Raw genomic sequence first — 71,328 nt, forward strand, 5'->3', positions numbered from 1 at the left:
ATTTTTAAAATTTTGTATTGTTGTTTTTTTTTACTTCATTCGTTTCGTAAAGCTAATCTAGGAGGTAAAAATAATACTTTGATTAAAAAAAAATGATGAGTCTTAAACTTAAGTTTTTTTTTTCGTGAGATATAGGAATTACGTAAATGAAAATGGTAGTAATTATTAAAATGAATGAAAATATAACACCCGCGAACCAAAAATTGGAATTTTGGTAGGTGTGTTGATCGAACCGCTAGTGGTGTCGATCGACACAGTGTATGGTCGGGTGTTTGGTTCAATTTTTAATTCTCCGGTTTGTATGTTCGGTTTAAAAAGACCCTAAGACTCAAGTTTATTAGGGGAAACTCGACTTCCCAAGTCTTTTAGCCGATTTTCCACATCTCAGAAAGAAAAGAAGAAGAGAACAAAGTCTCTGTGAGTGTTCTTGAGGTTTTGGTGGTTTCTCTGTCTCTCTGTGGTGAGTTTCTTCCTAGAGAGCGAGGATTCAAGGATACGGAGGTGGTGGGAAGGTTCCTGTGGTGTTAGCTTCGTCGTTTGGGCTTAGATCTCGTTGTTTGGCTAAGGTGAGTGCATAATATGGCTTATCTAAGCTAAGATCTCTGTTATGTGATTTTGTGTGATATGTAATTGTTTTCTTGTGAGTTCTATGCCTTTTTCGTGGCTCATGAGGCTTAGATCTATCCCTGAAATCATGCGGGACGAAAGGAAGAAGCTTGGAGGTGAGATTCGGAGTTTCTGGTCGACGAGAAGCGATGCTCGACATGAGTGTCAATCGACACAAGGAGTGTGTCCGTCGACACTAATGCGAGGACGGCGCGATAATACCTATGAACATCGATCGATGCCATGTGGAGGTGTCAGTCGATGCAATTAGAGATTTTGTGAAATGTCGAGGATGCGTTGATCACACAAGGAGTGTGTCGGTCGACGCAAGTTGTTCGGTGTCGATCGACACCCCGCCAACGACTTTCAGCAGCGGCTGATGATGTATTTGCTCTGTGTTGCCTGATTTGTTTTATTGTTTGATTTATTGTGGCATTAGAGATCTTATTGCTTGTGTGTATATCCTAGTAGATGGAAGAATTGCCTCACTAAGTATTTATGGTAATACTTATGCCTCTATTTTATGTTATAGTGCAGGTAAAAGAAAAGTGTGAGCGTGGAATCCGGGCTATGAAGAGAAGTATGTTCTAGAGGCTCAGTTGTTTGCTCTGTGTATTTGATAGGATGCTACAGTGGAACTTAGTTGTCTAGAACGGATGTTAGGTTGCTGGTTCTATGAATTTGATTTATGTTTTGGATTGTTGCTGGAATTGGTATTATGTTAGTTGTTTATTTTGTTATCGGTTTCTTGGAATTGTTTTGTGTTATCCGTTGTATTGATTGGGGTTAGGCTGCTACTGAATATGAGATCATTAGTTATTAGGGTATATATATAAAAAAAAACGGGTCAAGTTGTTTCAGAAAACTTGTCAGTACTTTTTAAAATTAATGTTTGGAAATTTGGCCATTGTTAGAAAGGGCTTAGAGTTTATGTCACACGTGACTGTGTTTTTTTTATGTCATAACTGACAAATATTTCATTATAATAAATTATTCAACTATGTAATTAACTTACCTAGGACTTTTAGAAAAAAGTAAAAGAAAAAAATTTAAAATTATACATTATGAAATCATTTGAATATAAGTTTGAATACATAAACATTAAACATAAACTGTTACTAAAATTACAACCATCAAAATGAAAAATTGTAACAAAATTTTTTTTATAGAATAGAAGCAACTTTGCAAAAAAATATTGTTTAAAGTATTATAAATATATAATATATTTTATTAAGTATTATGGTAAAGAGCTACATTTTAAAAAATTATTATGACAAAGTGATCCTAACTGAGAATATTGGACTAATGGTTGTAATGTTGTATTGAACAATGATTTGTTAGTTATTGATGGAGAGACAAATATATAGAAAGTTCAAAAGACATGACTATTTAAATAGACACATCTAAAGTTGTGATGAAAAAATATGAATAAAATATAGTGAAAAGACACAACTCTACAATGAACATATACAACTGTTTGAGTTTATAAAAAAAACAAATAAAAACAATCTTTTACAAAAAAATACTACAAAAAGTCGCAACTGTTGTTTGTATTTATTCAGATTGTTATTATTATTTTTAAATATTAAACTCTTTATTTAACGAAAAGTAACGATAAATAGACGCAATTGTAAATTATATATTAAGTTGTATTATATTTCTCTATTGCTATAATCATTTCTAAAATATTAGTTAGATTATATGATAACGCTGAATATTATATATTAATATTCAATTATTCGATTCAACGTAAGATGAAAAATTTATTTGAACAAATTTGTTAGTTACTAATGAAGAGACAAATATAAAGAACGTTCAAAAGACATGACTATTTAAATAGACACACCATTTAGAACGAAAAGTTGTTATGAAAAAATATAAATAAAATATAGTGATAAGACACAACTCTACAATGAACAGATACAACCATTTATTTTTTTATTTTTAAAACACAAAAAAAAATTATGAAAGGTACTACGAAAAATCGCAACAATTGATTTTACACTTGATTATATTTATAGCTAATAGCCCATATAAACTGCTTCCAAATAACATGCATCTTTATTACCATATTGAAAAGTCAACTTCAAAAACTCACTATTTAATCCATGTAACTCTTAGAAAAAAAACTCTAGATATTTTCATTAAATTTTTATATTTAAGATCAACTAAAAGTTGTAAATTAGATTTATCATTCCAAAATTTTTTTGTTAACTCAAGAATTGGAGGAATTTCTTTACTTTTAAAAGAATGAATGCTAAAGAATAATTTAGAAAGCTGTAAAGATCGTTCAAACACACAAATATATGTATATTTCAAAAGATACGAATATTCGAATAGTTACAACTCTACAATGAACAGTTGCAACTTTACAAAAAAATCGTTACAATGAACAATTGCAAGTTTTTGTAAAACACACAAATTAATATTTTTACAGATTTTTTTCGAAAATTATCCAAAAGGTACGATTGAAAAAACACAACTTTTGGTGGCATTTATTCGAATTGCTATTATATATAGATTAGTTACAAATTTTTTGACTAATTCTTGTTTTGGAAAGAAAATATATGAGTCAAGATTTAATCATGAGTAGACATATAAATTATTTTTACATATATATATCTAAATATTTATTATTTTCTACAAAATAAATATATAATATAAATGTAGAACAGTATTTATACTGATATTATATTTTTAAAACTAATAATTTCAAATATTGATGATTATGATAGAACTTTGACTAATAGAGTTTGTTCCAAAAATAGGACAATAAGTAGTCAAGAATATAGTGACATATTTGACTAAGTTTTTGTAATTAAATATTTTTCAATAATGACATAAACTCTCAGTCAAATATGATATAAACTTTTAGTCAAATCATATACATAAAAGTAAGGTTTCACTTTCTTCTTATTGGTCCACTTGCAATGCAATTAAGAAAATTATTTATTTTAATCCACAAATAAAAAAATATTTAATCATTACATTTAACTCACATTTTAATATAAAACTGAAATTATATAAATTATGCATTAACTATATTTTTCCACTCAATTGTATTTAAACACATAATAAATTAGAATTGTAACTCCTATCTATATTTCTCCACTTAGTTGTATTAAAACACATAGAAAATTAGCATTTTACATCACTTCTATTCCTATAAATACTCATTCTCTCATCTTTTTTTTTTTTCAACCAAACATTAATTAAATTAAAATAAAACTCCAAGATTGGTCTCATTCTCTCATCTTTTTCAACTATATCTCAAATTTTGTTGTTGTTGTTGTTGTTGTTAATACATAGCTTTTGATGTTTTAAAAAGTTTATCTTCATAGTTTTTGATATTTTAAAAGGTTTATCTTCATTGTCTATTTTAGAATATCATCTTGTAAGTAATCATTTTTTATACTCTTTTACTATATTCACCCCACAAGGTCATGAGATTGAAAAGATCTATGTCTAATTCTATATTCTCTTATAACACTCAAATTTAAATGGAGTAAAATATAGAAAAAGAATATAATTAAAACACATAATAACTTAGAATTTGAAACGATCCGACCCATTATCCAGTAATAAAACCAATACTATAACATAAACATTATCCAATATTCAACCAACAGGAAACATAGAACCAGCAACCTAGCAATGTTTCTAATGACCCAACTCTAGCAACCTAGCAATGCCATACAACAACCAATCGAGTCCCTAGAACATCCTTCTCTTCATTGCCTTGATTCCACGATCACACTTTGCCTTTACCTGCACCACTAACACAAATTGCAATGCATGAGTATTTTACAAACACTCAGTAAACCAATCCTCCTATCTACTGGGCTATACACACAAGCGATAGAGACATCTCTAACCATCCACCAACAATCAACAATCAACAATAATAAACCAGGACTCAACATCGACCAACACCAAGCATGCATCGACCGACACCAGTTGGGGTTGCATTGACCCACACAAGCTTGCATCGACCAATGCAAGTGTAACTTGCATCGACCGACATGCACACTGCATCGTCCGACGCATGCTCGACATAGCACGAAAACCCTAGGTTTTACGCGTCGTCCTCGTACTTGCATTGACCGACACAAAAAAGTGCATCGACCGATGCACATGCCGAGCATCGTTTTTCCCCAAAGCTTCTCGCCGGATCTTCGTTCCTACAACCACAAAACTCGATCCCAAGCCAAAAGGAAGCTTCCTAACGTCCCAAATAACATGCTAACAAGCCAAACAACAAACAAACAAGCAGATCAGAGAAATCTCCAGCTTAGATAAGCCATGGTCATGCACTTACCTTTGCCAAGACGATTATGAACCTCAATCAAGCAAGAAAACACTTCCTGGAAGCTCCTTCAACGATCCCAGTTACAGATCTCTACAGGAACAGCTTCCAATCTCCCAAAAACCACAAGAACACCTTTTCTCCCTTATTTTCTCTCAAAAGCGGCTCAAAACGCTAATGATGACAAACTGCTCGATTAAAAACGACTTAAGGGTTTCTAACCCAAAACGCAGCGTTTAATTTAAAACTCTTCCGTAGAAAACCAACCTTGCATCAACCGATGCAACCCCTAAATCGGGATTTCGGTTCGCGGATATTACAATTCTCCCCCACCAACATAGATTCGTCTTCGAATCTCGAACAACCATCAGCCAAGGACTCCCGTACTACCGTCTCCACGGCCCGCACTCCTCCGACCGATCTACGAAAGGTCACCTCTAGGCGATAGACTCACGTTCCAGGCATTATTTGCTCTCGAATTTTAGACTTTCCTTTACTCATAGGTCTCAACCTTGAGTTTTTATTGGCTCCCCATCAGGCCTAAACCTGCATGCCATAATATATAAGGAAGTCCAATATTCGTCTCTCAGGTTGCCACCCTACAGCGCACCCTCGGATTGTCATCCGAAGTCGATATACCAACCATACTGTCAAGCCACAAAGTCTCACAATATGGCAGTACTAGGAGAACCAAAGTTCCCCAAGAGTCGCGAGCAAACAATTTCTGAACACGTCTGAGTCCTATCCATATTCAGGTTTCCTTCCCGTGGCTCGCGTAAAACATCACAATGTCCTACCAACCACATATCCCCTCACTGGGATACCTCATGACCACACACGGATCATATACATGCCCCAAGGGCCGCCACAAAGGCCAAACCAATGTCCTAAACAGGACCGCCACCAAGGCCAATGTCCTAAAAAGGACCGCCACCAAGGCCAAACAAATGTCCTCAATAGGACCGCCACAAAGGGCAAACAAATGTCCTCAACAAGATCGTCACAAAGACCACTTGTCCTCAACAGGACCATCACGAAGACCACTTGTCCCGAAGGACCGTCATGAAGACCACTTGTCCCGAAGGACCATCATGAAGACCATACATCCCGAAAGATTGCCTAAACAGGCCACACGTCCCGAAGGACCGTCACGATGACCACATCATGAAGGACCGCGCCACAAAGGCCACACAATATCTCAAAAGACCGCCACACATGGACACAATGACTCAAAAGTCCGCCACGAAGGCCATACAAGCCCCTCCAAGGCTCACAACCACTAAAAATGGACAAATTCTAACTCACATAAAACTTTCCATTTTTAGAACTATCCACTTTTCAAAATATTCCATTTTTAGAAACTTCCATTTCAAGAAAGTTTCCCTCAAAACCACCGCCTCACGGAAATTTCATACCCCGAACACCACCTCATCTTGTTACTTAGTTGCACAACCAGCCACCCTTAAGCGACCAAGTAAACAAGATAGATGGATTGGAATACTCCATTCCCGCTCCAGCCACGGATTACAGATGGGGCCAGGCTAGACAAGCTCAAGTCGCAGCTTGCTTCTCATACCACTTCTTAAACCTTGTCTTCATCCTCGCCTTAGGTTCCCAAGTCTGCTGCTCAACACCATCACAGTCCCAAAGGACTCACATCAAAGGAACCTTCTTCTTCTTAAGTTCCTTGATCCTCCTCTCGAGAACCCTCACTGGTCTCGCCTCCAAGTCATGTTAGGCTGAAGATCTTCAGAAATCTTAGCCAACAGCTGATCATCCTCACGGAGTCACTTCCGCAACATAGAAATATGGAAAACCTTGTAGAATGCACGCATAAACTCAGGCAACTCTCGCCTATATGCTACCGGCCCCACCCGCTCAATCACTCTGAACGGACCCATAAACCTCAGACTCAACTTAGTCTCTGTCAATGACCTGTTCGGACCCCGCAACATAGTCATCTTGAGGTACACTCTGTCTCCTACCTGAAATTCAAGATCTCTCCTCCTCCTATCAGCATAGCTCATCTGCCGATCCCGAGCTTCCTTCATGTTCAGCTTGGGCACCCGAATCATCTCTGAGGTCCCCTGAACAAAATCCGTCCCAAACATGCTCCTCTCCCCCACCTGAGTCCAGCATAACGGTGTACGGCATGGTTTCCCATACAAAGCCTCATAAGGAGCCATCTTAATGCTCGTATGATAAGTGTTGTTGTAAGCAAACTCTACCAGGTTCAGGTGATCTGCCCAATGGCCACCCCAATCCAACACAGCAAATCCTCCAGAGTTTGGATTGTCCTCTCCGACTGTCCATCTGTCTGGGGATGATAAGCTGTACTCATATGCACCTTGGTGCCCATCTCTGCCTGAAATGCTTTCCAGAACACCGAAGTGAACTTAGAATCTCTATCAGACACAATACTCGCTGGCACCCCATGCAATCTGACTATCTCCTTCACATACTTCTTAGCCAAGACCGCTGCTCCATCAGTCTTCTTACTGGCCAGAAAATGTGTTGACTTAGTCAACCGGTCCACAGTGACCCAAATAGCATCAAAGATCTAAGACACTGGCAATCCTACATTAAAATCCATCGTGATCATATCCCACTTCCACTCAGGAATGGGTAGACTCATCAGTAACCCGCCTGGAACCTGATGCTCAGCCTTCACTAGCTGACCCACATTGCACCTCGCGACCCAACTAGCTACATCTTTCTTCATCCCGACCCAGTGATAGTACCTCTTGAGATCACGGTACATCTTAGTCGCTCCTGGATGTATAAAAAACATGCTCGCATGAGCCTCTCTCAGGATCTCCTGCCTCAACTCCTCATCCTTGGGTACACAAATCCGCCCATGCACTAGAATAGTACCATTAACTGAGACATGATATTATGAATCAACATCCTTAGAGGCATTCACCAGCCCCAAATCCTTCTCCTGAGCCAACCGCACCCTACTTAGAAGATCTGCTCTATCAGCTGCCTCCAAACCCAACGGCTCCTAAGAAACAGCACACAAACTCAACGCACTGATCTCTCCTATCAGACACTCCATCTCCTATTCATGAGCCGACGCTACCCTCGCTGAGTCAGAGCATATGCAACCAAGTTAGCCTTACCAGGGTGATATGCTATCTCCAAATCATAATCCGCCACCAGTTCCATCCACCGCCTCTGCCTCAAGTTCAGCTCGGGCTGAGTGAATATATACTTCAGGCTCTTATGATCTGTAAACACCTGCACCTTCGCACCATAAAGATAAGATCTCCAAATCTTTAGGGCAAAGACTACAACAGCCATCTCCAAATCATGAGTAGGATAGTTTCCCTTATGCTTCCACAACTGCCGCGAAGCGTAGGCAATCACCTTCCCATGCTGCATCAACACAAACCCCAAACAAACTCTAGATGCATCAGTATAAACCACATAGGGTTCTCCCTGCTCCGGCAAAGCCAACACTGGCGTAGTAGTCAACATCTCCTTAAGGCTTGCAAAGCCCTCCTCACACTCATGTGACCAAACAAAAGGAACATCCTTCCCTGTCAATTTCGTCATCGGGCGTGCATTACTCGCTGATATATCATGGTTTTTAGGTGTTTTTAGCCATGATATAAGTCTTATTTATAGAGTCTTTTTGGTATTTTTAGAGTCTTTTGAGTCTTTATAGGATTTAACATGGATTTGGAGCACATTCAAGCATTTAGGCTGAAGTTGCAAAGTTGGGAGACAAATTTAGAGAAGGTATTGATCGATGCTTCATATGTGTCGATCGATGCTAGGCCACAAGAAGAAATTGGTAGTTTGCCCACAAGTTTTAAAGATTTACAAAGCTGCCCCAAAGTTTTTCATATTTGCATCATTAGTCCCTTGACGTGTTTAGGAATATAAATAGGATTTTTATGGTCATTGTTTAGACCTAAGCTTTATTTTTCCCTGCAACTTTTGAGAGCAAAACCCTGAGAGATTTTTGAGAGCTTTTGGAGAGAAGAATCAAGACTCCTTCAGAGAAGATTCAGAACTCCTTTTCATCTTCATTTAATCTCTTAATGCTATCTATTTTATTCATGATTTGTGTCTTTACAATTATGTCTGAGTAGATCTGCTTGTTAGGTTTAAGGTTTCTCATTAGGGATTTCATGGATTGTTAGATCTGTTAATTTAGGATTCATTATCTTTCTTGTTCTTCACCATAGGTTGTTCTTAATGCTAAATCTTTGATTAGTCATCTGGATTTAGATCTTAGGATTATTGATTGATATGAGAATATAATTGATTTTCCTGACAAAAACCTTTGGTGAGCAAAATTACTTCTTGCAAAGAGATTTGATTTAGTAATTTTGTGAACTTATCTAAACCTGATTTTATTGATGGTTTTTAACTTGAATTTTGCAATGAGATTTGGATTTTCTGGTTTTAAAACTTAGATAATATTTGCAGTGAGAACTTAAAGAGATGTTTCACGGTCTGCGTACCAACCCGTCTTGTAAAGGGAAATTTATGGCAATTAAAACAGATATGAGTAAGGCTTATGATAGGGTTGAGTGGGACTTTCTTGCGGCTTTGTTACACAAAATGGGATTTGCAGAGGTATGGGTCTCGTGGATAATGTTTTGTGTCTCTTCGGTTGAGTATAGGGTTCTTCTTAATGGCCAGCCTAATGGCCTGATCATTCCTCAGAGGGGGTTGCGGCAGGGGGATCCTTTATCTCCTTATTTGTTCATTTTATGTACAGAGGTTTTAATTGCAAATATAAGGAAGGCAGAAACAAACAAGCTTATTACTGGGATAAAAGTGGCAAATAAATGCCCACCTATCACGCATTTGTTGTTTGCAGATGATAGCCTGTTTTTTTGTAAGGCGGATAGGGAACAATGTCGGGTTGGCCATAAGATGAATCTGCATCGGGGCAACAAATAAATTTTGCCAAATCATCGATTCAGTTTGGCCATAAGATTGAAGACACAAAGAAGTCGGAATTACAGGATGTTCTTGGGATAACCACCGTGGGCGGTATGGGATCATATCTAGGTTTACCGGAAAGCTTGGGTGGGGCAAAAACCAAAGTTTTTTCCTTTGTTCGTGAACGACTTCAGAGTCGAACGAATGGTTGGACGGCAAATTTTCTTTCGAAAGGGGGGAAAGAGGTAATGATTAAATCAGTGGCTACGGCGGTCCCGACTTTTGTGATGTCTTGCTTTAGGATACCAAAGACTATCACATCTAAACTCACAAGTGCAGTGGCGAATTTTTGGTGGAGCACTAATGGTCAATCAGGGGGCATGCATTGGCTTGCTTGGGAAAAGTTATGTGTCAGCAAACAACTCGGTGGTCTTGGTTTTCGGAATGTGGACAATTTTAATTCGGCCCTTTTGGCTAAACAGCTATGGCGTCTGATTGATGCTCCGGACTCACTGTTTGCCAGGGTTTTTAAAAGTAGGTATTACAGGAATACGCATCCTTTGGATCCTATTAGGTCTTACTCTCCATCGTACGGATGGAGAAGTATATGCTCTGCTCGCTCTCTGGTTAACAAAGGACTTATTAAACGGGTTGGCTCTGGGGACACCATTTTTGTATGGTCTGATCCTTGGGTGTCAGCTCAATCCCCGAGACCAGCTTTAAGTAGGGGCCCGGTAAAGGACCTCTCTCTTCAAATGACTCATTTAATTGATCGTCAGACAAACACTTGGCGGCTGGACATGCTCCATGAGCATTTTGATCCACTTGATGTGGATTTAATCCATGCTATACCATTGGGCGGAAACCAAAGGGGAGACCCTTTCGGTTGGCATTTCACGAAATCAGGGTGATATACGGTTAAATCGGGGTATCACGCTGCACGACTTGATGTAAATCAGCCCTTCATGGCTCGTGGCTCTGGGCCAGACATAACACCCCTTCTTGCTAGCGTTTGGCGGGTCCGCTGCCCTCAAAAAATACAACATTTTATGTGGCAGGTGTTATCTGGTTGTATTTCAGTCTCGGTTAATCTGGGACGACGTGGTATTGCATGTGATTTAGGATGTGTTCGATGTGGAGCGGAGGAGGAGACAATAAATCATGCCATTTTTGTTTGTCCCCCAGCTCGTCAGGTATGGGCTTTAGCCCATGTGCCGGTGGGCCCAATTTCCTTTCCGACTGGTTTGGTGTATGCAAATGTGGATCACTTTTTAGGGCAGCAGAATCCAGGGGCCCAGGTTGAGGCCTTTCCTTGGCTCATGTGGTATATTTGGAAAGCCCGGAATTCACGAGTTTTTGAAGATATTGTGGAGAAACCAGAGGATATTGTTAGGGTTGCAGAAGGAGAAGCTACAGGGTGGCAGCAGGCTCAATTAGAGAATGACATAGACATCCCTCGCCCTGTCCCTGTAGTGTCATCGGGTCGAGATATTTCAACTTCACTCCCGCCCGTATTCTCGGGCAACCGTTGTTTTATAGATGGCTCCTGGAAAGCAGGAGACCAATTTGCAGGTGCTGGATGGTGTTGTACCTCGTTCCAGGCTGTGTCACCGCTGATGGGCGCTAGGAGTTTTCGTCGAAGTCTATCACCATTACATGCCGAAGTTGAAGCTTTTCTCTGGGCGATGAGGTGTATGATTGGACATGATTTCTGAGACGTGGCCTTCTATACGGACTGCTCCGATTTGGTGAAGATGGTGTCTTCTCCTTCTGACTGGCCAGCATTCGCGACTTACCTGGAGGACATCAAGATTGATAGAGAAGAGTTTTCATCCTTTTCATTATCTTTAATTTCAAGAAACGCTAATGTTTGTGCGGATTCTTTGGCACGCCAAGCGCGTACCTCCCCGCATCATGTCTTGTTTGTAAACAACTTCCCTTCACATTGGCTCGTCTGAGCTGATCTTTTGTTGACAAAAAAAAAACTGATTTATTTTATAATTGTGTTTAGAGTTCAAGAATGATGTTTAATTGTTGAATCCTGCTTGTTTAATTAATTGATCTGATTTTCCATGATTTCCTGAGAATTTCCCTAGGCCTAGAGTTTGTTCCTATTGATTAACAACTCTTTTATTTTCTGTTTTGCATTGCTATTTAAATTACAATTTTGGTTTAGCATAATTAAAAGATTATTAAATCTATTGTGTGAATCTAGAGTTCTAGTGGATTCGATCCCTAAGTACTACAATTGATCTCTTAATTTGAGAGAGTAGCTCTAGGGTAAATTTGAGCATATCACCCGCAAAGCCCTGCACAAATCTTCTGTAGTAACCTGTCAAACCAAGAAAACTCCTGATCTCTGTGGCATTCTGCGGTCTAGGCCAACTCCTGATAGCCTGAATCTTCTCCGGATCTACAGAAACCCCCTCTGCTGAAACAATGTGACCCAGAAAACCCATCTCACGCTGCCAAAAACTGCACTTGCTTAACTTAGCAAACAAATTCTGCTCCTACAGCTTCTCCATAACTGCCCTCAAATGCATTGCATGCTCCTCAAGACTCTTAGAATAAACCAGGATATTGCGATGAAAATGATGACAGACACGTCCAGAAACTCCTGAAACACGCTGTTCATCAATCTCATAAACGTTGTTGGCGCGTTAGTCAACCCAAAAGGCATCACCACAAACTCATAATGCCCATACCTCGTCCTGAAAGCCGTCTTCCTCACATCTGCCTCATCTATCGGTATCTGATGACATCCCGATGCCAGATCTACCTTGGAGAACCAAGTAGCACCCCTCAACTGATCCAACAATTCATCGATCCTGGGAAGAGGGTACTTGTTCTTCACAATGACCCGGTTCAAACCCGGTAATCAATACACAACCGAAAACTCTCATCCTTCTTATTCACAAATAACACAGGCGCTCCCCACGGTGATACACTAGGATGGATGAATCCCTTACTCAACAAATCCTCTAACTGCTTCTTCAGCTCTGTCATCTCTGCTGGAGACATTCTGTAAGGAGCCTTGGATAACGGCGTCATCCCCGGTTCCAGTTCAATAGTGAAAGGATCAGACCTAGATGGTGGTAATCCCTGCAATGATTGAAACATATCCTCAAACTCCTCAACAACCTGAATGCTGCTAACCGTAGACTTCCCCACTAACTCCCCGAAGTCAGTCTAATACCCTGAAAAACCAACTTCCCTCCTGGACGCTCAAACTCCACTACCCCGATGGCAATCCAAATGTACTATATGCCGATGCAACCAATCTATCCCAAGAATAACATCATACAACTCCACTGGACTGATAGGCAAATCCGCTGGCCACGACTCTCCTGCGATTTGAATATCCACTCCTCTAGCTCGTCCAATTATGAAGTGGCACACCACCGTCCGTACAACCGTACGGACGTCCGTACAATCAAGAAGATGGGCCGTCCGTACAACCGAGAGTCTCACGGTCCATTAAGGAAAGCCCCCAACGGTCGCATATCCTCGAGAACCTTCTATGGAGAGCCGTTGGGCAAGTTGCACAAGTGTGAAGTCAATGAGAGATCACATGTTGAGTTAAGGAGACGTCGCTTTCGCCATGTATATGTGTGCATAGTATCCTAGAGAGAATATACCATTTGTAACTCTCTATAAATGTATTGTAAGTATGATCTAAATAAAGTAAGAAAAGAGTTTATCTCTCTTTCTCCAACACTCCCTCTCAATCGCTCACTCTTCTCACTCTCTTCACACTCTATACGATTTCAAACTGTTGGTTAAACACACAAATCATTCTTTCTTAATTCTTTCATGGTATCAGAGCAGATTATTCTTGTTTCTTGACTACATTTCCATCATCATCTTCCGCATCAACTCTATTTTTTTGTTCTCTAAATCTTTGTTCTTAAAAACTCTCTTTCTATTAACCATTGGACAAACACTAAAACCAACGAATTTTCCATGGAAAACACCAAAACCATGATTGTTCCGGTTACTCTCAGACCACGAAGACAGCCCTATGTGGCCGAGGACTTTGGTCCCATGTTGAAACGAGCGAAGCTCCAAACGGCAAGGATCTTGTCGCGGATGAAAGAAACAAGTGGTTTCAAGAAGATCAAGGAGTTCTAGCCATTATTCAAAACTCCCTAGATGCTCCTATCCTTGAAGCTTACTCCTATTGCAAAACCGCAAAGGACTTGTGGGACACCCTCAAGAATGTCTTTGGGAATGTTACCAATGTGAACCAAATCTTTGAGATTAAGAGAGCCATCAACAATCTCAACCAAGAAGACATGGATTTCACCAAGCACTTTGGGAAGTTTAGGTCCCTTTGGGCTGAACTAGAGATGCTCCGACCGGCGACAATAGATCCGGCCATCTTGAACGAGAGGCGTGAACAAGATAAGGTGTTTGGCTTACTCTTGACTTTAAACCCTTCCTACAACGACCTCATCAAGCATATCTTGCGATCTTAGAAGCTCCCTAGCCTCGACGACGTACGCAACCAAATTCAAAAGGAACATGGTTCCATGGGGCTATTTGGAGGCAAGGGGGAGCTAGTGACCGTCAACAAGGCAGAGGCAGCCTCCAAAAACAGAAGCTTCTACAAGCATGATGACAAGAACACACCATTTTGCGAGCATTGTAAGAAGGCTGGCCATTTCAAGAGTCGCTGCTGGATTCTCCACCCTCACCTCCGCATAAACCGTGGAGGAACAAGCCGAGGTGGACCGAGGGCTCACCAAACGAACATGATAGGAGAGGCGACTACCTCGACACCAATTGGCCAAGCTCTTGAGGGGAATGGAGCAGCATCAGTGGTGTCTTCGGAGCTGGTGAGGAAGTCGGAACTTGACGCTCTCATCAAAGCCCTCAAAGAGGCGTCCGGTAACTCTAACCTTCCCTCAAACTCCTCTAAACCTCGTATCATTGATTCTGGAGCTTCACATCACATGATTAGTGACTCTAGGTTGATTAGTGAAATTAAACCCGCAAATGGTAGTGTAGTTATTGCTAATGGTGATAAAGTTCCGGTTAAAGGCATTGGTAACTTGAAACTATTTAACAAAAGCACTAAAGCCTTTTTCATGCCTACCTTCACTTCAAATTTACTATCAGTCAAGAGAGCTGCCAATGATTTAAATTGTTATGCTATATTCGGTCCTAATGATGTTTATTTTCAGGATATTGACACAAGTAAAGTCCTCGGCCAAGGAACATCGAAAGACGACCTCTATGTGCTTGAGGATTTGAACTTAGCTCCTTCTAGTTCCTCTTGTTTTAGTTCAAGTATTGTTAAGGCTAATAGTGCTATTTGGCATGCTAGACTAGGACATCCTCACTTTAGGGCATTAGAACTTATGTTTCCTAATATGTCTTTTAAGAATGAAAATTGTGAGGCTTGTATCCTTGGTAAACATTGCAAATCTGTTTTTCCTAAGTCTATTACTCTTTATGAGAATTTTTTTGATTTGGTTCATTCTGATGTTTGGACATCTCCTTGCTTATCTAGAGAAAATCAAAAGTATTTTGTTACTTTTATTGATGAAAAATCAAAATATACTTGGTTGACTTTACTTCCTTCTAAGGATAGAGTTCTTGAGGCTTTTACTAACTTTCAAAATTATGTTACTAACCACTACAATGCAAAGATTAAAATTTTGAGATCAGATAATGGTGGAGAGTACACAAGTCATGCCTTTAAACAACATCTAGCCAAACATGGGATCATTCACCAAACTAGTTGTCCATACACACCACCACAAAATGGAGTGGCTGAGAGGAAGAACAGGCATCTCATGGAAGTAGTAAGGTCTATGATGTTTCACACAAGGGTTCCCAAGCGGTTTTGGGGAGATGCCGTACTCGCAGCCTGTTATCTTATCAACCGCACACCAACAAAGATCCTTAACGACATATCCCCATTTGAGGTATTAAACAAGGAAAAACCTATTTTGATCATTTAAGGGTGTTTGGTTGTGTTTGCTATGTCTTGCGACCAGGTGAACTAAGAGACAAGCTTGATGCCAAGAGAGTTAAAAGCATGTTTATCGGCTATTCCACTACACAAAAAGGGTATATGTGTTATGAGCTAGAGACAAGGAGAGTCCTATATCTCGTGATGTCAAGTTTGTGGAGTCACAAGGATTCTATGATGAGAAAAACTGGGACGAGCTTCGCAATCTATCGACCTCACCATCCGACCAGACGCGTAACCTACGTGTTATCATTGAGCGGGAATGATCGGGTCACCAACGAACCAGGTGGGTCAACATCACCAACACACACTGAGCAACCTATAGAAAGAAGCTCCGAGGAATCTAACACTAAACCCGCTCCGACGGATCAATTAAATCATGAAGAGACTCACTCTGAGAATCTTGATGATATGGATCATCCGGAAGAAACCATTTAATCGCATGACGATAAAGCTGAAGAAGATGATCCTGAGGACAATGATCATGAGGAGGTCATTCCACAAAGACGTAGCCAATGCATGGCCGTAACACCATTACGACGCAGCCAACGTATTGCCTCACAGCACAATCGGGTTTACTACAACAACATGGCCGTTGCACACCCTATTCAAGCCGTGTGTTCTCCTGCTCATTTTCCTAAGGATCATCAAGTATTTCTTGGCCATATTGACGAAAACTGGATTCCACGGACGTATGATGAGGCTAAGAACCATAAGGTATGGCGAGAAGCGGTCGATGCCGAGAACACAGCCATGGTGCAAAACCACACATGGGACGAAGCAGCTTTACCCAAGGGCAAGAAGGCTGTAACGTCACGATATATCTTCACTATCAAGTATAAAAGTAATGGGGAGATCGAACGCCATAAAGCGCGTCTTGTAGCTCAAGGATTCACGCAAACGTATGGGGAGGACTATCTTGATACGTTTGCTCTGGTGGCTAAGCTTCATACTGTTCAAGTGGTTCTCTCTCTCGCCACAAACCTCAATTGGGAGCTGTGGCAAATGGATGTTAAGAACGCCTTCTTGCAAGGAGAGCTTGAAGGCAAAGTATATATGCGGCCACCACCGGGCTTAGAAGACACCAATGGTCCGGGAAAGGTTTTAAAACTCAACAAAGCAATCTATGGTTTGAAACAGTCTCCAAGGGCATGGTACCATAAGCTAAGTACCACACTTCTTGACAAAGGATTTCGCAAATCCGAGGCTGACCACACCCTATTCACATTACTAAGCAAGAAAGGTATAGTGGTCATTCTAGTGTATGTTGATGATATCATCATCACTGGAAGTGACACGGTAGGTATTCAAGAGACTAAAACCTTCTTGAAGTCAATCTTTGACATAAAAGATCTTGGAGAATTGAAATATTTCCTTGGGATAGAAGTATATAGATCAGATGAAGGCTTATTCTTGTCACAAAGGAAATATGCGCTTGACTTGTTGAGTGAGACAGGTAAATTAGGATCAAAGGCAGTGTCAGCACCTCTTGAGGAGAACTACAAGGCTGGAGGACAGGGGGAGCTCAATACAGCTCCATTCAAGGACGTTAGCCTCTACCGGCGCCTAGTAGGTAAGCTTATCTACTTGACCATCACACGGCCTGACATTTGTTTTGCTGTGAACCAGGCGAGCCAGCATATGAAGAATCCGACGGTCCATCACTGGAACATGGTAACTCGAATCCTCAAATACATCAAAGGCTCGCCAGGACAAGGCATTTAGATGGGCTAGTAGGCTATTGCGATGCTGACTATTGCGATGCCGACTATGCCGGAGATCATGGAGACCGCCGCTCTACCACAGGCTACTGCACGATCCTTGGAGGGAACTTGGTCACTTGGAAGAGCAAGAAGCAAAAGGTCGTATCGCTTTCAAGTGCCGAATACGAATATAGAGCTATGAGGAAAATTACAACGGAAATGATGTGGCTCAAGGCTCTTCTCAAGGATCTTGGAATTGAGTCGACAAAACCAATCACAATGCATTGTGATAATGAAGCCGCAATTCATATCGCAACCAATTCGGTGTTTCATGAGAGAACCAAGCATATTGAAGTGGATTGTCATAAGGTTCGAGAGCAAATCAAACTTGGAGTTGTCCTATCATGTCATACCAAAAGCAAGGAACAGCTTGCTGACATTCTCACTAAAGCAGCAAGTCCACAAGTTTGTGAATACATTCACTCGAAACTTGGTCTCATGGACCTCACTCGGCCATGAGATCCTTGGTTGGCACCTACACTCTTTTCCCTTATGTATAGTTTTTCCCAAGAGGTTTTCTATACTAAGGTTTTTAATGAGGTGGGTGCCTATGTTGTCAAGCTTGACCAATATTTTAAGTCAAGCTTGAAGGGGAGTATGAAGTAACACACCACCGTCTGTAAAACCGTACAGACATCCGTACAATCAAGAGGATGGGCCGTCCGTACAACCAAGAGTCTCACGGTCCATTAAGGAGAGCCCCCAACGGTCGCATATCCTCGAGAACCTTCTATGGAGAGCCGTTGGGCAAGTTGCACAAGTGGGAAGTCAATGAGAGATCACATGTTGAGTTAAGGAGATGTCGCTTTCTCCATGTATATGTGTGCATAGTATCCTAGAGAGAATATACCATTTGTAACTCTCTATAAATGTATTGTAAGTATGATCTAAATAAAGTAAGAAAAGAATTTATCTCTCTTTCTCCAACACTCCCTCTCAATCGCTCACTCTTCTCACTCTCTTCACACTCTATACGATTTCAAACTCTTGGTTAAACACACAAATCATTCTTTCTTAATTCTTTCACCAATGACCCTCAGAAACTTGCCCCCCCCCCCCCCCCCGCAACTCTGACAACTCCTGTACGCTCCCCGGGATCTCCTCTGATATCCGCACTCTCTGTACACTCCGGAGTAATGAAGCTATGAGAAGCTCCAGAATCAAACATAACATGGGACTTAAACCCACCCACCAACAAGGTCCCTACACAAACCTCATGTGTTGAGAACCTAACACTTTATCACAAGAATACATTAAATCTGAACCTATTGAAATTCACAAAGTTTAAGTACCAGAAATTATACATGTGATCGCCCCAGCACTGGTTCCACCAGTCTCGACCGTCGTGTACACCCGTGGTACCTGCTCAATCCGTGCCACCTGCTGCACTTTCAGGTTGCACCACATGCTGCACTGCTGCCACTGCCATCTGCTGCAACTTATGACACATGGGCATGATGTGTCCGGGCTCCCTGCAATGATAGCATACACGAGCCGCTGCCATCAGAGCACTCCTTTCTGGGGACAGCTAGCTACCTTGTGATCCCTGCTCCCACAACCAAAGCACCCAGCACCACTCGGTCTCTGCATAGCCTCCCAGCTCCTCTTGGTTCCCTGCGGAGGCTTCCCGCCCTTGCTATAACCTCCCTGATGATGAGCCTTCCTAGGCTTCACTGCTGGACTAACCGTCACTGCCTTTGCCCGGATATCCTCCTCAATCTCTGCTACAGTCTCAACCAACTTTGCGCGCGTAACATAACTCTGTCCTCTACAATGGACCCTCAAGTCCTCACGAAGAGCCCTCATAAACCTCCTGATCTAGGCCTCCTCAGGCTTCATAGCCCGACCCCCGCACTGACCGTGTCCCCTGAGATAACAGAAGGAACTGCACCTCCAACTAGACCAATGCCTCCCTCGAAAAGTACTTGCGGTTGAACTCCTCCACGAAGTCAGCCCAAGTCAACTCTCTCTGCACTCTCCTAGCAGCCACTGATCTCCACCACACCTGAGCATCACCAACCAAGGGGTGGACCCCTATGTCCACCCAGAACTCCTCAGGATATCTCAGCGTCTGGAAGTTACGTTCCACACTCGTCCTCCACGCATCTGCAGCAGTAGGATCTGTACCTCCCGAAAACCATGCAGTATCGATGCCACGCATCTCCTTGAGCATAGCCAAATAACGACTATGCCCTGCCACATCCGCAGCCACTGGCTGCCGCTCCTCCGCCACCACTGGTGGCACTACCTGAGCCTGAGCCGGTACCACTGCTGGTAACCGTTCCAACACCTGTGCTAGCAAAGCCGCAACATCAACTCCAGGGACTCCACACGCTTGGACTCCCACACCCGGGACCTTAGCATCACCGGCCTCTCGAGCACCAATACCGCCTCCTTCGGCCACACTCATGGAATCCTCCTGGACACCCTGCGACTCGCCAACACCCTCAGCTGTCACACTCTGGTCCACAGTATCACTAACTGTTGGGCCTCTGCCTCTAGCCATCTGCACTACCATGAACAGAAGACTAAGCACACAATTTAAACATACACAGAAACATAAACTCACCGTGGAATCACACAGTAGGCTCGAAGTGGATGTTCTAGGACTCCATGCCACACACAATTGACTAACTCACAAAATAAATCAAAGAATGCAAATCCCAAACATCTACAGCACAAAGCCTAGTGAACCTAAACCTAGAACCGTAAGGGCTCTGATACCAAACTGAAATGACCCGACCTGTTTTTTTTTTTTTTTTCTCTCACAACCAAACATTAATTTAAAAGATAACTCCAAGGTTGGTAGCCCAAACCGGAGGAAAAGAATTTACAAAAGAAGATGTTGAAATTAAAGTTCTCGAAGAGCGAGTAAGACAGTCAGCCCGGACATTAGACTTGCAAGTTTTTTTTAAATAATAAATTAATAATAATACTAATAATAATAAATAAACTACAACTAGTGGTCTCATACCCACCAGCCACCTAACCACAATCACAACCAACAGCGGAATAACAAATACCAATATCCAATAAATATCCAGTAATAAAACCAATACTATAACATAAACATTATCCAATATTCAACCAACAGGAAACATAGAACCAACAACCTAGCAATGTTTCTAATGACCCAACTCTAGCAACCTAGCAATGCTAGACAACAACCAATCGAGTCCCTATAACATCCTCCTCTTCATTGCCTTGATTCCACGATCACACTTTGCCTTTACCTGCACCACAAACACAAATTGCAGTGCATGAGTATTTTATAAACACTCAGTAAGCCAATCCTCCCATCTACTGGGCTATACACACAAGCAATAGAGACATCTCTAACCATCAACCAACAATCAACAGTCAACAATAACAAACCAGGACTCAGCATCGAACGACACCAAGCATGCATCCACCGACACCAGTTGGAGTTGCATCGACCGACACAAGCTTGCATCGACCAATGCAAGTGTAACTTGCATCGACCGACACACACACTGCATCATCCGATGCATGCTTTACATAGCACGAAAACCCTAGGTTTTACGCGCTGTCCTCGCACTTGCATCGACCGACACACAAAAGTGCATCGACCGATGCACATACCGAGCATCGTTTTCCCCCGCAGCTCTTGCCGGATCTTTGTTCCTACAACCATAAAACTCGATCCCAAGCCACAAGAAAGCTTACTAACGACCTAAATAACATTCTAATAACCCAAACAACACATAAACAACCAGATGAGAGAAATCTCCATCTTAGATAAGCCATGGTCATGCACTTACCTTTGCCAAGACGATTCTGAACCTCAAACAAGCAAGAAAACACTTCCAGGAAGCTCCTTCAACGATCCCAGCTACAGATCTCTACGGAACAGCTTCCAATCTACCAAAAACCACAAGAACACTCAAGAACACCTTTTCTCCCTTCTTTTCTCTCAAAAGCGGCTCAAAACGCTAATGATGACAAACTGCTCGATTAAACACGACTTAAGGGTTTCCTAACCCAAAATGCAGCGTTGAATTTAAAACTCGTCCGCAGAAAACCAACCTTGCATTGACCGATGCAACCCCTAAACCGGGATTTTGGTTTGTGGATGTTACAGAATTGTAAATCCGGTTTTCTAAATATAATTCTACATCAGTTCTATTTCTATAAATAATCATTCTTTTATTCTCTCATTCATTCATTCTCTCATCCTCTTCTATTATACCTCAAATCTTTTTGTTTTGTTTTGTTTAGTGTTTTTTGTTGTTGTTGTTGTATGGGTTAAAAAAATCAATTCAAATATCATTGTAAAAGCTTAATTCTAAATTATATTTTTGGAGTTTGTAAGGTATATATATATATATATATATATATATATATATATATATATATTACATTGTTTTTGATGTTTTAAAAGATTTATCTCCATTGTCTATTTTATATTATCATCTTATAAGTAATATTTTTTTAATATTATTCTGCTATATTCACCCCACAAGGTCATGAGGTTGAAAATCTTCATGTCTAATTCTCTCTATTCTCTTCTAGCACTCAAATTTAAATGGAGTAATATATAGAAAAAGAATATAATTTTTAATATATACTATCTAATTAAACCCTCTAAAGATGAAACCATTAGTATGAAATCTAGCACTAGAATTTAAATTGATGAGTGAAAATTTAGAAAAAGAAACCAAAAAGATACAAGTTTTCTTTGGAAATTTTTTAAAATATTTAGATTGAAGTTCATATGATGTTATACAAAAACTAATTTAGTTTGTCACTTACAAAATAATATGAATTTGAATATGTATGAGTTTATATCAACAAAAAAAACAAATCATGTGTAAGTTTAAAATTTTATTGGACCACTTGGTATTCCTTTTGTAAAAAACAAAACAAATTAAAAATTTATTTCTAATTAACTCACATTTAATGTCATGTGTAGTTCTAAATTTAACTCAAATGTAACTCCTACCCAATAATTATTATAAATTTCATTCTCCCACTAATTTTTTTATCTTCCAAGATAAAATGTCTTTGGTTAAATTTTCATATTTTTATTTTTATCAGCTATATTTTTAGTTATATTATATATATATATATATACATATATATATCTTCTATTTATATTTCTTTAAAATTTTAAATGAGGAATATTTATACATAATATTTTCATATATAGTTACTAATTTTTTTGATAATTTTGTTTGATACAATTTTACTATAATACAATCTTAAGAAAAAATCTATTATTTGATTATGTTATTGCTACCAAAAAAACAAAATCTTATTTTTATAAATATTCAGAAATATAATCAAAACCATTATGCATTCAACCACGCATTGCGTGGACTAATACCTAGTATGACATAAACTCTATGTCAGTCTACAATAATGGTCGAATTTCCAAATATTATTTTGATAAAGTTTTGACCAATTTTTATGCATTTAATATTTACTACCATCTTTTATTTATATAATGCCAGTCTTCCACTCAGAAAAAATAAACATATTCCTCAGCTAAAATAATAATAATAATAATAATTAAGTTTACAGTTCGTCCTCTTTTTAGTGATTAAACCCTTATTTTAATTTTTGTCTCTAACATGAGTTCGAGAAAAACCAAAGAAAACCAAAAAATTAACATGAAAGTGATAGAAAATTATGCAGACCGTATGGTTACATTCTACAAACGCAAACAAAAGATCTACACTAAGCTAAGTGAGCTGTCCCTTCTCTGTGGTACTGATGTTGGGTTTCTTGTGTACTCCAACAGTGGGATCCCATACACATTCAGCAGTCCATCTTTCGAAGTCATTGCAAAACGGTTTTTCAACAGTGAGGGCTCTTCGTCAACCTCACTGCTACAACAATCGAACATAAATGTTCAGCATAAAGAGAAGATGGAAGAACTCTGCAAAGTCTACAACAGTCTTTTAGAGAAGGCTGATGCGGAGAAACAAAAAGGGATGGCCATGGGAAAGGCTGAGGCGGAGGTACTGCTAGTGGAGAAGGACGTGTGGTGGAGAATCGATCCAACGATGGTTAAGGATAAGGAAGTCTTAATGCAGTTGCTGGAGAAGTATGAAGATCTCTGTGAGAAACTATGTGACGAGATGGTTGCAAGCAACCAAATACAAAATTCACCGTGATTTTATTTAGTGGATCATTTGTTTCATTCAAGATCCCGGTCCTAATGTTACTCTTTCAATGAAACTGATTATCCACTAAAGAAAATCTAAGGTGCATTTTCTTTTTGGTTTCTTGCAACAACCTCGTCACATAGTTTCTCATAGAGATCTTCGTACTTCTCCAGCAACTGCTTTAGGACTTCCTTATCCTTAACCGTCGTTGGATAGACTCTCCACCATGCGTTCTTCTCCACTAGCAGTGCCTCCGTCTCAGCCTTTTCCATGGACATCCCTCTTTGTTCTTCCACATCAGCCTTATCTAAAAGACTGTTGTAGACTTTGCAGAGTTCTTCCATCTTCTCTTTATGCTGAACATCTATGTTCGATTGTTGTAGCAGTGAGGTTGACGAAGAGCCCTCACTGTTGAAAAACCGCTTTGCAATGACTTTGAAGGATGGGCTGCCGAATGTGTATGAGATTCCACTGTTGGAGTACACAAGAAACTCAATATGAGTACCACAGAGAAGAGACAGCTCACTAAGCTTACTTTAGATCTTTTGTTTGCGTCTGTAGAATGTAACCATGCGGTCTACATAATTTTCTATCCTTTTCATGTTAATTTTTTTGTTTTCTTTGGTTTTTCTCGAACTCATGTTGGAGACAAAAATAAAAACTAAAGAGTTTAATCATTAATAAGAGGACGACTTGTAAACTTAATTTTCTTTTTCTTTTTCTTTTTATTAACTAAGGAATATTTTTTTCTGGGTGGAAGACTAACATTTATATAAATAAAAGATGGTAGTAATTAAATATTAAATGCATAAAAATTGGTCACAACTTTCTCAAATTAATATTTGGAAATTCAACCATTATTGTAAACTGACATAGAGTTTATGTCATATTTGAATGAGAGTTTATATCATAATTGAAAAATATTTAATTATAAGATTTAGTCAAATGTGTAATCCACTATTTTCTTAACTACTTATTGTCCTATTTTTGGAATAAACTCTATTAGTCAAAGTTCTATCATAATTATCAATATTTGAAATTATTAGTTTAAAAAAATATAATATCAGTAGAAATACTATTCTACATTTATATTACATATTTATCTTTTACAAAAGAATAAATATTTAGATATATATGTATATGTAAAAATAATTTATCTATTTATTCATGATAAAATCTTGACTCATATAGTTTATTTCAAAAATAAGAATTAGTCAAAAATTTTGTAGTTAATTAAGTTAATTACATAGTTGAATAATTTATTGTAATGAAATATTTGTGAGTTTTGACATAAAAAGCCTCAGTCACATGTGACATAAAATACTTTGTATATGTTATACATTCATATATTGTTATTATATTTGGAAAATAATTCTTTTATAAATTATAATTGGAAAAGGAAAAACACAATTGACTAAACATTGTGATTTAAATAATTATATATATATATATATATATCATTAACTAGAATAGCATAAAATACTATAACGTAAACATGTATAGAATAATGTAGATGAATTACCTGTAACTCATTTATTGAAAAAGATTCATGGGCATGCGTCACGTGGACTTGAAATGTGGATTCTTCGATAATCTGATGATGACTAGTTTCTTACAACATAAATCACATAATTTATAGAGTATGGAGTTAAATCTAAAATGTAAAGTGGTAGTAACATATCTAAAAATATATTTTCTCTTTACTGAGAACTTGACGAAACATTTTATAATGTTTATATAAGATTTTGTAATTGTCATGTTATTGATATTCAATAAATTTGTTTCGATAAAAGGCGTATAGTATCGTTGAACATTGACTAGCAAATAGACTATTTTTGATTGTTTGACTAGCCATTAAATAATACAAAGAATAACGACTATTACATGCTTTCTCCGTTTCAAAATAGTTGTCATTTTATAATTAACTTTTTGTTACATTTAAGTTGTCATTCTCATTTTCCAATATCATTTTTACTAGAAAATTATTTTATGTATTCCTTATTAAACAATTAAAATATTACATACTTTGGAATTCTAATAGTCCAACAAGGGTACAATCTATTTTTTGATTTGTGTGGTATAATTTAAAAAGACAACTAATTTGAAACAGTGAAAATATTATCTTAAATGTCAACATATAATATTATGAACAATAATATCATTCGTTACTGGATTTAGTTTTGATAATTTTGATATGTTATAACTTATAACAAGTTTTTTTTTTGTGTGTACCCCGCTGTAACAAGTTCATAACATTGAATAATTAAGGAGAATGTTGCGTAGTAACTACTACACAGAGACTAGATCGAAATATTTATCAAGTTTTATAAAGTGTTTAAAAGGTTTTTAAAAATTTGATGTTTTTAAAAGGTATTTATAAAGTAGATATAAAATATTCCTTATTAAATCTTAAAATTTATAAAGTTTTATAAAGTTTATAAGGTACTTGTTATAAGTTATATTTTTGATAAATATCAGATTTTAGTGATATTTTCAATAAAATCAGAGATAAGATATATTTTTGAAAAGTGGTATCGGGAAAAGGTTATTTTTGAAAAAATAGAACAACCTATATCATGTTTGAAAAAAAGAAATTATTTTTGGAACATATTTCATTGTTGTAGCTGTATAATATACCTCTAAAAATATGTAAATTATTCTAATATTTAACTTTCTAATAAAAATAAATGTTTAAAAAAAAATAAACAATGAAGAATCACAAAATAGTTTTTGCATATTAACTAGTTTCTAATAAGAAATTACATGTTTTTCTTTTGAATTAAAAATTTATTTAAAATACACCTATAATAAGGAAAAACAAAAATAATGTAAACAAACCAACAAATCTGTAACAAAAGAGAACATGAGGATACAGTATCCTGGATACTGTATAAGAACAGAGAGATCAGAAGAACCACACCAAATTTGAGTAATCTTCTAGATAGAATATTATTATTATTATTTTTTTTGTCGTCGATAGAATATTCTTTTTATACACCAAATCTCATATGATTCATTCCCACTTACACAAACCACAAATCAAACCAATAAAATTACCAAACATTGCGAAAACCAATCAACCATTTTACACCGGACGTAAAAAAAATAAAAAACAAAGTAAAAATATCTTCTACTACTCTTCAACGTCAAACTTATTTATATGGTTTCTGCCATTTTTAATGGTTCCATCCTTTTTTTTTTTTTTTTTTTTTTTCTTGGTGAGTATCAAAAGATCTTTCATCACCTTAATCTGACGACGATGCAAGATATATCATCTCTACTGTCTCTTCTCAGCGCTTCAGTAGTTAGTTCTTTCGCTGCTTTCAATGGATCTTTGATTCTTCTCGCGATATCGATCGCCTCTTGGTTAGCCATCACCTACACCATTACACATTTCAAAACCGTTTAATCACAAAAACGCCAACCAATGTTCCTTCAGAACACAAGAACACCATCGTTTACCTTCCACAGACCGTCACTAGCAAGAACAAGAACATCTGTGTGATCATCTATAGATGAATCTTTAACGTCTGGATCTGACCGTAGATGTGTTTTGAGGCTTTTGTCCCCAAAAGCACGAGAAACTGCTAACTGCCCGTTAACCCGAGGGACATCTCCTGAAATAACAGAACGAAAAAAAAACATGTTTAGGGGTCTGATGTTTTTGGATAACACTTTTTCCTGATTTTGATGTGTTTTGGTATTATCATCTTAGAGTAACCTGGCATGTTCGATACAAAGCCTCCCCTATCCTCGATGCTCAACCTTTCAGTATGTGGCTCATGATCGACAGTCATCTGTATCGCCTGACCTCCTTGAGATAGAACCGCCCGGGAATCACCCACATTTGCCACCCACAAACGTCGTCCATTCATTAGAATAGCAGTTACAGCGGTTGAGCCACCACGGCCTAAGTCAGAAGTATGTGACAGAATGGCTTGGTCTGTCTTCTCATAGGCAGCAACTATTGATCTGTGAGGGTCATACCTAAACTGCTCCTGAACACATCATTACAAAAAGTTCAGATTCATCAACCATAACGATGCAGCAACAGAGATAGTGAAAACATATTGCTGCAGACCTCTTTGAGGATATTGGAGAACAAATGCTTCTGTAGATAAGCAGGAACGCGTTCACCCAAATGACCGTCGTAGATTGCAAACAAACCGAGCTCGCTACCATCTACTTTCATGAATTTGGACACATGATAATCCTCCATTGGATGATTAGCTTTTCCCTTCACTAAGCTGTAACCGAATTTAATCTCTCCTTGGCTGTTTCTTCCCTTTCCAGAACTAGTTGACGCTCTCCCAACCACAAGCTACACACCACCAAATTCATATCTTCCCAAATTATTCAAGAACTCACAATCCAAATGACCAAATTTGACATCTACTTAATTTCACAATTGACCCCACAATAATTGGTTCGATTTCTATCTAAAAATTACCTTAAACCATCTTCATACCTCAAGAAGAACAACAAGTCAATGCTATTTCTATAAGTAGTTGTTATAGTGAAGAAATTAGAAACAACACCAAAAGAGAAAGAAAAGATTTGAGTTTATTACATACATCGTAGTCTGAAGAACCGAAGCAACATAACTTCGCCATGAGGAGAGAATGACAGATGTCTGATTTAAAATATTACAAAGAAACCCTGCAAACAGCAAAACACCTTAGAAACTTTTTTTCATCAATCAAGAAACCCCAAAAAAAAAAAAAAAAAATTAAAACCCCAGAAGAAGAGGGGTTACCTCAAAATCGGAGAACCCAGATTCCAAAAACCATAAAAGAAAGGAGTAATACCAGTGCCGTGAAGAAAGGGTTATTGACAGACTCTGCAAATGTACTTCTTGCTTCAAAAAGTCTTCGATAAAATTACGGAATTAGTGGAAGACGACGACGACAAGTAGACTTCAATTTTTGCTGTTGTGTTTTGTTTTTTTTTTCCATTATAAAAAAAAAAGAATCGTCTCTTTCCATCCTTGTTTATTGCGTTTCGTTAGTTGACTTTTTTTTTTCTTTTTTTTTCTTTGCCGTGTCTGAAAAGCAGAGTCGCTGTGGCTTATTCCTCTGTTTTTACCATTTCAATATTTCAAAAAGTAAACTATCCCTATTATAGTAAAAGAGAAGTACAACTTTGACTTCTCTCAAAAATACCCCTTACGCCAACAGCTGAACACATCTCCAAGAAGGTCAATTTTGACTTTAATGATTCTTGAATCGGGTTATAATAGAAAACAAACCTGAAATTACAAAATCGGATCTACTTGATATCTTGTGGGCTTTTTGTATGGGCTATCAACATCTATCAAAGACATTTTTAACCAAAAATTACACCTCTAACAACCTATATTTTGCTACATATTAACGATTACCAAATAAATATCACAGCCTATTTAAATCCTTCTATATATGACCAACTATATGTGAATAATAAAATATCTTCCAGTCCTACATTTATGCTAATTATTATGAGAAGATCATAACTTGATTGAAAATGATTCCTAATCAAGACAGAAGGATTTAAAAGAAATGTGAATATGTGTTTTCAAGTACTTAATTACCTCTCTATCACGACTATTAATCCAGAAATCTCGCTTTTATAATCTCATCGCTATACCATAAAGATAGCAATAATATCAATCAACCAAAAATTACACCTCTACACAATATCAATCTCATCAATATAAAATCGTCCAATATATTAAAAAGATTACAATCTTGGTTCCACATTTGGAAAACAACCATAACAAACAAAGATTGATATCTCATCAAAATAACTATCTTTACGGTAAATGTATATGGCGATTCGAATATACCCTACAATATTCATAAGTTAATTCTAAGTATAAATATAACTTCATTATTCAAAGGTCGAATCACCATACCTTAAAGCTTCATTCCTCTCACTCTTAGCAAACCTTCTGTAATGGCTGCCGAAGATGCTTCTACTATCACATATTTGGATTCAATCAAACTATTCAAAACAGACTGGAGAATTCAAGTTAAAATCATTCATTCTTGGAAGCAATATGCAGTCTTTACCGGAGAGACTATAGAAATGGTCTTAGCAGATGTTTCTGTAAGATTCTCAAATTTTCAAATCTTTTGATATCTTGAAATATATTTACATGTTTATTGTTTACTAATTTACTACTCTTTGTTTTTAACCAAGGGTATCCTCATTCATGCAACCCTAAAGAAACCACAATGGGAGAAATTACAGTAAATGATTATCACTGGAAACTGGGTAATCTTTGACACTTTTTCATTGACTAAATCAGTGTGAAAATTCAGGGTTACGAACCATGTTTACCGTATGACTCTGATCAACACGACCTTCGTCGTGTCATGTTCGTCGTTGTCAGATGACATATTCCTGAAATTGGTCAATTTTGGGGACGTCATTGACGAAGCTGGGTTGAATGAGAAGTTAGTTATATATGTAATCAATACTTAACTTACTGATACTATGATGTCATAGAATCTTCTAAATAAAATAGTATACATGTTTTAGGGAAACCAATACTTATCTTACTCATACTATGATGTCTTCATACATATGCTTCGGTGTCATTGTATATTCTTGCACATGTACTGCATCAAATGTATAATATTTCCAGTAATCGTATACAAAATACTGGTAATAGGTACAACTATTGGCTGATTGTACAATTATCATTTTCAAATCTGAATTGGATACATATAACAGTAGAGAAATTTTATAGACCTGTGTAATCGAAACTATATAAAGAAACTTACCAACCCAATTGGACTGATTTAAATGTTTCGGAAAATGGAATTGGACGAGACTGAATCAATCCGATTGAAACTTTTGACAACACCATAACCCCACCGATTTGCTTCGATTAATTAGTTGTGTAAACATTTCGGATTGGAAAGTTATATGAAAGGATTTGGAAAATTGTATAAGTAATGATTTTAGTATAACCCAGTATCTTAGGAATCTAAGATTTATGAATGGAAGATGAAGATGAAACGATGAAATTCTTTTTCTTTAATCGAAGAAAGGTAATAAAGTTGTTGATATTATCTGTTAACGAGATAGAAGTTTTAAAAAAATTTTAAATTTCCCAAACGCCAAGGCAGCCCATATCAGAAATCTCTGGAAAATTAGACCCAGACCAATTTAAAGCTTACTTATAACAAGTTATTGCCCAAATTATTTTACTCACAAATTTAAAGACATTTTCAAAAACCACTATTATAAGTCATATACATATATTACACTATTAAAAACCAGTTTTGTACTTAAATTTTTTATATACAATATGGTCAGCACATTCAGGTTATAGATTGCTCATGTATATGACGTCTAGAAAAATAAATATATAGTAATATTATGTACATATCCCAATTAATTTACAAAAACTTTTAAAATAAAAGTTGACAACTACGTATTATGTATATTATTATTTCATTATATTCATATCCAATATCATTATCTTTTTCACTCACTATGTCCTTTCAATTGTATACAACCGTAATAAAACAATGGTGTGCAGAATAATTAAAACTCACACTGTAATAATTGCTCTATTTATTGTGTTGCCAGCATCAGTAGCAAATAGAATGAACAGAAATCAGTTTAGTAAACAAATACCGTAACATCTGATATTCCGGGTCACCCGCTAAAACATCTGAAAAATTCTCCCACGCTGTAGCGCGGGTGAGATCCTAGTATAGATATATTTCTTTAAACGATGATATTTGTAATTATGACTAGGATTCTTTTCAAAAAAATTCTGAATCTAAAAAATGCTTAATTTGCCATTATGTAAATCTAATTTAAAGAAAAATAAAATAAATATTTTGTAATTTTGTTATCTTATGTTTTTTTATATTGATTTATAATCTAAATATACGGTTCAAACTTAAAATATTAAAACAGATTAAAAAATAATATGTTTTTTTAGTACACAAATAAAATCATGTATTTTAAACCGATACTAGTTACCAACCTGCACATAGTAAAGAATAAATCGATTTAAATAAAATATTATGAGTAAAATTATTATTTTAGATTTAAGATTTTTTTGTATAAAACAAAATTTGTAAGTAAAGTTTTTTCGTTTATTCAAATTTGAGTTTATTTTCTGTAAAATACGTTTCACCCGTGAAATATTTGAACTTGGAAAAGAATTTTAAGGTGGTGTAGAAACTCTTGATGTCTTTTTGTGTTTCTAAAAATCAAATTCACGTATTTTATGTTTCACATTATTATCTATATCACTATACTATTAAATAGATTAAGCAATATTTTAAAACTAATTGATTTAATTTAAACTAATCCTACGTTTAAAAATATAATGAGAAAAATGATAAATAAATGAATAATTTTTTTTTATTTTGAAATGTAATTTACTTTTAATAAGTAAATAGGTTATGAAAATGATAATTAAAGACATTTTTAGATTGAATAGTTAATTAAATTTTTTATTTTTAAAAACTAATAGAAAAAAACATTGGGTCATAATAATTCAGTGGCATATTTATGTAAATAACAATGAGAAGTAAGTATATTTATTAAAAAATGTACAAGAGCTCTCTGTGAGAGCGACACCTTAATTTTTTTGTGAGAGTGCTTCTCTATTAATATAGGCGATGGGAAATACTTGGTATATTATTATGGAATTTTTTTCTTTTTTCACAATTTTTGGTCTGAAAAAATAAATAAATTTAAGTACATAACTGTAATAACCTAATCTGATTTTGTCTCCTGTTATAAACAAAATATCTAAAAAATAATCTATACTAAATTAAAGTAGGAGCTATTAGCTCATAAATCTGTCAACATAGGATTTAAAACAATCAATAGGGATTTGATATGTCATTTATTAAAATATTTAAAGATTTCCAAAATTTTGTATATTCAGATTTTTTAAACGACCAATCGAAATCAGAGATCTCAATATTTAACATTTTGAAATTATGTAAAATTTTTATATTAAAATACTTATAAATAAGTGTATGTACAACGTCCCACATCAGCTATAAAAGTTTTAGACAATAGCTGAGAACCATTATAAATAAGACTAATATGCTTCCAACTATGAATAAGCAGAACCATTATAAATAAGACTAATATGTTTCCAACTATGAATGAGCAGAAACTTTGATTTAATAATTGTCCCAATATAAAAATTTAAAAAAAATTAAATATACAATTATAGACTTTTAGAAGGTTCAAAAATATTATAAATATTTAATTAAACTCTATAGAATGTTTAAAATATTATAAATACGAAAATACCCCCATAGAAAGTTTAAAATATTATAAATAGTTAAACTCTCTCAAAAGTTTAGGTATCATTAATATTTTACACTAAAAATATTTAAAATGTTATAAATATTTAAACTACATCTAAATTTTAAAATATTATAAATATTTAAACTCTATTAAAATTTAAAATTTAAGTATTATTAAATATTAAATATTTGATTTTTAATATCTTGAAAATATCTTATTTATCTCTCTTTATGCTTTATATCTCTTATGAGCTGTAAAACATGTTTTTTGTATGACTTTATAGGTGATTTGATATTGTTTCAGTAAATTTTTGGGTCAAAAGAAGAAGGATTGACGTCGACCTTGATTTGTGTTGTTTGAGTTAATTTTTGATGGTTAAAGAAAAAGTATCGACGACAAGCACACATTTTTTATTAGCTATACATGTGTATTACTTTTTCTGCAAGTAATTTGCAATTTTGAAGTATTAAAGATTTTGGTTTGAGAAGTTTCAATATGTGTGGATCTATAACCGAGTAAGTATACAAGTTAAAGTATCAATAACTAAATGCATGTGGTGACTATATTGATCAATGAATTGCACAAATTTTATGAGAAAAGACGCAATGATTTTGATATTGGAGTTTGATGGGTTAACAAGTTATGTGGTAGTCTAAAAAAAGGTTTTAAATGATTATTCAGTGGAAGAATGTAAAGAAGCTGACGAGGAAGAGGAAGAAGAAGAGCATAATGAAGAACCAAACAGTAAAAATAATAATGGCAATTATCATGAAAATTTGATAATGAAAATGACGAGAAATAATATGAAGGGTAAGAAAACAGTGGAGAAAAACACAAAGACATAGATGGTGATGGTTATTTAAATATGAGAAAACTAGATTAATTTATGATTCTAAAAATGTTTCGTTTGTCTCGTGGTCAAAGAAATGGTTTAGTATATGCAACGTCACCAGTTCGAATGTTCGATCCGCCTTGCCTCGACGTCCAATTAAATCCAGTTAAATTCATGATTCTTTAAATCATATTTAATTTTTTAACACAACTATTTTTTAGATTTTTAAAAAATTGTGTATATGAAATAAAAGTTTTGACTTAATAGTAATTTATAGTTTTTTTATAAGATAATATTTAATAACTGTCATTAATCATATATAATTTTCACCATAATATATCAAATAAACCCACATGTAGCATTGGTTCAAACCTAGTAGTAAAAACAATATTCTTACAAGAATAAATACAATGCTTTTAAATAGTTAATAACTATTATTTTCACTTTAAATCTAGATTCTATATATAACTGTTAATTCAGATGGAATTAGTCACAGAAAAATAAGAGTTGTTTACTAAACAACAATTTCCTGAATCTGAAAATGATGCAATAAAATATTATGTGGAAGTAAAGTTCCAAACATTAAAGTATTACATAGTCATCATAATCATAGAACTGTCTGTATGTGTTACACATAACGTGTAGAAGAGGCCACGTCAAAACTACAAAATATGTTTTACCCAAATTTATTACAATGGAAAGGGATCACTAATCGTCATCATCAGAGTCGGCCCTGACCTAAAGCCCGGAAAGCAAGGGCTTTAGGCGCCAAATTATATTAAAGATTTAAGGGGCATCAATTTTGGAAAAGTTGCGGTGGTACAGTGGTTGGGTACACCTTTATTCTCCTTCAGTGTTAAGAGTTTGACCACTGACTCATCATCATCATCGCACGTGTGAACCTCAACCTCTGTTTGTAAATCTCCATGTCTCAAACTCTTTAATTGCAACCAAACGTCAGTCATGTTTAGTCTCTTCCTTCCGTTATGATTCAGACACCTTTTGCGAGGTTTGCCATAACCATGACTTGTCCCAGCTTACAGTTATTTCTTATCCGAGAATCTATAATGTCGAAAAGTCTATTCTCTCTTATAGCAAGATTGAAGTAAGCGGCCAATGTTCTGTCTTCCCCAAACCGTTGGAAAGAAACCGGTTTTTCGCCACTGATGAGCTCAACAAGCACAACTCCGAAACTGTAGACGTCGCTCTTGTCCGTAAACTGGCTGGATTGATAGTACTTAGGATCAACATATCCTGGAGTACCTATAACCGCAGTTGTCAGGTGAGTTTGTATTAAATTTGGGCTTATCTTGGGCTGTCAACTAAATATTAATTGGCAATTAGTAGATTGACCCTAATCCTTTATATATTAATGATCGTCTCTTCAAAATTCAGATGTAAGACTTGGATTGTATCCTAACAATCTCCCCTTCAAACCAAAGACCACATGTGGGATCTTAACACACCTCCTCAAGATAATAACTCCATCTTGAACCGATCCCACTTGGACCGATAATAAGCCCTTTTTTGGGCCCCCCTTGCGTTAACAAGAGACATGTTCGTATCCACTTTTTCTAGGTCCATCATAACTTGAACTTTGGGCTCTGATACCATGTTTAATTTGGGCTTATCTTGGGTTTCCAACTAAAAACCAATTGGCAATTAGTGGATTGGTCCTAACCTTTCATATATTAATAATAGTCCCTTCAAACTTCAGATGTGAGACTTAGATTGTATCCTAACAATACTTTGTTTAATTTGGGCTTATCCTGGGATTCCAACTAAAAACCAATTGGCAATTATTGGATTGGCCCTAACCCTTTATATATTAATGATAGTCCCTTTAAACTTCATATGTGGTACTTGGATTGTATCCTAACAATCTCCCTTCAAACCAATGATCACATGTGGGATCTTAACACGCCTCCTCGAGATGATAACTCCATCTTGAACCGATTCCACTTGGACCGATAATAAGCCTCTTCTTGGGCCCCCCTTACTTGCATTAACAAGAGGCATGTTCGTATCCAATTTTTCTAGGTCCACCAAAACTTAAACTTTGAGCTCTGCTACCATGTTAAATTTGGGCTTATCTTGGGCTTCCAACTAAAAACCAATTGGCAATTAGTGGATTGACCCTAACCCTTTATATATTAATGATAGTCCCTTCAAACTTCAGATGTGGGACTTGGATTGTATCCTAACAGTTTGATCAACTCTTATAGACCGTGAAGTTCAAAAATCTGAAAACTTGGCTCGGTAATTCTCATCTAATAAGATGTTTGCATATTTTATATCTCTGTGATAAATCGGAGATACTGCAGCCGAATATGAGAGAGCTCATGCGGTGTCTATGGCAATACACATGCGTAACTGCTCCCACGTGATTAATATGTGATCATCCTCTTCATGAAGAAGTTGGAAAAGGTTTCCATTGGGAATGAAGTCGTAAACAAGCAGGGGTACCTCTGTTTCAAGACAGCATCCTAATATATTCACGATGTTGCGGTGGTTGATCAGCGAGAGTAACTAAACTTTGTTTATGAACTCTTCGAGATTATCTTGATCTACGACCTTAGATTTCTTAACCGCTACGATCTTACCATCAGCAAGCATCCCTTTGAATGCTGTTCCTTGCGCCTTTTGGCTTGTCAAATGCTCCGAGTATGTTTATGCGTATCATGAACCAAGAGTTAAGGCCGTTCATTGGAAAATTTGTTGTGGTGTCACTACAAGAAAAATCAATATTCATAGCACACGATAAACGCTATCTTATGTGTTTAATAGCGTTTTCATAAATGCTATGTTCTCGGCAGCTATCTTAGGTGTTACCTCTATTATAGCGTTTTTGACATTTGCTATTATATGTCGTTCTTTTATAGCACTAATCAAATGATATAATATAGTTTTCCGTATCACATAATTCATGCTATTTTATATTATGTCATAGCATTTTTATTTTGCTATATGGATAGATTTACTTTTTAGTTTTATTTTTATAATTTATATATTTGACCCCAGTTTTGCAGACTTATTTAAGTGGATTGATATAAAAAAAAATATTTCATAAATATCATCAACATACATAACATTAATTTAAACAAGTCTTACATATCATACCAAGTCTTACTATGCTGCCAAGTTTTACCCAAAAAATAACATTATAACTTATAAGGATTGAGACAAACTTCGATATCTTCAGTCTCTTCTCCTTTTATCTATTTCGCCTTCCCATCAAAAGCAGTACACATGTCTGAAGAACTGTTCCGGTTAGCATTCCCGTCCATATTCCCTCTAATCATGTGTATCCACAATACTAAGGTGCTTTTGTGGTAAAGTAAAGAAAGATATCCACGAATCCAAAACGTTGACAGATAGAATAAAGACATTTTAGCTCAAACTCAAACATCAGAGACTTATGGATGAGTAGAATCAACATTAAGGTTTTCTATAAGACAAGTAGAGAATCGGATAAACAAAGCATTCACCATTCTGATAAACAAAACAAAGCATTCACCATTCTTAAACAGCTATCACAGCTTATCCATACAATGGTGCAATAAGAATGATAATAGATGGGGTAAATGAAAGAAACCTTCACCATTCTGCTGTGTACTGCTTTGGTATAAACTCGAGCTTCTTTTTTTCATCAGTGATGGCAACATCAAGAGCCTCCTCTCCTTATGCATCTGCTCATGAAACAAAAGAATAGTGAGAAGCCACAATATGCCATTAACCTCGTAAGCACATAGCACTCACATAGAGATAAATAAACCCTACATTGTAATTGTAACCAAAACAAAAAAGAGTCAGAAATTGAATAACTTGTGATCCCCAAGTTGAATGGTTCATAAGCAATGGTAAAAAACATACTTTTCTACAGTTGGTGAAGTCGTAGGAGTTGCTGCAAATGTTACAAAGGATTAAATAAGAGAGATGAAAAACAGGAAAATAGATTCAAAGTGTTAACAAACCTGGTTGCCAATCACCATCCTTTGGAATTCATCTGTGTCCTGTTGTAGCATTTCAATCTGGGACTTCAAAGCTGATGTTTTTTTGGCTTCCTGTAAAAAGAGAAAAATTCTAATGTCAATCAAAAGCCCAAGCAAAAACATCTCAGCTGAAACTTGAGTTGCAATTTCCATATCCTTCTGCTGGAGCTTGCCTTGTAGAATTCGGCGGCCACAGTTTAATCGAAAAAGCATGAGGTAGCGAATCAAGTGTATCACAAATGCAAAAAAAAAAAAAAAAAAAAATCACAGATTCGTGAGATTGAATCAATTGGGAAAGAAGAATCAATTGAGATTAAATTTAAACAAAATGATACAAGGCGTTCATAACAAGTTTACCATGCAAAACGAGTTTATCTTTTTCGGTGTTTGACTTTGTGTTCCGATGTGTAGTCTTCGGGCCAAAATCATTGGTGAACTTCACAATAAGGGGCATGTGGGCAGGGACAGGACATTGCAGCTAGTTTTGGCTTCGTACTCTTGGCCAATATTGCGTTACGGCGTGGGATGCTTTGTGAAACGCTGTCAAGTTTGCCAACAAGGGAAGGGAAAGGCGTCTAATGCTATGATGTATCTGCCATTGTCATTCTCAGCCTTGGATACATTGAACCATCTTTTGTCCATCCAGACAAGCGCTTCGGTGGTTTAATTTTATTTTGCTCATAGTAAATCCCATCAAGTTTAGCAATCCATGAGCGAAACCCATGTACACGAGTAGGTTTTTTGGATACCAGTTCTGCCATCAGATGATATATATATATATAAGGTTGCTTTGTCAGCCAGTGAGTGATGAAACATACCCAATGTTTGTGTGTTGGCCAGCGGCAGGCCCGGCTCACAGGACAATCAACTGAAGCAATTGATTAAGACATCAAAAAATTTAGGACATTTTTTTGTTAAATTTTTGTAAAACTTTTATATATATTTAAAGGCTTTTACAAATATGTTTGCTTTAGTATAAGTGAAAATTATAGTTTTTGAGACTTTTGGTTTTGATTTTGATTTTTTTTTTCTTTTAAGGTTAATTGTTTGCTTTGTTAAACTATAAGATAAACTCCTTCATCAAATCTAATGCTTAGGCTTTAGTTTGTGTTAATAAAATTCCATAACATTAAACATAAAGTCTTATGTATAATTGGTTATATTTTTTTGGTAATATATATGGGCATGTTTTTAAGTTTTTCATAGGGTACTCGTAAATATCGTACCGGCAGCGGTGTGAAAATAAATAATTATCTTTGAAATTCAACCAATGGGTGGTGGTAGGTGAGTAATTGCTCTCTTAACTTCGAGAATACGATCCGGACCGAGTTTGTTTTGAATTTCTAACTTATATTTGTAGCAATCATTATTTGCTTCATTCAATCTGAAAAACAACAATAAGGAAAATAAAACCAAAACTCATTTTTGTTTTAAAGTAAAAAAAAAAAACTTTTCAAATTTGGATGCAGCTATGAACCTTAAGATTGAAAATATCATAATTTATATAGTTTTTTTTGATAAACGCTGGTAAATTATTAAGGATTTGAATGGTAACTGCGGTCAGGGCGGCCAAATCCGTCTGCGGTTTGGACCGCTCTATTTTTGTGGCGGACTACAGACCGCTGCGGACCAACTCTATTTGTATGCAAAAGCGGTCTGCAGTTGATCCGCAGCGATCTTATCTCTACTTTATTTGGTCCGCACCATTGCGGACTATATTTATTGAATGGTAAATAAAAAGCGGTCCAGTCCGCAGATGGATTTGTCCGCTCCAACCACTGCAACCATTCACACCCTAAGAAAAAATTTAATGGCTTAACAAATTAAACTGATGGGATGTAAAGGATTTTGTGTGTCGAAAACTAGGGATGACCAATAAGATCAAACAAAAAATAATAATTACACAAATCTTGGCTGACCACAAAAACAAAGAAACAAATAAAAGAGAAAATAAGTATAAATCTAACAAAATTAGTGGAAAAGAGGGTATCGTTTTATAATTTCTTTTAAAATATATTTGGATTCCGAGGAGATATAATTTTCAATCAAAACAAAAAGATATTGTTAACCATCACAATTTTATAACAAACCAAAATATACTTTGACATAATTTATATTATATAATGTTTTTTACCAAAAAATAATTATTTCTACCATCTAAATGTTACCACTGGTCTACATAAATTTTTTTTATCAAATATGTTCGAACTAGGTGTGAGGGATATTTTTCACAGTTAATTTTTTGTTGTTTTTGAGAAATGACATGTAACGGTTTAATTTTACAATACATCGAAGATTTTAATTTGGACAAATCTTATATTAAGATTTTATTTTACCGCTCGTCTACCCTATTCTTATACTTAGAAAAATGAACTTTCCCATTTTGATATTACTTTCTAAAAGTATTTAATTTTACAATACACCGAAGATTTTAACTTTCGAGTCAAAATCTTGAAAGACAAGGAGAATATGTTGGGTAACCCACCCACGCCACGCAGGAAACTCGATGGCCCATTCAAAGTGGTTGTGGAGTATTAATTGATTAGTTATTTTTCTAGAAAGCATGCAAAATCTTTAGTCGTGTATCGTGCTTTAGTCATCTCTCCCTCTCTCTGTCAATGTTGATGATATATGGAAGTGAATATGTACTAGATACCACAAAAATCAAAAGTAATTAAGAAACTACCATAGGGCCCATAGGGCATTCTTTCTCCTTATATACAATTACTTTTATACTCATTATATATATTACATATTATTTTTAAAAATATCATGTCATTTTTGTTTTTTGAACGAAATTATATATCGGTTTGGGTTCACAAATGAAATGATTAAGATTTAAATTTTACAATTAGAATGAAATTATATATCGGTTTGGGTTCACCAATGAGATGGTTAGGGTTTAGATTTTACAATTAGAACGAAATTATATGTCGGTTTGGGTTCACAAATAAGATGATTAGGGTTTAGATTTAACAATTAAAACAAAATTATATGTCGGTTTGGATACACAAATAAGATGGTTAGGATTTAGATTTTACAATAAGAACGAAACTATATATCGGTTTGGGTTCACAAATGAGATGGTTAGGGTTTAGATTTTACAATTATAACGAAATTATATGTCGGTTTGGGTTCACAAATGAGATAGTTAGGGTTTAGATTTTACAATTAAAACGAAATTAGATGGTTAGGATTTAGATTTTACAATTAAAACGAGACTATTTGTCAATTTGGGTTTACAACTAAACGTTATTTAGTTCAATATAACATGTAAAATATAAATATTACATGCTATTTTTAAAAATCACACCAAATCTTTCACTCTTTCTATCTAACAATAAAAAAAAAGGGTGATTGTGTCTTTTTACTCCAAAAAAACGTGAACCCTATGGTATTTACCTATAAAAAAATATTGTTGTAGTATTTTCTTTATTTTTCTTCATATTTGTGCTATCTACTAATATTATCCTATATGGAAAACAAAAAAAAATCACAAATAAGTGTATTTTAAGATTTCGTACACCCATGGCTTCTAACGTCGTGACTCGTGTCTAATTACATAAATTATCTAGCATATATATACGTTGTGACTCGTGTACATAAATTAAACTCAAAACATAGAGGATAAACGGACCATACCTTCTACTTACAAAACACCAAAACGAAACGTAGCCCGACTCGACTACAGTGTGGGTATATATGTGATTAGAGCCCTAATAACATAAATTAAAAAAAAAAAAAGAACAAAAGAAAAAAAAAAAACACTAAACCAAGAGTAACTAAGAAATATCGTTCATATGAGGGTTTCGTCGAAGCAAAAGTCAGGCCAATAAAGCGACGCAGCGTCACAGCCTTCAAAGCTTGAGCTGCTACTTGCATCCTCCGGATTGTTGTGAGGAAGCGAAGGCGTGAAATTTTTAGGGTTGTGGTCTATAAGAGAAGGGAGAACCCATGAAGATGGATCATCATGTTCATGCTCGTGATGATCAATTGGATGTTTGACCAAATTATCTATAAAGTGATCCTCACTATTCAAAGGTGTTTGGAGATTGAAAGGGACATGATCAAGAAGTGGGTCACCTTGTGATGGTAGCTCACTAGGCTGACTATTGTTTAAATGGTATTCTTGTTGTTGGAGTGGTTGGGTGGTTGGAGCATCATTTATAGAACCAATTGGAAATAAGCCTTGATTTTGATCGTTACCCTCAAGTTCAAGAGTGGGATCAAAACCCGGGGTTTGATCTTTATTCCAAGAGACCATGGAGTTTAAGAGGTCCATGGCATGGTTTTGATCGATATCGAGAATACTACTGGGGCTATTGTTGTTGTTGGTTAATGCAGCCGGAGAATTAAGCATGTATTGGAGATATTGTAGCTTGGCTAGTTGAGCAGCTTCAGCATGAATGGATGAGAATTGTGATGTTTGTTCAATGAGGTCTTTTAAGTTTGCTAAGGCTATGAGCTGAGGTAAGCTTGCGAAGAGGTCGGTTCTTGGCTGATGAGTCACGGGATCGATTCCCATTTGGATCAGTTTCTTCTTTAGATGTGTGTTCCAAAAGTTCTTGATTTCATTATCTGTACGTCCTTGCAAATGCGTCGCAATAGCAGACCATCTAGACATCATAACCAAACAATTAGTCATTCAAGTTACCATACAAATTTTAAAAATAAAAATACGAATATATGTTAAAAAAAAAAATTACTAACTTATTTCCAAGAATGGAATGGAGATGGAGAATTGTTTGCTCTTCTTCCGCTGAAAACTTGCCTCTTTTAATATCTGGTCTCAGATAATTTGTCCATCTCAGTCTACAACTCTTTCCACACCTATTCAAATCTGCAAAGAAAAATAAAAAGTTTCAAAACCATATGTACGAGTTTATATGAAAATGATTGATCGAGTTAAGAGACTATAGGGAAAGGAAGTAACCTGCGAGCTTGGGGAGGGCTCTCCAGCTTCCATGGCCATGTTTATGAATGTAATCAACAAGCTTTTGATCTTCTTCAGGTGTCCATGGCCCTTTCTTTAGACCATTCTCATCGCAGCAAGGCGACCTCCCCATCTCTCTCTGATTTGGTTGCCTTATCTCTTCTCTAAGACTACCAAAGCTTGAGGTTACGACTTGATATTTATATACAGTTTCGTGGAAGTTTGATGATAATTTGATAGAATATAATACTGATATATTATTCTTCGGCTGCTTTCTTTTTATGTATAATTTGTTTGACTACTGTTTTTTTTTTCCACGGGATTTTGGTATTCTCTTTATTAACTAATTAATTTCTTCGACAAAATCTATGTCGCCGTTTCTTTTTTGATACGGAAAAAAAACTACTTCTAGGCTTCTAGCTAACGATGAAGCCAATACATACCATGAACTGACGTATTTCTCATGCATTTTTTTAAAGCTCTCTACTGTTAGATAAGTACGTTTTCATAACTTAAAGGGAGACATTTCAATATATCATAAGTCTAATTCCACTTAAAGTTTTTTCGCTATATCGTTATGGATTATATATATAACAGAATTTGTATTTCTGGTTAGAAGACAGTTGTCCAAACATTCTAAATTAAGGGAAAAATGTTACTGAGATTTATGTGGTCATTTGGGCACAATATCCGTGAAGTGTCTCCCTTGTGGTAATGCGTTGTTTCTGGGGGTTTGGTAAATCAAATCTAAATAATATATACCCTTCTTCTTAGATGGATTAGATAAGCTATTTTTATTTATGGTATGTGGATCATTTAAATAAGACAAGACGAGCTAGCATGCATTGTGTAGTTTCTATAAAAAGTAGATGTATGTGTAGATGAACACATGCGTTTAAAAGTTGCAAGATTTATGGTTTATTTATAAATACGTTAAAGTCATACTTTTTTGTGTTTGGTATGAGCCATTATTTCAGAACTATACATCTTGGTTATGGAAGTTTCTTCTTTGTTTGTATAGAAGAAAAATCATTGATCTGACAAAAAAATTAACTATTACCAAATTGACAAATAAAATGGATGTATTGACGGAATATAATAACGAGTTGGTAACTGGGGCGGGGGGAAAGACCAAGGTGAACTTATTGGGAATTTTAGTAGTAACAAAAAGTCCATTAATAATGGTAAGTTTGGTCAACAAAGATGTGAAAGCCGAAACACAAAGGATTACGTGGTTGGATTAAAGGAACTTTTCCCATGCACGCAAGGCGACGATTATTGATTTGTCATCTAATGCATGGCTTCTTCTTACTCCACATTTCTACGTACCAACAATATATATATATATATATTATATATATATATATATATAAACCACCTGAATTCAGTATTTTTTTCTTTCAATTTTGGAAATGAATAAATTGTAATGGCTTAACTGGAGACGCACACATTTTTTTCTTTTTCTTTTTTAAAAACCTTTCAAGAAAAGGATGATCGATAAATTCAGTATACTCATGTTTTCAATTTTTTTCCGAGGTAGCAACCTTTTCTAATTGTAAAAGAAAATTTGATTTTCGGAGATGGCTCGTAGTATATTGACATATATGGTTTTACTAAATACACAACTTATTTTTTATTTTTTTTTTTTATTTTGTCAACAAAAGATCAGCTCAAACGAGCCAATTGAAGAAGAAATTATTTACATACAAGACATCATGCGGAGATGTGCGCGCATAGCTGCCAAACGATGCGTTTTTACATTTGCATTTTTAGGAATAAAATATAAAGAAAATGATGAAAATTCCTCCCTGTCAATCTGGATATCTTCAAGATAAGTCGAGAATGCCGGACAGTCATGTGGCGAAGACTCCATCTTCACCAGGTCTGAACAGTTTGAGTAGAAAGCCACGTCGCGGTAATCATGCCCGATTATACATCGCAGGGCCCAAATAAAAGCTTCGACTTCAGCATGCAAAGGTGAAAGGCTCCGCCGGAAATTAGAAGCTCCCATGTGTGGCGCTGGATCGTGGAGCTGGGTACAGAACCACCCTGCGCCTGCAAAAGCATCGTCCGCTTTCCAAGATCCATCAACGAAACAACGATAGCCTGAGAAGACATTGGGAAGGGAAGCTACATCCACCCTCAACCGAATGGGGTTAATAGAGGGACCTATTGGGGCTTCATCCTCACTCTCCTCCTGAGCCTGCTGCCATGTCACTGCCTCGCTTTCCGCTACCCGAATCACCTCCTCTGGCCGCTCATCGATATTCTCAAAAATACGGCCATTTTGCGCTTTCCATATATACCACAAAATCAACGGGAAGGCCGCCACCTGGGAGGCCGGACTCGTAGAACCCATTAAGAATCCATATTAGCATACACAGACTCCATCGGAAAAGAGTATGGTCCCATCGATACCTGAGACAAAGCCCAAACTTGACGTGCCGGTGGACAAAGAGACAACGCATGATTAACTGTTTCCTCATCGGCACCGCTACGAGCACATCTTAAATCACAAGCAATACCCCGCTTACCTAAATTATGTGAAACCGAGATACATCCTGACAGGACCTGCCACATAAAATGTTGAATTTTGCGTGGGCACCGAATCTTCCACACACCAGCTAAGAGATGGGTAATCTAAGGCCCACAACCAAGGGGCTGAAAAGGCACTAAAACCATCCTACGTGCCGTATGATATCCAGATTTAACCGTATACCGCCCATTCTTCGTAAAATGCCAACCGAGAGAATCTTCCTTCGGACAGCTACCTAAAGGTAAAGCCATTATCAAATCAACATCCCCAGGATCGAAACGCTCATGAAGCAAATCCATCCGCCATGTGTTTGTTTGACGATCAATTAAGTGTGAAATTTTGAGAGAAGGATCCTTTAACGGACCCTTGCTGATAGCTGGTCTCGGGAATTGTGCCGGTATCCAGGGATCCGTCCATATAGAGATGAAATCACCAGAACCAACATGTTTAATGAGTCCTTTGTTAACCAGAGAGCGAGCTGAGACAATACTCCTCCACCCATAGGAGGGAGAGTACGAACGTACCTGTTCCATGGGGTTCAATTTCTGATAATACCTACTTTTATTAAAGACCCTGACGAACAAAGAATCCGGAGCCTCAATCAACCGCCATAATTGCTTAGCCAACAAGGCAGAGTTAAAGTCATCCACGTTCCGAAAACCCAAACCACTCAACTGTTTACTACATTACAGTTTCTCCCAAGCAAACCAATGCATACCACCTGACCGACCATTTGTACTCCACCAAAAATTTGCCACTGCACTAGTTAGCTTTGATGTTATCGTTTTAGGTAGCCAAAACCAAGACATCACAAACGTTGGGACAGCGGTGGCGATTGACTTAATCATCACCTCCTTACCCCCTTGGAGAGCAGGGCAGTCTTTCCCTAACAAAAGAAAAAACTTTTGTTTTAGACCCACCTAAACTCTCAGGTAGCCCCAGATAGGAGCCCATACCACCCAAGGTTGTTATTTCAAGGACCCCCTGCAGCTCCATCCTTATATCCTCAGCAACCGTGTGCCCAAACTGAATAGAAGACTTTGCAAAATTAATTTGCTGGCCCGAGACAGACTCATACTTCCGCAGAATTTCCAAAACTACCTCGCATTGTGCTCTATCAACCTTGCAAAAAAAGAGGCTATTATCCGCAAACAACAGGTGAGTAATTGGCGGATATTGATTGGCCACCTTTATCCCTGTAATCCGCTTATCCTCCTCTGCTTTCCTAATATTCGCTATTAAAACCTCAATACACAAAATAAAAAGATAAAGAGACAACGGGTCTCCCTGACGTAAACCCCTCTCCGGGATTATCAAGCCATTAGGTTGACCATTAAGGAGAACTCTATACTCAACCAAGCTAACACAAAACATAATCCACCCTATCCATTTCTCCTTAAACCCCATCTTACGAAGCAACCTCTCAATAAACCCCCACTCTACCCTATCATATGCTTTACTCATATCTGTTTTAATTGCCATAAACTTCCCTTTACATGACGGATTAGTCCGTAAACCATGAAACATCTCCTGAGCAATCAATATATTATCCGATATCAATCGTCCGGGAACAAAAGCCGATTGAGTTTCCAAAATAAGCCCTGGTAAAACCGTCTTAAGTCGTTGGCACATGATCTTTGAAATAATCTTATATCCCACATTGCACAAACTAATAGGGCGCAACTCTGTCATCCGGGTAGGCTTTGCCACCTTAGGAATAAGACAGATGTGTGTTCTATTTAATTCCTTATCAAAAACTCCTTCCTCAAAGAAACCATTGACCAATGCTAAAAGGTATGTTTTAACAACTCCCCAGGCCTTCTGAAAAAACAAAGCTGTCATCCCATTCGGACCAGGAGCTTTATCCGGATGCATCATAAACAAAGCTGCACGAACCTCAGCCTCCGTGGCTGGGGCCGTTAGCCGTGCATTGACCTCGTCCGTAATAACAGTTTGAACCTCACATAAAACCTCATCAAAATTTGTCGGATTAATCGTTGTGAACAGATCCGCAAAATACGACACTGCTATATTACAAATATCCTCATCCTCCATAGACCAGACCTCGTTTTTGTCAAAAAGACCTGTAATCCGATTACGGGCCCGTCACTGCTTTGTTTGCGCATGGAAATATTTGGAATTTTTATCCCCCACTTGCATCCACCTATTCCGACTTTTTAAGTACCAATATACCTCCTCATCCCGATAAGCCTCTCTTAAACGAGCATGTAATTCGGAGATGACATTGATGGACGTCGCATCATCCGCTTGAGCCACATCCAGTTGGCATTTCAAATCCTCTATGGTGTCCCTACCAAACGGAGCTTGCAATTTACGCTACCAAGATATAGCCCGCCGACAACTCACAATTTTATCCACGAAAGTGGAAGAACCCTGATCATGTCCCCCATCCCATCCCACCGAGATTGCATCCATCAAACCTTCCTTCCCAACCCAACGGCGGTCGAACAGAAAACTCTGCTGCCCTCGCGGTCTTTTTGCGCCTATATTAATCACAAGAGGCTTATGATCAGAGGCAATCATAGGTAAATATTCTGTGACTGTATCAGGAAATAACTCATGCCAATCCTTGTTACCTAACGCCCTATCCAACCGACATTGAATTGGTTTTTTATCCCGCTAGCTCCGCCAAGACAAACAATCACCAAGATAGGGAAATTCCAAGAAACCACAATCTTGAATCATTCCATTAAAGGAGAGAAACGAAGAAGCATGACGAAGCTTGCCCCCTCTTTTCTCATGATTACCAGTTAATTCGTTAAAGTCACCCACAACGAACCAAGGAGATGACCTAGATATCCCAATCCGCAATAAGCGTTCCCACACCATATCCTGATTCTTGGGTACCGGATCGCCATAAACAAACGTTAAATAAATTATCCGTCCTTTATAAACCGCTTCAACATCAATTAACCGATTTGACTCAAATAAGACTGAAACATGAAATCCTCTTGATTGTAAAAGAGGGCCAAACCCCCCCGTCACTGCTTTGTTTGCGCATGGAAATATTTGGAATTTTTATCCCCCACTTGCATCCACCTATTCCGACTTTTTAAGTACCAATATACCTCCTCATCCCGATAAGCCTCTCTTAAACGAGCATGTAATTCGGAGATGACATTGATGGACGTCGCATCATCCGCTTGAGCCACATCCAGTTGGCATTTCAAATCCTCTATGGTGTCCCTACCAAACGGAGCTTGCAATTTACGCTACCAAGATATAGCCCGCCGACAACTCACAATTTTATCTACGAAAGTGGAAGAACCCTGATCATGTCCCCCATCCCATCCCACCGAGATTGCATCCATCAAACCTTCCTTCCCAACCCAACGGCGGTCGAACAGAAAACTCTGCTGCCCTCGCGGTCTTTTTGCGCCTATATTAATCACAAGAGGCTTATGATCAGAGGCAATCATAGGTAAATATTCTGTGACTGTATCAGGAAATAACTCATGCCAATCCTTGTTACCTAACGCCCTATCCAACCGACATTGAATTGGTTTTTTATCCCGCTAGCTCCGCCAAGACAAACAATCACCAAGATAGGGAAATTCCAAGAAACCACAATCTTGAATCATTCCATTAAAGGAGAGAAACGAAGAAGCATGACGAAGCTTGCCCCCTCTTTTCTCATGATTACCAGTTAATTCGTTAAAGTCACCCACAACGAACCAAGGAGATGACCTAGATATCCCAATCCGCAATAAGCGTTCCCACACCATATCCTGATTCTTGGGTACCGGATCGCCATAAACAAACGTTAAATAAATTATCCGTCCTTTATAAACCGCTTCAACATCAATTAACCGATTTGACTCAAATAAGACCGAAACATGAAATCCTCTTGATTGTAAAAGAGGGCCAAACCCCCCCCCCCCCCCCCCCCAACCATTAGGATCAACTGTTGTCAAATTTTTGTAACCAAAGTGACCGACAAATTTTTCCAAAAAAACACGAGGTTGTTTGGTTTCCACTAAAAAAAATAAAAAATCTGGCCGATGTGTAGTCCATAGATCCCGCAGATTCCCACTAGTTGCCTTGTTGCCGATGCCTTGAAAATTCCAACTCACAATATTCATGGAGGGAAGATCGAGAGCTGTGATAAAGAACCACATAAATTCACCTCCCCATCCTTTGAGAAGATAAACAAATGGAAATAATACCCGAGGCAGACCCCAACCTCTAAAACAAACAATAATAAGATAGAACCCACTAAAAGTTGAGAAACCCAAATATTAATTTCTTCTTCTAGAACGTACACCAATTGGGCACATATGGGAACAGAAGCCCAAGACATTCCAAACTCACTAACCAGCGTGAATACGAGTGAAATCATTATTAAGAAATAACCAAGGAAGAACTAAGAAGCAGCCCCGGGGTACCGTGGTACAACTCAAACGAACTAATAATAGGCTACGATTCAATCGAACAAGGACAAGAACCAGAGATACGAGAAACGAGCCAGTAAAGTTTTATTACTATTTGGAAAAGATGATTACATCCATGACCAGTGAAACCAGTACAGACGAACCCAATAAAAGCAAACAGAAACGAAAAACAAAAGCAAACCAACGAGACATCCGTTGTGTAATTATTCCATACATGAAAAAGAGTTAAAAACAAAAAAAACGAAGGGAGAGCAGGACAAATCCTGTTTCTAAACGAGAAACCAGAACGGAGGGGGATTAAAAGGAACCTCAACCCCTTGCCAGCCCGTGTAGTCTAACCACATTAGTCAGCCGCAGATCTTGGAGGCTTCCCCCCTTGGACAGGACCTGCTTTTCCTTGCAGCCCGACCCCCTTAGAAACAGCCTTCTTGCGCGGTGATGTTAAAGCATACATGTTCCCCTTCTTCGTGCTAGCCCCATGCAGCACACCTTTAGATTTAACCAACCGAGCCCGTGGTGGTGGAACCTCAGCCGAACCTTCCCCTCCCTGAACAATACGCTCTGAGTCACCCACTCCAGCAACAATACTAGTCTCCTCGTGTATGCCTTGACCAGGCAATGCGACATCATGACTACCATTCTCCTCAAACATCACCCCTTCCTCCACTAATAGAATTTCTTCCTCAGATGTCTCCTCTGTTTCGACCCTAGTTTCTTCAATAATATGAGGCATAAAATCCAGGTTCTGGCTAGTAGGAAGAGGAAATTCCTGGTCCAAAAGATCGCTCAGCGCATCTGAGAACAGGACATCCTGCTGCACCAACTCCATGGAGTCAGAACCTGTTGCACTCAAGACGCCAGGATCTGGGAATAAATTCTTGCGTACCCTCTTATCCTCCCCCTGTTCTACATCCCCCTGCTCCCAAGAAAGCATCGAGCATCTTCTGCTCATTCTCAGAGAAATGATGCCCAACCTTCCCATCGTGTAACTGGTTGATCCCAACACCCGAAATAGCTACTTGAGAGCCTAAACCCTGATCCACCGGAGGTGCATCCTTCATTACTACCTGCTCCCTAGGATGGAATTCCCTTCTACTCTTCTTCGACTTATTACCAAAACCTTGTTTGTGCTGATGATTGATGGCCTGAGAACCGCTTGCACCCTGCCCACCTCCTGCAGGATAGCCTTGGTGGATAACCCCTGTGTTTTCCCGAGGCGCACCAGAACCCGTCCCAGGGTTAACACCATTAGTCGTGGCACCCTTATAGCTCTGGAGTTTATCCTCATGTCGAGGATCAGAACCCCCAGGCATCTGTTGCTTCCCATTATTACCAAATAAAGGGCATCGTGATATGTCATGACACAGACTATGACACCTCCTACAGTAGCCATACAAGCGCTCATACCGCAAATACACAGATGTCTCCTCTCCACTATGGAATTTCACTGAGGCGTCGAAGACCAATGGTTTAAAACCATCCAAACACACCTTAACCCAACCAGTGTCTAGATCAACCTCCTCGACCTCACCTAAATCAGCTCCTATGCTTCGGAACGTCTCATAAGCCTAGAAGTGCAACGGCACGCCTAACACACGGACCCAAAACTTAATGATATAAGGATACCTTTGATCCACCACCGGCTCCCAACGGACCAGAGAGAGCATCCAATGGTCAAAATGATAAGGCTCCATCTGTAAAACCTCCTGGATGTCCTCTTCCTGATCAAAATCAAACTGAAAGCGCCCCAAACCCAGATCGGCACCCACCACCCTCTCCTCAATCTTCCAAATCTTAGGAAGCATGAAAAGCAGCGCCTTCATGTCCTGCATTGCATGATTCATACATCTACCAATGAGAGTCTTGGAATACCTTTCAATCAACGTGGTGTTGTCAAACCGTGGCACCTTGATTTTCATCTTGCCACCAGTCCCCGAGGAACTCCCAGTAGACACCTGATTAGTCAATAACCCACTTTGAGACATAGCTTTCGAAACGACCCAAAAAGACCAAGAAATGAAACAAAAACAACAATCCCGAGAACACTCAATGGAAGCCTGAAAGAGAAAGAAAGAAGAAATAAACATGCTCAATGAGAGATGAATGCAAACCATAGACCTGGGAACCCTTATATATCCATTTGCAGAATCGCAGACCCAATCAACACTTAATGTCACGGTCAACAAAGGAAATGCCAACCCACGATACTCCCAACCGATATTTCCAGATTCGCAAAAATCAGACACTGTGGGTAACCAAAAAAAGACACAGTAGTATCCCTTAGATATCTCGTAACCAGCCTCCAAATCCCCTTAATCATTGCAAAACGCCTCCAGTTCATTTGGATCCGATTTGAGAAAAGCAAGCCGCAATCAACGCCGGACGAAATCCAGTCTCAATAACATCTTAGATCAGCTTCATCATCCATCCTCCCTCCCCATGAATCCGAGAAATTAGCCAAATCGAGAGCAGATCTCACAGAAAACAACAATCCGAAATCCACCACCTTCAGCCTCAGATCCGAAGGATCAAAACCATTAAAACCAGATAAAAACAAATCAAATCTCAAGACGAGATTCCCCTTCATTAACCCGAAAACGAATCAAGAAACCAAATCAGAACCGGAACCTTAGACAACCCATCACCATCGCTACGAGAGAGAGCTTTTCTCAAATACACAACTTAATTAGTTGAATTTTAGTGTAGTCCACGGAAAAGTTACAAATTAAAATATGGGATTTTTTCTTTAAATTGAAGTACACAAATATGGCTGTTATATACTTATCCTCCATATCATATTAATTGATGTTTTAGGGAAAACAAGAGTAAAGTTAATCCAATGAGTATTTGAAGTTAGACAAACAAGGGGACAACACAAGCCACAGACACACACTAACATGATTTATATAAGATGATGTGCAAGTGACTCTCTTTTTAAAATAGTATGTGTGTGTTTTTGTTACACTAAATAGTTAGATTAGGATCGATCAACTTAAGCTTGAAGTGTTTGGTATAGGAGCCCAGTTGGTGCAGCAAACTCTCCAAAATCTGCACTACTTTCCATCTATAATAGAGACATCAAGCATTTACACACTGTTTAGTTTCCATATCTACGTCTTTTTTGTTTACTACTATCTTACGTCACAAAATTTTGAATAAATTATGTTTTCCAACGATACAATACTTTTTGATTATAACTTATAATTTCTTTTTTAATTAGCTAACTGCAATAGTGAAATGTTTTGCCAAAGATAACACATCAAAGAAGTATATTATCAGCCATTTTTTACATGCGGGCTGGGTCATGTACAAAAACTTTAGGAAATTGAATGTATATGTATTTTAAATGATAAATAATAAAAAAAAACTTAACGTGACACTTCAAGCTTAAAAACGACAAGACGATTTGATATTACAACATTCTCTTTCTCAGTTTGCTTTTCATGTATTGTTAAGAAAAGTTCAGATATAAAGTATCAATCCTCACGCGGTTGCTTGAGAAGTTTATTCATCAAACATTTGTCTCGACGTTTGTTGTTTTTATCCGAATTTTTCATAATTTGTGCTTCAAATAGTATACATAATTAATCTATATTTTTTTTAATTAGATTTATCTTGTACTGTGGAAAAATGTACGTTAAAGAAGAAGCTCCGCTATATCGTCTTACACAAGTCAGAGACTGTTGTAAGTTTTGTTAAATGATTCTATATTTCTATACTTTGAATGTGATAAGATCGTACGTGCATGTATTTTCTTTAACATTTAACATTTTTTTCTCCGAATAGTATTTGAAATTCATATCATATATAGTATATATATTAATACACATCCTGTCCTCATACACTATCTACAACTTAATTAGAAGACGGTCAATGAGTAAACAAAAATGTCAGTTTCGTGAGCGTCGATTCTGTGTCGGGAGGGTGTATATTTTTACACATCTTATAATACTAAGTAATTACTAACTATGTAATCCTTAATAAATAAAATAAATAAATATTAAGGTGAAAGAAAAAAAAAAAATAACTGAAATGGTTGATGGAGAAATCGTACTTGTCAAGGGTCAGCTAAACAACTGAATTGCTTGTACTGTTAAGTTTTCAACTAAAACATAATGTAACTTAAAAGACTATTGTAATTAAACTTTATATATATAATTAAAAAATCGAGAAAGACTTTTGGGAGGACATGAAACTGGCGAGAGGTTCAGCGACGATATTGTATCTCTCTATGTTCACCAAAGTCTTACTCAAAAGATCTCCCCCTTCGGTCCTCAATGTATCTCCTCTTCTTTGACTTACAACTATTTTGAAGATTATAATTACAAAAGTTTGTTGAAACATTTTCAAAAATACCTCTTTTTCTGTGTCACTTTATAAAAATACTTTTGTATATTATCTATTTTCAAAAAAATTCTTCTTATGTATAAAATAACTTAATTTTTAGCCCTAAATTCCAAATACTAAATCACAATATCTAAAAACGATAACCTAAATGTAAAATAGAGAACTCAAACTTAGAAAAAATTCTAAAAATTAATTTAACATATTGTAATTGTGTAAAAGAGGGTAAAAATGAAAATGTTCAAAAAAGAGTATTTTTGAAAAATGGTATCCTAAAAGTTTCTAACACATTCTCAATTTATTTTGTAAGGTTATAATAACAAATAGAGTGAATTTAAAATTAAAAATCTATAGTAGACTTTTATTCATATATTTTCTTGCTTCATATTTTTATAGGTTTATATATGAATTTAAATTTTCAAGTTTTTTCATAATTCCCTTAAATAAAAAAAATATTGCTTCCCCCACCATTATGTACATATATTAAAGTATACATTCTATATAGTTATATTATTTGAGAATTTTTAAGAAATGCTCTTTTCAAAAATATCACTTTTAGCTGTCCATTTTCAAAAAAATCTCTTATTAAATTTGAAAAACTTATAAACTTTTATACAATTGAGAAGGTATTTCTTGACACTAAATACTACTTGGAAATTCGATCCAAGCTCTTGTAAGGTTTTAAATGGTTTTTAAAAGGTTTTACAAGATAATTTAACAAACTTTTAAAAGTTTTTATAAGATTTAAAAATTATTTATTCAGATTTATAGAATATTTGTAACAATTTAATACACGTATAAAAGTAGTTTGTGTGTGCTACTGTGCTTTTATAGGATTACACACTTGTTTTAATATATTTCAAACTTTTAGAAGTATTTTGGATAAAGTTTTTTTTTAAATGGGCATTTTTGAGAAGTGGTATGGGAAAAGAGGCATTTTTGAAATTCTCCCTATATTACATCACATGATTAATCTTATTCTTATACAATACTAGGTTTTGAACCCACGCTATGCGTGGGTTTATTTGATTTATTTTGATAAAAATTATATATGATTGATGACGGTAATGAAATATTATTTTACACAAAACTTTAATAATAGTAAAAAATTAAATTTCATATACATAATTTTTAAAAATATAAAAATCAGTTGTGTTTTAAAATCAAATCTGATAAAAAAATCATGAATCTAACTTGACGTCCAGGCGAAGCGGATCAAACTGGTGACCTTACATCGTTACTTTTACCGTCTAGTTCTTTGTTATACTCTTCTTCTTGTGCTTCCTCGTCAACTTTTTCACATTCTTTCACTGAAAAAACATTTTTTTTTAGACTACCACCCAACTTGTTAACCCATCAAACTCCAAGACTAAAATCTTTTTTTCTCATAAAAATTATGCAATTCATGAAAACCAGCATAGTCAACACATGCACCCAATTATTGATAATTTCATCCATATATTTCTCAAACCAAAATCCTTACTTGCAGAGAAAGTAATATGAACTCATGTATAGTAAAAACAATATTTGTGCTTTTCGTCGATCCTTCTTCTTTAAACTTAAATAACATCAAATCAATGTCTTGCGACGTCAATCTTTTTTTCTTAGACTTAAAAATAAAAATTTTACTGTAAAAGTATCAAATCATCTATAAAGTTATACACAAAAACATGTTTTACAGCTCATAAGAGATATATATAAAGTACAAACGGAGATAAGTAAGATATTTTCAAGATATTAAAAAATTTGACATATAATATTTAGTAATTCTTAAACTTTTAAATTTTTAAAAGAGATTAAATATTTAAAATATTTCAAACTTTAGATGTATTTTAATTATCTGTAACATTTTTTTAAGAGTTAAATATTAATGAAACTTTTACTTTTTATAGAGTTTAAATAGTTATAATATTTTATCATTTTTATGGAGGTACTTATAATATTTCTAAACATTCTATAAAAAATATTTAAACCTTTAAAAAATTAATTTGCTAAAATAAATCAAATAACTTTTAAATTTGGAAACCTGATAAATAAGCATAAATCAAGCAAATAAAAATATTTTGAAACCTTTTTAAAGCTAAAACTTTTAGAAGTTTCAATATTTATAATATTTATTTGAACCTTTTAAAAAGTTTCAATATTTATAATATTTCAAACTATTAAAACTTTAAAATTATTATATATTAAAATTTTAAAATTATAAAATTTTTAAAAAATTATAAAATTTTTAAAAATTTTAAAAGCTATGAGATTTTAAAATTTTCAATATTTATAATATTTTAAAAAAATTTTAAATTAAATATTATAATATTTTTTTAAAACTTTTTAAAGTTTTAGTTTGATCAAATAAAAAACAGGATCAAACCGAATAAAACTTTTTAACTTGGATGCCTGATAAATCAAGCTTTCCTGCTCATTCGTTGTTGGAAGCATATTAATCTTATTTATACTGGTTTGAACCATTGTCTAAAACTTTTCTAGCCAATGTGGGATATTGTACATAGTTTTTTTATTTCCATAAATTTAAAATTTCCTTTTTCTCAAAAATTCTGGAAATTTAGAAAATATTAATGAATGACATGTCAAATCCTGATAGGTTGTTTATAATAATTCTTAATATATAAAATTCTGCAAATTTCTAAAAATGTTAATTAGTGACATGTTGAATCCCTATTGGTTGTTTTAAAGCGTAGGTTTTAAAAACCTTTTAAATGTTGGGGCATTCTCAAAAATGTCCCTTTTTCCATACCCCTTTTTAAAAATACCACTTCATGTTGACCATTTTTAAAACTACCCCTCTTTATATACAAAATAACCAAATTACCCTTTTTTGAGTGACAGCAAAAATGTACAGTCATCAAAATCGAAAATATTTTCCCACCAAAAAAATTTCCCACCAAAATTTTTTTTTCCCGCCAAAATCGAAAATTTTCCCCGAAAAAATTATTTTTTCCCGCCAAAATCGAAATTTTTTCTCGCCAAAAATATTGAAATTTATACCTTTTAAAAACATTGTAAACGCTTTTAAAACTTTTAAAAGCATTTACAATGTTTTTAAAAGGTTTTTAAACACATTGTAAACGCTTTTAAAAACCTTGTAAATGCTTTTAAAAAGCTTTTAAAAGCGTTTACAAGGTGTTTAAAAACCTTTTAAAACTCTTTTAAAAATCTTATAAAAACTTTTACAAGGTTTTCAAAAACATTGTAAAAGCGTTTACAGGGTGTTTAAAAACCTTTTAAAAATCTTTTTAAAAACTATTTGAAAACCTTTTAAAAACCTTTTAAAAACCTTTTAAAACCTTTTAAAAACCTTGTAAAAATCTTGTAAAACCTTTTACAAGGTGGTTAAAAAACCTTTTAAAACTCTTTAAAAAATCAAGTAAAAGCCTTTACAAGGTGTTTATAAGGGTTTTATAAGGTAGAAACTTTATAAAACCTTTTAAAAACCTTGTAATTTTTTTTTGGCGGGAAAATTTTTTTGTAGAAAATTTTTATCGGGAAATTTTTTTCGAAAAGCTTTTGGCGGGAAAATATGTCGGAAATTTTTTTGTGGGAAAATTTTGTTTTTCTTTTTATTGAATAAAATAATTTTCATCTAAGGGTAAAATGGTCATTAAAAATTAAAAGAGGGCAAAAATAAAAATTGCCAGAAAAGAGGGTATTTTTGAAAAGGGATATATCAAAAGGGGTATTTTTAACAAATTCTCTTAAATGTTAAGAAATTTTTAAAATTTTAAAATTATAATATTTTGAAACCTTTTTAAAGCTAAAACTTTTAGAAGTTTCAATATTTATAATTTTTTAAACTTTTAAAAGGTTCGAATATAATATTTGAACCTTTTAAAAAGTTTCAATATTTATAATATTTTAAACCTTAGCTTTTAAAAAGTTTTTAAATATTATAATTTTAAAATTTTTAAAAATTTAAATATTATAATATTTTTTTGAAACTTTTTAAAGTTTTAGTTTGATCAAATAAAAAACCGGATCAAACCGAATAAAACTTTTAAACTTGGACGCCTGATAAATCAAGCTTTCCTGCTCATTCGTTGTTGGAAGCATATTAATCTTATTTAGACTGGTTTGAACCATTGTCTAAAAATTTTCTAGCCAATGTGGGATATTGTACATAGTTTTTTTTTATTTCCATAAATTTAAAATATTCCTTTTTCTAAAAAATTCTGGAAATTTAGAAAATGTTAATGAATGACATGTCAAATCCTGATAGGTTGTTTAAAATAATTCTTAATATATAAAATTCTGTAAATTTTAAAAAATGTTAATTAGTGACATGTTGAATCCCTATTAGTTGTTTTAAAGCTTAGGTGGACAGCTTTAGAAGCTTATAGCTCCTACTTTTATTTAGTATAATTACAGTCGTTTAAAAAAAACAATATATAAATTAGCATTATTTCTTGAAAACTATTAAGTCATTTTTAAAAAATATTATATATATTTATTAAAATTTTCTATTTTAAAATTTTTTAATGATCAACTAAAAATCATAATTGCAATGAAATATCGAATCAATTAAATAAAAATATATGAAGAATTTGATTTAGATAATTCTACGTGAACATATTATGTGGATACCATATGTTTCTCATGAGAATATTTTAACTTTTCTTCATCACAAAAAAAAAACCAAAAAAAATAACTCTACATTTTATATCTCTTAACCTTCTCATTGTTTCTTATATATATCGATATGAAGTTCATTATCTATTTCCTCTAACTATATTCATACACTTTTTCAGATAGTATTGTTATAGGCAAAATATATTGTCTTCAAACAATAATTTTAGAAGCTTATAGTAGTTGAATTTTATTAGTGTCAAAATGCCCCAACTAAATAAAAACTAAAAAAGTTGAATAACAAAACAAAACAAAATAACCAGATCAATATGAGGGTCAATTTCTAGTCTCTCTAGTATATATATATATATATATATATGCGTTTGAAAAGAAAAGAAAAAAATGATTATTCAACTATCAAATTGCGTCGTTTACTTGTTGCTCTTTCCAATTTTTTCTGTTATTATCATTGGCGTTTTATATCTGGAAGTAAACACCGTAAATTTGTTTAAATTAATAAAGTTGAAGGTAGCTTATGAACCAAGATTGTCCCTTCTAGTGACTATAATTCAGGAGTTAAATCAATTGTTAGACTTATATTGTTCATAATGTGATCTTTAAGTCACAAATCGTTAACCTAATCACAGACTCACAAGTCACAACATTCTTTGGTATCACAAAAAACCCTTTGTTTACTTTTACCCTTGTGGATCTAATCAACGTCATCATCATATATATCACATCCTACACATATCTGTCAAGTAAAAAGCTTCGCAATCCATTTCCGTTGGTATAGTTTTGATATAGATAAACAGAATAATTAGTCATATTAATTAATGTGTTATATATATATATAAAGAAAGAAATATCAAAAATAATGATAGATTAAAACATAAATTAATTAAGCAATTCTCTTTTTAATAAAACGGAACTACACGACTTCAAATTGGTAAACTATATAATATTAATATATATTATAACTAAGATTGATTATTTGATAGGTTATATAGATTTAGGATTATGATCTCTTAAAAAGGATATTCCAAATAATAAAATAAATTTTTCAAAAAATATTTTACTAAACCATATATAGTCAAAAAAATCTCAGAAATTGATAGAAATTAATCACTTTGCAGATTACAAGTGATTTCCGATTATACTAAAAATAAAATCTTACCTAACTTTATCAGAAAATTTTGACTGAATAACGGGTCAAAATTTAAATATTTAAATTCATTCCATATATTTTTTTTTGTTGAATTGTATAGTTTTATTAACTAGGTTGCATAAAAACGGATTGGATATGCGGAAGCAAAATGTTTTGGAAACGAAAAACGATTTTTTCTAAAATTAAGAAATGGAAACGTTTTGGAAACGTATGTATATATATACTAGATAAGGGCCCGTACGATGGTTTAAAAATTGTTGAAGAAAATAAATCATAAATCTTAAACAAATTTTTAAAAATATAAAAAGAAACTTTATTTCTTGAATTAAATATATAAATAATTTTAGTTAGAGAAAAAATCATATTTGTATTTATCTTCATACACTTATTTATATTTTTATATTTTAATATATTATAACAATTATTACAATAATTTAAAACTAAACTATATCCCACCAAAACTTTTGCCAAATATTCATGATTACAAATATTATTATTATCAAATTTTAAAACTGTTTTACAACTTATTCACAAAATATTTTACATGCAAATAATTCATCAAAGCAACATTCAATTAGTAAGCATGTACAATTTTACTCTATGTTTTACCATTAAAAATATGTTCTTATATCCAAAATTATTTTATTGTTAAAATATACTCTTTATCACCATCTATAATTACAAAAATTGTTTTGTGACATAATTTTTTTTAACTTCAAAGATATTTTATTGTTATAATTGTTTTGTGACAACTGGAGAAATTATAATCACGATGATATATATAAGTCTTAAATAATTCAAATATACAAAATAGAAACTTTATAAACAATCCAAAACATGACATATGTCATAATCACGTTAATGATCAATGACCTATTTACTCCTCAGAAGTATTGCATTGTACCAAAACTACTTAAAACTATGATCTCGTCTCAAATATTCTTGAATTGTAAATTCTCAACTTATTTCTATCTGAATCAAAAGTTCTCATATATTTCTCCATATACCTAGGTTTAAACGATTTACGAACCAAATCCAGTTTGAAACTAACTTTAAAATGGTTTACAATTCCAACTTCCCAAATTTGAAAATCACTTCTCAATTACACGATCAAGCAGCTCTTGTTTCATTACCGGAATCATCAACATTATTCAGTAGAGAAAACTCTAGATTTTGACCAGAAACATCACTCACCGACTAATCTTTCAAACTTATAATGCTACTAACTGTAGAATCACTTTTGGAACCTCCATCAATGTCTCCATCCTCGATTAAATTAGCGGGCTTTATATACTTTGATTCTATTTCATTGCATCTGATACCTTCCATTAAAGAACCCGCACGAATCAAAGACCCACGCAATAGATCGGCAAAATTATATTGGTAACAAAAATCAAAGATCAAAGCTTTCGATATAAACATATAATATTTTTTTTTTGTCAACATATGGGCCACAACAGGCCTGCTCGTTAGCCAAATCCCTACATTCGTAGAGAACAAGACTTGATCCCTGGTATGATGGTGCGGACTTACCAATGGTCATTGCACTAAGGTCACTTCACAAACATAATTTTTATGTAGATATAATGTTATTCTCTTAATTAGCTATCCTATTACGTTTCAAAAATAATAATTCTTTGGACATAACTTATGTTGTTCTTTTAAAATTTGTTATTCACTATTTGTTGATTAATAATAATAATTTGTTATTCACTATTTGTTGATTAATAATAATATACATGCTTAATGAATTGTTTTTTTTGTTTAATACTTAGCTGTTTTGAAAAATAATAATTTTTTGACATGTGTCAACATCTCATTAGTATATTTGACACGTGTCATGATCCTGTTAATGGCTAACTTTGAAAACCCAACTTTATATAACAAGATATGGATATATATATGTATATACATAATAAAGTACCAAACATTAAAACCTATATCAAAACAAAAATTTGAAACAACACAAATTCAAAACATAAATATTAAATAAGTGAATTAAACACTAATAATATTATATATTTATATGTATTGTGAATATATATTTTTAAATTATTTTATTTATTAATTTTCTAAACTAAAAAAGATTTTTCGTCGTGTATCCAAAACGGAAACGGAGTTTTCATCGTGTTTCTAAACAAAGATTTTTAGGAATCATGTTTCCGTGGTTTGTTTTCGTGTTTCCGCGAGTTTCCGTTTCTAAAACATTTCGAAAATGGAAAACGGACCTTAAAAAGAGTTTTCATACTATAAAAAACTTTTTAAATAATTTAATTTAGAATCTTTAAAAATAGTTTAATTTAATATTTTTAAGAATATCATAAATATATGTTAGATCAAAAAGTTAAAAATTATAAACACTCTAATTTTATTTGTTATAACACGGGTCGGGTCAATAATATGTCACTATAATATGAAAAAATTCAAGAAATATGATTTCTTGCTAGAGCATGGGTTAAAATTACAAAAATATAATTTCTCGGCTTAAATTTAAGTTTGGAATAATGTTGTTTGGTAGGGCTTTTTCGGTCGCGATGATTTTGACAAACATATGTTACATATTTGGTCCTAAAATTAATATGTGTTATACTATAGGTTAAGTCATAGAATTAACAATCAAAATATAATATATAATTTTAAACAGTAAACAAATCAAATAAAATTAACAAACAAAAATTAATTTTTTTATCACATAACTTAATTCGCATTATACCACAAGTCAAAATCTAGATATACTAGAATATATCTTACAAAATAGATGTTATTAAGTCATATTCAGTATATGATTTCATGACATAGTGTTCCATCCAAAAAAAAACTTTTAAAACAAATAAAATAATCACATATACGATGTTTTAAAGCAAATAAAAAAATTATCAAATAAACAAAAGGAAAGAATTTCAACCCTTATCAATCCAACAACAATATCACAAACAAATTAAACATGCCAAAAGGCAACAACTTGAATATTGTTTTATCTAAGGCCCTTGCTTTAGAAATTTATTGTAATAAGATAACGACCAACAAAAAATACGAAAAAGTACGACTCTCCTTAGAGGATCAAACAGAAAATACTCTTATCACTTATTTCAAGTTTAAAAACAAAAATACCAAAGAGTTTAGATTTGGAAAGTGGTCACTTAACCAAACTCACACTGACCATGCATTATTCGCAGTTAAGCATTGCTTTGACCCTTTGAACGGTGGAGCTAATCAAGATATGGACTGTGGTGGCAGAATCTTCCACGTTGAGATCTATAGAGTGACTTGAACCAGAGACAAGAATTTGGAAAGCCACGGTGAGGAGTGTCATGCGTCCACTGTCAAGCTCACCCACAGAAGGACGACGGCTGTCACGGGAGATGATGAAACCGGAAGGGAGGACGGGAATGGTGGAAGGATCAACTTGGCCTGAAATGGCTGAGTATGCTGTGTTTAGATCCACTGGAGCGTAGACAAACATACCTCCTAATGCATCTATGAAGCCATCTTGTAGTATCATCAACTCACTATTATCCCCTCCACTTGACGGCTACATAATATATAAGAATAATCATAGTTAATGCAAGGCCTAGAAATAATGAAAAATAACATTTCTATATGAATTCTAGTTATAATGAGTTAAAAGAAAGAAAAAAAATGTTAATTTATAATTTTATATCCTATAAAAATCATAAGGTTTTTTAGTAGGAGTAATATACCTTGAGAAAAGTCACGTTGTTCTTTTGGTCCGATCCGGTGACAAAACGAGCAGCCTCAGTCGCTGGATTCCCATGGCAGAGAACGTCCCACTTTTAAAATTTCAAATATTATTAGATTTCTTGTTAATGACCCAACAAGGAAAAAAAAATCATGTGGAAGATAACGACATCTAACAAAAAAAAAAAAAAAACTGATTAAGCCGTTTACCTGGTGACGAACCTCCAGGTTGCTAAGGAAATCGTACACTCTGAGAGGAGTAAGAGGGAGATATAAAGATGAACTGGCGCAGACAATGAGACCGGTTGGTTGACCGGCCTCTATGTTTGTCCGCACCGAAATCCTAACTCCGCTGTTATTAGTATCACACTGTTGCGAGAAATCTTGTTTGTCAGACATTTTCATTATCCATGCAAAGTTCTTCAACATTCTTTCTCCCAAATTCATTACGCTCCTTCTGCCTTCTATTGTTTTCACTACTACAATAAGAAATGAAAACTTTTTTTTAATAAATAGTAAAAACTAGCACTTGTGGTCAATATTGGATCCGCACATATATAACACATTTCAAGTTACTTATTTGTTGTACGAATAATCAACTAAGTATAGAAAAAAAAAATGCTGATCAATTTTGTTTATGTCAGTGGCTGGGAAGTCAGATATGGAGTAGATATATATACATAGCAACTAAGTATATATACATAGCAATAGTGTAAGTACCTCCGGCGTGATCAGTGGCTGGGAAGTCAGACATGGAGTAGAGAGACAGCCTCTCACACATCCTCTCAAGAGTAACAGTCCAACGTCGAGCTCCGTAGCCAAAACCGCTGTATAAGAGATCTTTGTAAAGCCTATGTGGCCGCACATTATCATTCACTTCCACATGCTCTATCCACGTCACCTGCCCATATTCTTTGTTATTTTTTGGGTTTAAGAAAGGTAAATTAAAAAAAAAACCGAGAGAAAAATAAGTGAAAAGGTAATTGAGAGAAAAATAATTAAAAATTAAAACATAAGTGTTTTATGTGTTGTAAACGATTTAAAATGTATCAAAGAGGAAAGAGAGACCTTAGAGCTACCATCGGGCAAGGCTTGTATGAGAACACCGGAGGGACGTTTGGTACAAAGCGGAGCCGTAAAATCCAACTCAACGTTTGGGAGATGACAGGAAACGTCAGCTATCAACCAGAGATCTTCTTCTACTTGTTGGCAACTTCTTAGGATTATAAACTGTCTAGGTGGCACCAAGGGCGACAATATGTGCTCTTGCTCATATATCTATTTTTATTTATCATCCAGTTTCACCAAATGTTGATGTAGTAAGTCTAAACGTTAAAAAAAAAAAAAAATTATTTTAAGATTCATACCACTTTTGAGAAAGTTTGTCTTCCATGGTCGATGGAATCCAACACGTGAAGCGTTTTAGCTTCGTTCACAATTGTTGGAAAAAGCCTCGCCCATTTCTCCTGCAATATATTTATTGTGATTAAAAACGTAAGAAGATTTTAGTTTTTTTCATGAAAAATGTAAGAAGAAACTTGATAATCCATTTGATGATGTTAGCTTCGAATAAAATGGCATAAGTACGCACTGTATCAAAGAACATGTCGACCAAGTTTGTTGCAGCCATTTGAACCACCACCACTTCCTTAGAAGACTCAGGACGAACATTTGTGCTCTTAAAATGGTTAATCTTAGTAGATATTTTCTCATAGTTCCCTGGATCAATGACGAGCCTACCATCAATAGAAGATTTAATCCACATTGATTCTTCCATTTTAATGAGACTCATAACCTCTGCCACCGCTTTTGCCGCCATTTCAAACATTACAATTTTCTCCGGTTGAGGTAGCGGTTGGAAATGCTGCAACAGTACCGAATTTTGCGGCTTAGGTGGTGGGGTAACGTTGATGTTTTCACGAGTATATGGACCTCTTAACAAGCTTGATTGTGTGGGGAGATGGTTGGAAGAGGTTCCATATGAAGCAGGACGATTATTGGAGGTTGATGGACCGTGGAGATAGGCATCAAAGCTAGGTATTGAGTGACCTCTGTGCTGGCTTACGTAGGTTGAGAGTCTTTCACGCTGATATTAACAAAAATATTAGTGATTTTATTTTTTTCGATACAACTTTTTGTTAAAAATAATCTCATATAGTCACTGTAAAATAAACATTTCATATTGGATGGAAGTCAGGAAATGTTTAATTTCTAAAATTTATGTCAAAGTTGTATGACAAAAAAAATAATTACTTAATTACCTATTGTCAAAATCAATAAATGAAAGAAAAAAAAATGTTTGCTTAAAAATGTTAACACCCAGAATATTCAATTTAATGTATATATTTAACATAATTAATTCATTAGTATTTTTTTAATTATATAAGTTATGAGAAATCAAAAATAATTTTAATACTTGATTTGATATTATATATGATGCAATAAGAAGATTACATGTTTTCTAAACTATTTTGTGCAAGAAAATGTACCAAGTATAATTTGAAAAACGAATAAAAGTAAATAGATCATTTTCTCGTTCATATAAGCGCATAATCAAATTCAAAAGTTCGAATTATTTATATACATATATACATAATTCGACTATTTATTCCAAAAACAATCATCACTAGAAAAATTAATTTAATTAGCATTAGAAATTAAAGTTCTATATGAGCTGGCTAAAACTAATCCTATACATACTTCGACAATTTGTTTCAAAAACAAAAAATCACCAGTAAAAATAGTTAAAGTTCTATTTAGCGTCATACTATATATAAGCTAGTTAAAATGAATACTAATCAAAATAAATTTGTATTGGATAAGTATTTGCATTAACACGTACCTCTCTTTCGAGAAAAGCGTTCTCTGCACGCAATTTTCGGAGATAAAGTAATTGCTCTTCTCTCCCAGGATGACGACCACCACATGGAGGGCAAACCACAGTCTTCAGGGCCTCTTCCATTGCTTCGTTCTCACATTTCATTTTCAGGTTATCTATTCTAAGCTCTGCGTTCTCTGCTTTTTCATTTTGAATCTACAAAACATAAATCACTCTCATGTGGTATACAAACATCTCAACAACAACATATGAACAATAACAATGAAAAAGTCAATCACCATTAATCGGTTTAATTAAATTAAATCACTCTGTATTATATATAGGAAACTATATAGTACAAAACAAAACATGCATAGGTAAGACGAATACCTTAACTTGGGTTCTTTTGTTTTGAAACCAAAACTTGATTTGTTTAGGCTTCAAATTCAGCTCTTCCGCCAACCGACGTCTCTGCAAATCGTCTGGATGCGGACATTCATTAAAGTACCTTAAATCAATCAAAATTATATATTAATTAAACTATTAATGTATGACTCAAGAAGCCAGCTAAAATAATAATAATAATAATAATAATAAATTTTAATTAATTAAATTAAATAAAGATCTTACTCTTCCAGCCTATGGATTTGATGATTGGAGTGGTGTTGGTGATTGCTCCTCTCCTGATTGTCGTTGGTGTCCATAGAAGAAGTTCCCCGTTCATCGATTGAAGTGTCATCACGGCTAGAAACCATTTTTTTTGTTACCCACTAAAAGCTAGAATACCAAGAGATATGAATAACTTGAAGATATGAACAACTTAAAAGTTAAAAGTTGCTTATTTATAAATCTAATGGGAAAATGTTTTAGGAAAATAATGTAATAAGATTCTTGTTCTGGTCATCATTTTGAATATTTATTTTCTTGCCTTGAAATTTAATTAATAAATGGAACTAGTAGGGAAAGCTTCAAAATAAAACAATACAAAACAAAACCATCTATGGACAAAAATCTTACTATAGATTTTTAACTTTCTGGGGATGTTATTTCAAAAGGTAATTTATAAATTATATTTACTATTAAATATCAGTAAAGGGAAAATTGTTTTATATTATATTTTAGATTTATGACTATCGATGTTTATAAATAGCAATTGTATGAAATACATGGTTATAAATCCAAAATATGATAAACATTTTATATTAAAAATATAGTAAGAATAATAATCAAAGATACTACATTTGAACATTTATTGATTCTGTTGAATAACGAATATTTTGTAAATTACTTGATAAGTCATTTGCCTATATTAAAATAAGGTGTAACTTCCTCAATATTCCTCAGAAAATAAATGCCAAAACGATATATGTTCGTAATATAGTCTACCATATAAAATTTTATTTTGAATTAGTTAGTAAAAGCAAGATGATCCTTCAGTAATGGTGGACATAGCCTAATTGCAGAGGACTGGAAAGATAATACTGATAATAAAATTTTCTCCATATTCTTCTTCTCATCTTTGTTTGGTTCTCTTGATCATCTCATCATATTATTAAAATATGTATTTACAAATATGATTTTTTGTTACTCAAATTGCTCAATTAAGCCAACGGAGGTTGAAGAGGAAAATCCAATCTAGTTGAGAAGCAAATAATTAGTCGCATTACCCGCATAGTATGACTTTGGTTTTAGGTCGGTTTTTGTCGACGTGAATAACATTATAAAAAGGATGATGAGGTGAGTCGCATTTCTTATAAGGTTTCTCACAAAATTGTTGACCAAATAAACATTTATGTATATTAATACTAGTATGAAATTTCTGAAATCTAATATCAATTAATTTTCTATGTAAAAAATTAACTTAGCAATGGCCAAAATAATCTAATATCTTTTTCTAAAACAAAAAAAACATTCAATTATCCTTCTAATTTATTCATCAGTAAAAAAAAATAGTATGTTAAGTCGTTATTATTTTGAACAAACTGGTTCATAATATTACGATAACTCCTAGAAAAAAATTATATATATTATGACTATTTTTAAGATTTTTTATAAAATAATATGTCAGTAACCAATAGATATATAGGCAACAAACAAAGTCTTCACATATTATATTTTGATATGTATGGAAATATATATTTTCACATATGGATTGAATAACAATAATGATCAAAATAAAGCCAAAAATTTATTAGTATATGTCTGGTGATTTCCTGCCTACGGAAAAATCATGATATGTTATTTTACAACATGTAATGTTAAAGATTTGACCAAGAGTCAAACTGATAATTTTTTTAGGCAAAAGTCTAAAGGTCGTTGGTTTGAGTGGCTCTTGGGACGAGACCATATCACATGTTCTAATTTTCGACTTGAGGGGATATATGGGTTTCGGTCTAGAACCTCTTAATTAATCAAAATAATATTTAAGATGTGAGCAACCATGATCCACAGCCTTACGAAATACTCCCTCTGTTTTTTTTTTAATTGTCGTTTAAGGTTTTTGCACATAAATTAAGGAAACTATTAAATTTTCTGTTTTGCTCTTTATTAATATATTTTATAATTTTTCATTGGTTGAAACTTTAAAACAGTAAAGATAAAATGGAATATTCATCAAACATCTGCATTAAAAATCTAAAACGACAACTAATATGAAACGAAAATCAAGTCCTAGAACGACAATTAAATTAAAACGGAGGGAGTATTGATCATTATATGGTTGCCCTTACAGATGGTCCGTGTAACATCCGTGAACCGAAATCCCGGTTTGGGAGTTGCATCGGTCGATGCAAATGTTACCGATGCAAGGTTGAGTCTCTGCGTTTTGACTTAAGTCAAACGCTGCGTTTTTGGGTAAAGAAAACCCTTAAGTCGTTTTTTGTCTCATTAATCGTGGGGATCCGTTTTTGAGAGAAACGAAAGGAGAGAAAAAGTTATTGAGAGTTCTTGGTGATTTCTTGGAGTTTGGAGGCGTTTCTGTAGAGATCTGAGGCTTAGGACGTTGTAGGAGCTTCCTAGGAGCGTGTTCTTGGTTGTTTGAGGTTCAGATTCTTCTGTGGCAAAGGTAAGTGCATGACCATGGCATATCTAAGCTAGAGATCTCTCTGATTTGCTTGTTATGTGTTGTTAGGCTGGTTAGATTATTATTTGGGACGTTGGGAAGCTTTCTTGTGGCTTGGGATCGAGTTTCGTGGTTGCAGGAACGAAGATCCGGCGAGAAGCTTCGGAGGAAAACGATGCTCGGCATTGCATCGGTCGATGCACTTTGTGCATCGGTCGATGCAGATGCGAGGACGACGCATAAACTCTAGGGTTGTCGAGCATGCGTCGGTCGATGCATATCTTGCATTGGTCGATGCAAGTTAACCTTGCATCGGTCGACGCAGATCTTGCGTCGGTCGACGCAACCTCCATCTGGTGTCGGTCGATGCATGTTGGTATCGGTCGATGCAGAGTCCTGTTTTGTTATTGTTGATTGTTGAATGTTGTTTGATGGTAAAGGCAAAGTGTGATCGTGGAATCAAGGCAATAAAGAGGAGGATGTTCTAGGGACTCGATTTGATGTTGTCTTGCTTGCTAGGTTGCTAGAGTTGAGTCATTAGAACATCACTAGGTTGTTGGTTCTATGATTTCTGCTATTTGATTATTGGATATTGTTAATGTTATGATTATTGGTTATTATCGGATTATTATTTGGATATTGATTGGTATTGGTTATTCCGCGGTTGGTTGTGATTGTGGTTAGGTGGCTAGTGGGTATGGGACCACTAGTTGTAGTTTATTTATTATATTATATTATTATATTATTATTTATTATTTAAAAAAAAAAAGGGGTCGGTCGTTTCATTTTGGTATCAGAGCCCTTACGGTTCTAGGTTTGGGTTCACTAGGTTTCTGTTGTAGATGTTTGGGATTGCATGTCTTGGTTGATTATGTGAGTTAGTCAATTGTGTGTGGCATGGAGTCCTAGAACATCCTCTTCGAGCCGATTGTGTGATTCCACGGTGAGTTTATGTTTCTGTGTTATAATAGAAATTGTTTGCTTAGCCTTCTGTTCATGGTAGTGCAGATGGTCAGAGATGAGGCTGTGGCTGGTCGAGGCCGTGGACGCGGACATAGTCGTGGGCGCGGACGTGGTTGTGGTAGGGACAGAGTCCCAGTGGTTAGTGAGGCAGAGGACCAGAGTGTGACAACTGAGGGTGTTGGTGAGTCGCAGGGTGTTCCGGGGGATTCCATGAGTGTGGCAGGAGGGGGCGGTATTGATGCTCCAGTGGCCGGTGATGCTAGGGTTCCGGGTGTGGGAGTCCCAGCAGGTGGAGTCTCTGGTACTGACTTTGCGGCTATGCTAGCACATGTGTTAGAGCGGTTACCACCAGTGGTACCGGCTCAGGCTCAGGTAGTGCCACCAGTTGTGGCGGAGGAGCGGCAGCCAGTGGTTGCGGTTGTGGGAGTTCATGGACGTTATTTGGCTATGCTCAAGGAGATGAAGGGTCTGTTCACTGAGAGGTTTTTGGGTGGTACAGATCCTACTGCTGCGGATGCGTGGAGGACGAGTGTGGAACGTAACTTCCATATTCTGAGATGTCCTGGGGAGTTTTGGGTGGACATAGGGGTCTACTTTTTGGGTGGTGATGCTGAGTTGTGGTGGAGATCCGTGGTTGCTAGGAGGGTGCAGAGGGAGATGACTTGGGCTGACTTCGTCTTGGAGTTCAACCGCAAGTATTTTCCTAGAGAGGCATTGGACCGGTTGGAGGTGCAGTTCCTTTAGATATCTCAGGGGACGCGGTCAGTGCGGGAGCTGGACTTGGAGTTCAGTCGACTTCTATGTTATGGGGGTCGGGCTATGGAGTCTGAGGAGGCTCAGATCAGGAGGTTTTTGAGGGCTCTACGTGATGACTTAAGAGTTCACTGTAGAGGGAGGAGTTATGCTACGCGTGCATAGCTGGTTGAGACTGCAGCAGAGATTGAGGAGGATATCCGGGCACAGACAGTAGCGGTAGCTCCAGCAGTTCAGCCTAGTAAGGCTCAGCAGCAGGGTGGTTCTAGCAGGGG

The 71,328-nt window shown here is 35.4% G+C and overlaps 8 protein-coding genes and 1 pseudogene across 10 annotated transcripts; 3 read left to right on the forward strand and 6 right to left on the reverse strand.

The window, feature by feature from the left end:
* Positions 1–9,367: 9,367 nt before the first annotated feature.
* Positions 9,368–10,725, forward strand: LOC147924465 (uncharacterized). Its single transcript, XM_087496794.1, has 2 exons — positions 9,368–9,649; positions 9,856–10,725. Exons 1-2 carry the CDS (start codon positions 9,368–9,370, stop codon positions 10,723–10,725), a joined length of 1,152 nt encoding a protein of 383 aa, XP_087352920.1.
* Positions 10,726–10,779: 54 nt separating this feature from the next.
* Positions 10,780–11,529, forward strand: LOC147924466 (uncharacterized). Its single transcript, XM_087496795.1, has one exon. The coding sequence runs from the start codon at positions 10,780–10,782 to the stop codon at positions 11,527–11,529; it is 750 nt and encodes a 249-aa protein (XP_087352921.1).
* An 11,622-nt stretch (positions 11,530–23,151) lies between these two features.
* LOC104759701 (agamous-like MADS-box protein AGL29) lies at positions 23,152–23,697 on the forward strand. The gene has a single exon (XM_010482599.2). The coding sequence runs from the start codon at positions 23,152–23,154 to the stop codon at positions 23,695–23,697; it is 546 nt and encodes a 181-aa protein (XP_010480901.2).
* An 86-nt stretch (positions 23,698–23,783) lies between these two features.
* LOC147924467 (uncharacterized) lies at positions 23,784–24,329 on the reverse strand (annotated as a pseudogene).
* Positions 24,330–26,612: 2,283 nt separating this feature from the next.
* Positions 26,613–28,779, reverse strand: LOC104757824 (putative protein phosphatase 2C 10). Of its 2 annotated transcripts, none has more exons than XM_010480614.3 (6): positions 28,497–28,779; positions 28,263–28,347; positions 27,770–28,009; positions 27,410–27,686; positions 27,151–27,305; positions 26,613–27,066 (listed from the first exon to the last, which is right to left on the reverse strand). In XM_010480614.3, the coding sequence occupies exons 2-6, from the start codon at positions 28,299–28,301 to the stop codon at positions 26,929–26,931; spliced, it is 849 nt and encodes a 282-aa protein (XP_010478916.1). In that variant the 5' UTR covers positions 28,302–28,347; positions 28,497–28,779; the 3' UTR covers positions 26,613–26,928. The 2 variants fall into 2 exon arrangements, with proteins under 2 accessions (XP_010478916.1, XP_010478915.1); XM_010480613.3 differs by having other exon boundaries at positions 28,445–28,757.
* Positions 28,780–41,346: 12,567 nt separating this feature from the next.
* LOC104757822 (transcription factor MYB93) lies at positions 41,347–42,892 on the reverse strand. Its single transcript, XM_010480611.2, has 3 exons — positions 42,722–42,892; positions 42,499–42,628; positions 41,347–42,404 (listed from the first exon to the last, which is right to left on the reverse strand). The coding sequence occupies exons 1-3, from the start codon at positions 42,852–42,854 to the stop codon at positions 41,585–41,587; spliced, it is 1,083 nt and encodes a 360-aa protein (XP_010478913.1). The 5' UTR covers positions 42,855–42,892; the 3' UTR covers positions 41,347–41,584.
* Positions 42,893–44,434: 1,542 nt separating this feature from the next.
* Positions 44,435–49,003, reverse strand: LOC147924468 (uncharacterized). Its single transcript, XM_087496796.1, has 11 exons — positions 48,814–49,003; positions 48,575–48,714; positions 48,347–48,490; positions 47,699–47,761; positions 47,451–47,594; positions 46,214–47,321; positions 45,948–46,143; positions 45,401–45,830; positions 45,140–45,292; positions 44,568–45,053; positions 44,435–44,458 (listed from the first exon to the last, which is right to left on the reverse strand). The coding sequence occupies exons 1-11, from the start codon at positions 49,001–49,003 to the stop codon at positions 44,435–44,437; spliced, it is 3,078 nt and encodes a 1,025-aa protein (XP_087352922.1).
* Positions 49,004–49,729: 726 nt separating this feature from the next.
* Positions 49,730–52,724, reverse strand: LOC104757821 (uncharacterized). Of its 2 annotated transcripts, none has more exons than XM_010480609.3 (2): positions 51,788–52,724; positions 49,730–51,624 (listed from the first exon to the last, which is right to left on the reverse strand). In XM_010480609.3, exon 2 carries the CDS (start codon positions 50,649–50,651, stop codon positions 50,013–50,015), a length of 639 nt encoding a protein of 212 aa, XP_010478911.1. In that variant the 5' UTR covers positions 50,652–51,624; positions 51,788–52,724; the 3' UTR covers positions 49,730–50,012. The 2 variants fall into 2 exon arrangements, with proteins under 2 accessions (XP_010478911.1, XP_010478912.1); XM_010480610.3 differs by having other exon boundaries at positions 51,781–52,543.
* A 9,888-nt stretch (positions 52,725–62,612) lies between these two features.
* On the reverse strand, positions 62,613–67,218 carry LOC104757820 (homeobox-leucine zipper protein HDG10-like). Its single transcript, XM_010480608.3, has 10 exons — positions 66,907–67,218; positions 66,667–66,784; positions 66,301–66,492; positions 65,050–65,544; positions 64,826–64,924; positions 64,527–64,736; positions 64,179–64,359; positions 63,669–63,937; positions 63,461–63,550; positions 62,613–63,291 (listed from the first exon to the last, which is right to left on the reverse strand). The coding sequence occupies exons 1-10, from the start codon at positions 67,029–67,031 to the stop codon at positions 62,926–62,928; spliced, it is 2,145 nt and encodes a 714-aa protein (XP_010478910.1). The 5' UTR covers positions 67,032–67,218; the 3' UTR covers positions 62,613–62,925.
* Between the last annotated feature and the right edge of the window lie 4,110 nt (positions 67,219–71,328).

Source organism: Camelina sativa, chromosome 17 (assembly GCF_030686135.1).
Source record: "Camelina sativa cultivar CO46 ecotype springtype chromosome 17, ASM3068613v1".
Taxonomy (NCBI): domain Eukaryota; kingdom Viridiplantae; phylum Streptophyta; class Magnoliopsida; order Brassicales; family Brassicaceae; genus Camelina; species Camelina sativa.

What these genes read in the sequence shown, in the direction of transcription:
- LOC147924465 (XM_087496794.1), top strand. Translation starts at nt 9,368, where the DNA reads ATGTTTCACGGTCTGCGTACCAACCCGTCTTGTAAAGGGAAATTTATG. An exon ending in TGTTCATTTTATGTACAGAG is followed by an intron (nt 9,650 to 9,855) that starts GTTTTAATTGCA and finishes TCATCGATTCAG; the next exon opens with TTTGGCCATAAGATTGAAGA.
- LOC147924466 (XM_087496795.1), top strand. Translation starts at nt 10,780, where the DNA reads ATGGCTCGTGGCTCTGGGCCAGACATAACACCCCTTCTTGCTAGCGTT.
- LOC104759701 (XM_010482599.2), top strand. Translation starts at nt 23,152, where the DNA reads ATGAGTTCGAGAAAAACCAAAGAAAACCAAAAAATTAACATGAAAGTG.
- LOC104757824 (XM_010480614.3), bottom strand. Translation starts at nt 28,301, where the DNA reads ATGGCGAAGTTATGTTGCTTCGGTTCTTCAGACTACGAT. An exon ending in TCGGTTCTTCAGACTACGAT is followed by an intron (nt 28,010 to 28,262) that starts GTATGTAATAAA and finishes GGTGGTGTGTAG; the next exon opens with CTTGTGGTTGGGAGAGCGTC. An exon ending in CTAGTGACGGTCTGTGGAAG is followed by an intron (nt 27,067 to 27,150) that starts GTAAACGATGGT and finishes GTAATGGTGTAG; the next exon opens with GTGATGGCTAACCAAGAGGC.
- LOC104757822 (XM_010480611.2), bottom strand. Translation starts at nt 42,854, where the DNA reads ATGGGGAGGTCGCCTTGCTGCGATGAGAATGGTCTAAAGAAAGGGCCA. An exon ending in AGCCCTCCCCAAGCTCGCAG is followed by an intron (nt 42,629 to 42,721) that starts GTTACTTCCTTT and finishes TTTTCTTTGCAG; the next exon opens with ATTTGAATAGGTGTGGAAAG. An exon ending in CATTCCATTCTTGGAAATAA is followed by an intron (nt 42,405 to 42,498) that starts GTTAGTAATTTT and finishes TATGATGTCTAG; the next exon opens with ATGGTCTGCTATTGCGACGC.
- LOC147924468 (XM_087496796.1), bottom strand. Translation starts at nt 49,003, where the DNA reads ATGGTGTGGGAACGCTTATTGCGGATTGGGATATCTAGGTCATCTCCT. An exon ending in CCGTTGGGTTGGGAAGGAAG is followed by an intron (nt 47,595 to 47,698) that starts GTTTGATGGATG and finishes ATATCTTGGTAG; the next exon opens with CGTAAATTGCAAGCTCCGTT. An exon ending in AAGTTTGGGCTTTGTCTCAG is followed by an intron (nt 45,054 to 45,139) that starts GTATCGATGGGA and finishes CCGGCCTCCCAG; the next exon opens with GTGGCGGCCTTCCCGTTGAT.
- LOC104757821 (XM_010480609.3), bottom strand. Translation starts at nt 50,651, where the DNA reads ATGGGAAGGTTGGGCATCATTTCTCTGAGAATGAGCAGAAGATGCTCG.
- LOC104757820 (XM_010480608.3), bottom strand. Translation starts at nt 67,031, where the DNA reads ATGGTTTCTAGCCGTGATGACACTTCAATCGATGAACGGGGAACTTCT. An exon ending in ACAAAAGAACCCAAGTTAAG is followed by an intron (nt 66,493 to 66,666) that starts GTATTCGTCTTA and finishes TATGTTTTGTAG; the next exon opens with ATTCAAAATGAAAAAGCAGA. An exon ending in TGCCCGATGGTAGCTCTAAG is followed by an intron (nt 64,360 to 64,526) that starts GTCTCTCTTTCC and finishes GAATATGGGCAG; the next exon opens with GTGACGTGGATAGAGCATGT.